The 68,906-nt window shown below is 45.4% G+C and overlaps 1 protein-coding gene across 5 annotated transcripts; it reads left to right on the top strand.

Moving 5' to 3' along the window:
* Window positions 1–966: 966 nt before the first annotated feature.
* On the top strand, window positions 967–37,076 carry KIF3C (kinesin family member 3C). Of its 5 annotated transcripts, none has more exons than XR_008700502.1 (9): window positions 992–3,123; window positions 19,540–19,641; window positions 20,217–20,339; window positions 21,423–21,541; window positions 22,011–22,127; window positions 33,905–34,013; window positions 34,172–34,344; window positions 34,587–35,638; window positions 36,261–37,076. XR_008700502.1 is itself a non-coding variant. In XM_055540738.1 (8 exons), exons 1-8 carry the CDS (start codon window positions 1,585–1,587, stop codon window positions 34,681–34,683), a joined length of 2,379 nt encoding a protein of 792 aa, XP_055396713.1. In that variant the 5' UTR covers window positions 992–1,584; the 3' UTR covers window positions 34,684–37,076. The 5 variants fall into 5 exon arrangements, 3 of the variants coding, with proteins under 3 accessions (XP_055396714.1, XP_055396715.1, XP_055396713.1); XR_008700501.1 differs by having other exon boundaries at window positions 34,587–35,192; window positions 35,284–37,076; XM_055540738.1 differs by having other exon boundaries at window positions 34,587–37,076.
* The last annotated feature ends 31,830 nt before the right edge of the window (window positions 37,077–68,906 follow it).

The following is a 68,906-nucleotide window of genomic DNA, read 5'->3' on the forward strand; positions in this document are numbered from 1 at the left end:
CTTCCCCAGCACCACAGTTAGAAGGCATCAATTCTTTGGTGCTCTGCCTTCTTTATGGTCCAGCTCTCACAAACAAATGTGACCACTGGGAAGACCATAGCCTTGACTATATGGACATTTATTGGCAGAGTGATGTCTCTGCTTTCCTGTTCAAAGGAATGAATGTCTAGAACACAGATTCTCTATAGGAGAGTAGCTGGAAGTGAGGCTGGGAAGTGGCAGGAGTCAGAAGATGGAGCGGCTTTTATACAATATGGAAGGCTGGTGTTGGAGGAGGGAGGTGAACAGAGTGCATGTGCAGAAAGGATGCTAAGAGAGAATCAGCTGGAAGGTGGTTCCAGGAGAGGGACAAGGAAGGCCAGAAGTAAACCAGGGCAGGGAGAGGAGAAGACAGTCAAGAAGAATTTCTGCGTTAGAATGCCTGGCAACATCCTGAAGGGGAGGGGGTGACATATAGGGGTCTGCAGGCGGAAAGGCAGAGCAGAGGAGAGAGAGAGAGAGAGGATGCTGGCTGTGCAGGAAACAGGTGTGGGCAGTGGATACCCCGCATTCTCCAGCAGCTAGGCTGCACTCCTGAGGCTGCAGGCCAGAGAGGGAGGGGCCTCTCGGACTGGAGAAGTCATTAGCAACCTGCCAGAACCGGGTTAACAAAGGCAGGACTACAACTCCCAGCATGCCGCGCCCCAGTGGGGTGACGGCGGGCGGTGGCTGCGCTGCACCCGCCTGGTGGGCGCAGGACCTGGGTCGGCACCGGAGCCTGTCATTCCGGAGGGGGGCGGTCTGCGTGGCGGGGGGGGCGGTGCGGGCGGGCGATGCACCCGGGTCCCCAGCGCACTGGCCGCGCGGGGCTCGCGTCTCCCGCCCCGCGGCCCCGCCCCTTGCCCCACCCCAGCCGGGCGGTTTAGCTGGGGCCGCAGCGCGGCGGCAACATCACTCTCGCCGCGGCTGCTCCGCCCCATCCCCTTCTGTTTTTCTCTCTCATTCTCCGGTGGCGACGGCGGGGAAGGCGGAGGCAGAGGCTGCAGCAGCCGCGCTGGCTGCAATGAATGATCCCCCAGCTGGGGGAGAGGACTCCAGGTGAGCCTCTGCCCTTGGGAGGGCCGGGACCCCCGGCCCCCCAGAACCTGCAGCACCCTTCCCCCCACCCCCCGCCATGGATCTCTAGAGGAGGAGGAGGACAAGGACGAGAAGACAGCTCTGCCGCCCACCCCCATCCCATTTTCCTCTTCCTTTATCTCATTGTTGCCGTCGCTGTTTACGGCAGCGCTCCCTCTGCCCCAGCATGGGGCGGGCTCTGGGTACTGCCATTCGGCAGGCGCTGCTCCCGCGGCTGCCCGGCGATTCTGCCTAATTCTCCCTCCGCAGCCGGTGCAGCGAGGACCGGAGAGCGGTGGAGGCCCGGACTGCAGCAGCGGCGGGGCCAGCTCCCAGCATCTCCACCCTAGGAGGCTGCATGCGGATTGAAGAACGGTGCCTGGGGGTGGGCCGGCCCCGCTGATCCCGACCTAGGGCGGACAGCAGGACTAACGAGGCTGCGGAGTGGGTCCGGGGGTGGGGGGTGTGCAGGAAGGACAGAGCAGCAAGATGGCCAGTAAAACCAAGGCCAGCGAGGCCCTGAAGGTGGTGGCCCGGTGCCGCCCCCTCAGCCGGAAGGAGGAGGCTGCTGGTCACGAGCAGATCTTGACCATGGACGTGAAACTAGGCCAGGTGACCCTGCGGAACCCCCGCGCTGCCCTGGGGGAGCTGCCCAAGACCTTCACCTTCGATGCCGTGTATGATGCCAGCTCCAAGCAGGCAGACTTGTATGATGAAACCGTGAGGCCCCTGGTAGACTCGGTGCTTCAAGGTTTCAACGGCACCGTCTTTGCCTATGGACAGACAGGCACAGGCAAGACCTACACCATGCAGGGGACCTGGGTGGAGCCCGAGCAACGCGGGGTCATCCCCAATGCCTTTGAGCATATCTTCACCCACATCTCGCGCTCCCAGAACCAGCAGTACTTGGTCCGGGCCTCCTACCTGGAGATCTACCAGGAGGAGATTCGAGACCTGCTCTCCAAGGAGCCCGGCAAGAGGCTCGAGCTGAAGGAGAACCCTGAGACAGGCGTCTACATCAAGGACCTGTCCTCCTTCGTCACCAAGAATGTCAAGGAGATAGAGCACGTGATGAACCTGGGGAACCAGACCCGGGCAGTGGGCAGCACACACATGAATGAGGTCAGCTCCCGCTCCCATGCCATCTTCGTCATCACCGTGGAGTGCAGTGAGCGTGGCTCAGACGGCCAGGACCACATCCGTGTGGGCAAGCTCAACCTGGTGGACTTGGCTGGTAGCGAGAGGCAGAACAAAGCAGGCCCCAACACCACTGGAGGGACCGCCACACAGCCCACTGGTGGTGGCGGTGGTGGAGGGGGTGGTGGCGGTGGTGGAGAGAGGCCGAAGGAAGCCTCCAAAATCAACCTGTCACTGTCCGCCCTGGGCAACGTGATCGCTGCTCTCTCGGGTAACAGGAGCACCCACATCCCCTACCGGGACTCCAAGCTGACCCGGTTGCTCCAGGACTCTCTGGGGGGAAATGCCAAGACCATCATGGTGGCCACCCTGGGGCCAGCCTCTCACAGCTACGACGAGAGCCTCTCCACCCTGCGCTTCGCCAACCGGGCCAAGAACATCAAGAACAAGCCCCGGGTGAATGAGGACCCCAAGGACACACTTCTGCGGGAATTCCAGGAGGAGATCGCCCGCCTGAAGGCCCAGCTGGAGAAGAAGGGGATGCTGGGAAAGCGACTCCGCAGGAAGAGCAGCCGCAGGAAGAAGGCCGTGTCAGCCCCAGCCGGGTACCCGGAGGGACCGGTGATCGAGGCCTGGGTAGCCGAAGAGGAGGATGACAACAACAACAATCACCGCCCGCCCCAGCCCATCCTGGAGACGGCCTTGGACAAGAACATGGAGAATTACCTGCAGGAGCAGAAGGAGCGGCTAGAGGAAGAGAAGGCGGCCATTCAGGACGACCGCAGTCTGGTGAGCGAGGAGAAGCAGAAGTTGCTGGAGGAGAAGGAGAAGATGCTGGAAGACCTGCGGCGGGAGCAGGAAGCCACAGAGCTGCTCGCTGCCAAGTACAAGGTAAGAGTCCCCAAGGGAGCAAGGGCTCTCCAGAGGCCCCCCAGAGGGATCTGGGCTGGCAGGCTTTGCTTTGAGGGTCTGCGATCTGGCCTGAAGCAAAGCGTCCTGCCCTTCTGCCAAGTGCTCCCCTGGAGAAGCCAGGCAAATTTCTGCAGCTCTGGGCTGCCAGGCAGAGCTGCTGAGGAGCACCTAAAAGGAAACACACACTCACACACAGAGCAAAAGCAGGCAGGCAGTCTCTCAAGCCAGTGAGCTTGGACTGGCCTCACCTGCGGCCTGGCAGTCTCTGCTGGTGGCCCCCAGAACCGGTCAGGTCCATGGACAGCCAGGCAGGCGTTCAGCCTCATTTAGGTGTGGGTTCTCACTCTTGCTTAGCTGCCTCCCTTGTGATGTTCTCCCTTTGCAGCACCATCAGACCTCACACTGCTTTAATACCTGACATTTGGATAACACTTCATGGTTTCCATAACTGTGTATGTGCTCTCATTTGATCCTCATGGTAGCTATCCGGGGTCCTGGTTGTTAAATCCCCATATTGACAGGTGAGGGGCTAAGGCTCAGAAAAGTGACATGAGGTTCCATCCTACAAAGTAGCAGAGCTGAGCTGGAACCAGTGGCCCTTGGGCCTTTTCAATTCGTGAATGGCAAGGTGGGACTATGAATGGGTCCTGCTCCCTGTGAAGGCAGTCCAGCAGCCCACAGGGCCTATTGCTTGGAATCTTAGGAAGGAGATCATGCTGAGGGTAGGAGAGCGCCTCCGGCTCTACACTGGAAACCTGGAGTCTAGGGCTAGATGTACTATAGCTCATTGAGTGACCCTGTGTTCATTGTGTCTTCCTTTCCTCAAGCCTCAGTTTCCCTTTTTGTAAAATAGAGGGTTGGCCTGGGTGATCTCTGAGGTTCTTCTAATCAGAGCAGCAAACCAGCTGGCTCCTAATAAGACCCAATTCCCCATTGCCCTGCGAGACCTCAGGGCCTCAGCATTCCCCCAGCCCCAGGGACACCTCCAGGCCCCAGTGGAGCTAAGCTACAGAGGTCCGCCTGCCTGGCTGGCCACCGACCTGTTAAATTTTGTTGTCACAGATGCCAGGAGTCCCTGTCCCAGGCGTTTCCAGGTCCATAGAGTCCTTAACACTGAGGATTGGAGGAAGGATGCAGGGAACCCTGAGCTGATGTCTTGCTGGGGAGAGCAAAACACTATCGTTTCTTAGTCCCTCTCATGAGTGTGGGCTGAGGCTCAGGGAAGCACCGCCTGGGAGGGAGCGTGGCAGCAGCTGGAGGAGGGACAGTTGAGCTGCACACCATTGTCTGTGTTATGAGAATGTGCTGCTGCACCCTGGGGGTTCTGGCCTTGCTTCTTTAATATTTAATTCACCACCAGGAGCTCAGCAAGGGTTATGCTGAGCTGCTTCCTCAAAGAAAGGATCAGGGGCCTGGCACATTGGGGCCCTCCTGGAAGAAGCAGGATGTGAAAGGCAGGACAGTTAGACTCAGCTCTCCCAGGAGAAAGGAAATCTAGGCAGTCCAGAGCTTTCCACCGGGAAATCTTACAGGGGTGGTGTGTCATCAGTTTCATTACCAAGAGCCTCACAACCACTACCCATTGCTCTCTGCCTCCACCCATCCTTAAAGCCAGTGGGCAAAAGAGGCTAAAAGGGTGCTCTTTGGCCCTGAGGAAATGGGTAGAAGGGATGGAGGGAAGGATCCACTGGGATCCTTTCCACTGGGAACAATGGATCTCCCATTGCTGGCTACTCCCTGGCTGCCTCCATAAGATTCTTGGAGCACAGATAATGGGGCAGTCAAGAGGTCAGTGGCCAGTGCCAGAATTCTTGCAATAGAGACATAGCCCACTGAATCCCCCTTCTTACAACTGCCAGAGGCCTTGGGAAACCGAGGCCCAGACTCACCTAGGGCCACACAGGTGAGTTAAGGAGAGCCAGACTCGTTATACTTGGTCCAGCTTCTTTCTATTACACTGCTGTTGTTACCTTGCTACTTGACAATCAGAGTAATTCATTTTTATGTAACTTATATTTTGATCTCATGGAATCCTCGCAGCAACCTCCAGAGATGAGTATTACTATTTCCATTTGACAGTGATGAAAGCCAAGGCTGGTGATGGTCTCAGTGACCTGAATTGATAGGTGGCAAAGTCAGGACTGGAACCAGGTCTATGCTGTGCTGTTACCAAGTCTTCACGAATCCCTCCATGTGTGCTGTCTGTGTGACTCGTGACGAAGGCCTTTGCCTCTCTAGGCCTCAGGTTTCCATTTGCCTAATGAGGGGAAGTCTGACGCAGCTCCTTGGGGACTGGGTGACATGGTCATTATGTGCCAGGCTTTCTGATATAAGCAAAGGGGGAGGGGCATCTGGGAAATTCCAGGAGAGGAATGATTCCACATCCTGTGACTTCTTGTCACACCCAGCCCAGGACCAACAGCAGCCAGCAAGCCCAGAATGGAGGCTGGACAGAGGACCCCAGCCTCCCTAAGCCACTGCTGGTTCAGAGTTGGTTTGTAGGATGGAGGAAACAATTTGAGGCCCCTTGAGGGATCCAGTGGGTAATGAGGGGAAGAGCATGGTAGAGTCATCCCAGGCCTGCCTGGTTCACAGGGTTATGCTGAAGATGAAGTGAGATCATTAGTGTGAGGGCATTTGAAATAAGTTGAAAGCACTAAATAAGCGGAGGGCATTAACAGCCACTGGGTGGCTTCTGTCTGCCAAGCAGGGGTCCAGTGATCTCCAAGACTGACATCTTTATTTCTGGCTTAAGGCTTTCTTTCCCCTGCCATCTCAGCTGCCTTGCCATAAACCTGCAGCTGTGGGAGCAGAGCCAGGCGAGAAGGATCTAGGAGCTCTCAGAAGGCTGGAGCTCAGGTCCCTCCTGGAAATGAGTTTCTGCTCCCCATGTTCGACACACTCCAGTTCCCACTTTCTGAGTTACGACATCTGCTCCCCTTCTCATCCCCCCCGACCCAATTCCCTTCTTCCTGTTCACACTGCCTCTGGGGGCAGTTGAGCAGTAGCTGACGCGACCCAGTGCCCTCATTCATTCTCTCTGACTCATCTCACAGTCTGTCTCACCCGTTTTTCCTGCCCACCACCTCTAGGGTCCCCATTCCCTTTGTTCTCCCCTCACTGTGTACAAACACCATGCCTATCTCCTAGGAGTCTCCTTTCATCTCCTCTCACATTTACCTTGAGCCTTACTTAGGGGGTTTGAGGTGTGCAAACGTGTGAGGGTTTGTGATTGTCATCAGTGCCCTGTTCTGGGTAGTCATTAGCCATCCACACTTCTGCCGTGTCTCCAGGGGGCTTGAACGCATACCAGACCTGAGAGGTAGGGGGAGTTGGTCAAGACCCACGGCTGAGGTTAAGGCTCTGCACGACAGCAATTCCAGTGCTTGTGCACAGTGCACAGTCTCACTACCTTGAGAATATGCAGTGTGTGTGGGTGGATCGAGAGAAAGACCACTTTCATTGTGCAAGGAACATGTTTTAATGACTGTTTTCATTTGGAGCTTAATTTTTTGAGGGCTTGGATTAGATGATTTCTAAAGCTTTGGTTCTAGATCTTTAGAGGGAAAGAAGGGTGTGTAGGGGAGGCAGGGCCTGCAGATGATACAAAATGCAGGCTCGAAATGAAGAGAGGACTGGAAGAGGTAGAAACAACACATTGCTTGTTGATCCCCACATAAGTAGGTCTGGAGGGAGTGGAGGGAGGGGGCTGCTTGGCTAGAGCCCAACTCTCTCTATAGTGGGTGTGGGAAAGAGACCCTGCAGAAGCCGCCCCTGAAGCCAGAGGGATGAGGTCACTACAGAGAGTACAGACTGCTTGAATTTTCATTGTCTCTCTGTCAGTCCCTGTTCTTCCTCCCACTTCTCAGCATTGGGGTTCACCATAGATAGTTTTGCAAGAGAAGGAGTCTGATGCTTGAGAAACAACAGTAATAGCAAGAATCATGCCATTTACATAGCACTTGTCATGTGCCCAACCCTGTACCATATATTGTATCCAGATTATCTCATGAAATCCCCACAGACACCTTCCAAGAAGGTGTTATTACTGTTTCCATTTTATACTTGAGACAACCGAGATTTTATGACTTGCTCAAGGCCTCGTGGTTTGTATATGGCGAATCTAATTGAGTCCAGGTCAGTTTGACACAAACTCTGATCCTCTCTTGTGCTTAAAGAATTATGAATCCCAGGACTGGTTGCTGGGGAGGTGGTGAAAAATAACAGCAGTGGGTGTAAATGTGTTGAATTTGAGGTGACAGAGTCCAGTGAACAGCAGGAGATGGAGAAGGGGAGGTTTGTTTTTTTTACGATTTTTTTATTATGGATCATTTTTTTAAAATCTTAATTGAATTATTTTACAATATTGCTTCTGTTTTATGTTTTGGTTTTTTGGCCACAAGGCATATGGGAATCCTGGCTCCTGGACCAGGAATCAAACCCACACCCCCTGCATTGGAAGGCGGAGTCTTAACTACTGGACTGCCAGGGAGGTCCCAACAGGGGAGTTTAAAAACAAGCACAGGACTGGAAATGGAGTTGAGGGGTCATCTGTAGAAGGTCTTTGCTGACCTTTTTTTGTAGAATGCTGTATTCAGAGGTGATATCAGAGTCAGGCGGGCCTGATTTACCAGTTCTGAGACCTCAGTTTCCTCATCTATAAAGTGGGATAATAATAGTACCTATGTCATAGTGCTCTTGAGAAGGTGACAGTCAACATTAAAGCATTTTGCACCGTTCTTGGCATGTAAGCGTTCATAAATAATAACTTCATTACTGTTATCTTCAGTTACCTAATGGATGTCTTCACTTGGCCATCTTTCTGGTATGTTAAACACATCACATTTTGGTTTGGCATTTAAGACCTACCAGAGCCTGGTTATCGCTCTCCAGTGTCACCTACCTAAGAAAGCGATAGGAGAACCTAACAGCCAATTCCTCTACCCCACACTTTGAACTTAGGATGTTTCTCACTGCCCTTCTGCTGTTATAGCCCAGGTTGTCCTGGTAACCAGGGAGTGGGAATTACGGCAGCAGGTTAAACTCAGTGTAAAGAGCTTCTTGATAGTTAGGATTGATCTGCTTCAAGAGATAATGTCTCCGATCCCTGGAAGTGTCCAAGGAGAAGCTGAACATCACAGTTGCTCTAAAGGGATTCAAAAGCCAGAAAAGCCATTGAACTAGGTGATTTTTAAAGTTCCCTCCTCTTCAAAGTTCTTTATTGTTAAAAGTATTTTTTTTTAAAGCAAAATATAGAGTGTTCGGTTCATCTTTTTTAAAATTAAGGTGATAAGATTTGAATGTTAATGTATGAAATCAACCAATAATGAAAGATATTTTCAGCTCTCTATCATGACTGGTTAGAGAAAGACAATGAGAAGAAGAAAATGGGAGGAAAGACAGGAAAGAAATAGAGAGGATAGACAAATGGAGTCAGAGTTGGGGAGAAAGATGGAGAGAGAGAGAGTGGGTGAAGAGATGGACAACAGAATTTCTGGGGAGAAGAAACCCCAGTTGGGAGAGAAAGTGCTTTAGAGGAGAGCATGAAGTAGTATTGTTCCACTAGCGTGATCTTGAGGTTAGTCTCCAAACAGGGGTGTGTCCAGTCTCTAAAGAATCCCCAATAATCCAGGGAGCACCTGTGTTCCCAAAGCTGGTCTGGTTCCTTCCCCATATCCCCAGGGACACTAGCCCCAAGCCAGACCCTCTGAAACTTATAGGGCCAAGAGATCAGGGAACTGTACACTGCCCTCCCCACCCCCCACCACTGCCACCACCCATTCCAGCTCAGTCCTCTGTGATCCTTGAGAGAAGCAAGTAACCAGAGCTCCAGGCTGGGTCTGGCATCTAGGTCAGAGTCCATGGCTTCTTGGCACCACTGAGAGCAGTGACTTACATTCCTTCCTGTCCCTGGTGGTGTGATCAGTTAACAGAATTGCCGTGAGCTGGGTGCATTTTGTAATATAAAGATCTGACCTGCAGGAAGTATGTAAGACATTTCCATCAGAGGTTCTGGGATTCAAGTTATGTTGGGACTCAGCAGGCCTTTTGGTCCAGTCTTAGGTTTCTCTTTCTGTGTGTTGGCTAGAGGAGTGTATTATCATATTGCCCTTAGTCATCTCCAGCCCCTAGACAGCACAAGATTGGATGAAGTGGCTATTATAATGTTCTTATTGTGCACTGAGGACTAGGAGGAAGGGCCTGGAATTCAGCAGGAGAAGGACACGCCCTCCCATCTGTGCCCTGCCAGTCTGCTGCCCCTGGCCAGTCTGGGGGCACTTCTGGGGCTGACTGGGCCTGAGAGCTGCTAAATCAGGTAGCCTGAGTAGATAAGAAATGGTCTCACTTCCACCCAGTCTAACCTTTCAGCCATGACAAGTCTGCGTAAGGCGGATTCCAGTGCTCTGAGCTTGTAGGGTCCCTGCACTGGGGGTTTGGTGTATATCTAGAATTTTGAATATCCTGAGAAATTCCTAGGCATTAAATTCTGGTCAGACCCAAGACTTACTTTCTAGTTGTCTCCCTTTGCTCTCAGATATACTCAACTGAGGGGTACCAGGCCCTGGGCCGAACTGTGTCTGTAGTGGTAAGGAATGGACCTGCAGGCTTTCCCTTTCTTCAAGTGAGCCAGCAGAATAACAACTACAATTGGAGTAATAATAGTAGCTATCATTTCTTTAGTGCATGCTTAATGTCAAGTATGGGCTCCCTGGGTGGCTCAGTGGTAAAGAATCCACCTAGCAATGTGGAAACACAGGAGACATGGGTTAGATCCCTAAGTCAGGAAGATCCCCTGGAGAAGGAAATGGCAACCCACTTCAGTATTCTTGCCTGGAAAATTCCATGGACAGAAGAGCCAGGCAGGCTGCAGTCCATGGGGTCTCAAAGAGTCAGTCATGACTGAGCATGCATGCACAATGTCTAGTACTCACTGTATTCTCGAGTTGTTTTATTTAGTCCTCACAATAGCACCATGAAATAGTAGTGTTTAAATCGCCACGTGACAGATGAGGATACTAAGGCACAGTAATGAAGGAACAATCCGCGGTCACACGCTTATGAATGTTAGCCAGGAATATGAACCGATATCTGCTTGATTCCAAAGCCCACGATCTTCCCTCCATCCTGTATCACCAACTCAGAAAGGGGGCTTCATGCCAGATCCCTGGCTAATAGACCCCTGTAGGAGCTCTTGTCTGCTGAGATGCTTAACTCATCTCTGTCCTTACACATGATGCAAACCCCAGCCTCAGGCCTCAGTCTGGGGCCGTTCATTTGTATAATCAACAAATCTTCTTGAACACTATGGCCAAGAATATAAATCAATAGGTAGGGTTAACTTTGTCTTTAAATTGTTTAAATTTCTGGAGTGAATCACAGGAACTCTCTAATAATGGTTATCTCTAGGGATTTTATTAATAATAGGAAGGAGGCTTTTTTCACTTTTTTAAAAAATTTGAACAGCAAGCATATAGGGCTTCCCTTGTGGCTCAGTTGGTAAAGAATCCTCCTGCAATGCAGGAGACCCTGGTTCGATTTCTGGGTCAGGAAGATCTGCTGAAGAAGGGATAGGCTACATACTCCAGTATTCTTGGGCTTCCGTTGTAGCTTAGCTAGTAAAGAACCTGCCTGCAATGTGAGAGACCTGGGTTTGATCCCTGGGTTAGGAAGATCCCCTGGAGAAGGGAGAGGCTACCCACTCTAGTACTCTTGCCTGGAGAATTCCATGGACTGTATAGTCCATGGGCTCATAAAGAGTTGACTGAGTGACTTTCATTCACTATATTAGTTTGTTAAAAACAAATCTAGAATTTTTAAGGGAGAAAAATATGTAAAAGAAATGTGTTAACACATGGTTGGAAGATTGGCTTAAATGAATAATTGAGGGAGACCCAGGGTCTAGAGTAATTCTTAATGGTACTCAGTTTTTGGTAATCCTGTGACTTGGACAAGTCAGTTCCCCTTCTGGTTCTGTAAGAAATGATCAATCAATGATTCCTTGCTTTCTGCACTATTTGCTGATTCACGGTGGAAGCAGCAGGTCAGGAGCCCAGGTTTAGAGACCAGCCTGGATGAGGAACAGTGAGGGCTGGAAAGGAATGACCAAGCATTGCCTGGAAGCTGGAGGCTGAATGACCCAGGGTCTGTAAACTACAGAGTCTACGCCTTATGCATCCTTAGGTCTCATCCAGTTCTGACATTGTATTACTAGCTTTCTTTTGTCTGACTGGATTTTCTTCCCCAGTGTTGGAGAGAAGCCCTCTAGGACAATGCAAATAAGTGAACAAAGTAGAGGAGAAAGACAAAGTTAAGGATCAGATTGAAGTGATCATGGTTTTCCTACTCAAGCAGATGAGCTGATTTTTTTCTTCCTGTTTTTCTCCAACATGGACTGAAGCGTTTCTGGGCATCCATATCTTGTCCAGTGCAAGACTGGAAGTAGAATCCAGCTCATCTCATTCTCTGACCAATGTTTCCTGATCTCTAATGGTTCCTTCTTTTTTTTGACTGCATTGGGTGTTTGTTGGCACGAGGGCTTTCTCTAGTTGCAGTGAGCCGGGGCTACTCTTTGTTGTGGTATGAGGGCTTCTCAATGAGGTGGCTTCTCTTGTTATGAAGCAAGGGCTCTAGGCGCATAGGCTTCAGTAGCTATGGTGCTATGGCTTAGTTACTCTACAGCATACGGAATCTTCCTGGACCAGGGATTGAACCCATGTCCCCTGCATTAGCAAGTAGATTCTTATCACTGTACCACCAGGAAAGTCCTAATTGTTCCTTCTTCTGGATGAGAGAATTACTAGCATGTAGTGTTTTGAGGCATCCAAGGAGACCCAAGGCAGGAAACTCAGACTCAGTTTCCTGATTTATGTTCCTGAGGGCAGAGAATCACTGAAAATAGCATTCTTCTTCCCCTCGCCATTGTTTCTTTTATTTCTTCTTCCCTTACTGCTGGTTCCTCAAGATCTATAACCAGAGGCCACAAAAGGAGAAACAGGTTTGTGACTGTAGGCGTGGCTGTATTTCCTAAGAGGTGGGACCCAGGATTGCTGCGCTGGTTGGTTGTTCTGTTCTGTGTGATGAGTGGTGGATAGATGTCAATCAGGTACTGCAACAGGAGGTAACCTCTGACATTTGATTGTACATTATCATTTACTAGGATTTCTTCACCTGTTATCCAGCTCACCATTCTTACCAAAGCTGCAAGGTTAGTGAATATTTGCCCCATTTTACAGATGAGAAAAACAGAACTCCAAGAGCTAATGCCCTAGATTTCTTAGCAAATAGGATGGCAGAGTGTATGCCAGGATTCATGTTCTCTGATTGACAGGCCTGGTGCTCTTTGTTTCTTTCCACCATGGAACTTGTGAGGTGGCCCTTCGTGTGAGCATTTGGGCTTCACCCTCTCTCAGGGACCCTAGTGATACTGATGCCCTCTCCACAAGCACACACGTAAGAGCCCTATCCCACTCATCTCAGAGGCCCCCATAAGAACCTCACACAGGCAGAAGCATCTTCAGCAGAACCCTGCCTGTTTCATCTGGAAGAGAAAGAAATGGTGCCCTGAGCTTTCCTGATGATTCCTGAGTTGGCAAAGGTGCAAAGACCAAATGCTGCTTTCCCCCAAGGCACTTTCCTGCCCAAATCCAGGAGAAGACTGTGGCACAAGGACTTGGAATAGGAGGCTGGGGTTTAAATACTACTTCTGCCATTTACTATCTCCCAACCTTAATCTAGTCACCTCACCTGTCTGAGGATGGGATCATATCCATTATCTCGTGAGGGTCTTGTGATGATTAAATAGGATGATAAATGCAAAAAGGACCCAACCCAGCCACAGGCATATGGCAAGTGGCAGCCAGGACTCCTGTCTCTTGCAAAATGTCATAGGTTAGCTGGCAGTCACAAGGCAGAGCCTGTTTGGCTTCTCTGTAAAATCATACTTGATGGTATCTCCTCAGAGGGTGGCTGGCTGCGCCTGGCTGTCTCCTTGCTGGTTTTCCAGACCAGCATTTAATGAGCACTGGGCCTCCTTTCTACTCCTGATTTTACACTTCAGTTGATCCTGAGATGGGAAGAGGGGAGCTTCTGAATATCCCAGGCTGTATCTGCAGGCTGGCCTGGTCCCTGTTGTGATCCTGGCTATTAACTGGGGGAATTTTGCAGGAACTAATAATGCTTGTGGCTGGCGGTTTGTTGTCTAAGTGAATACTGAAATACTCCAGTCAGTAACATTTGGGTAACAAAAGACGTGTTAACATGTCTCTGGTCAGTAAGTTGCTGATTGTCACAGCAGCTGACCTGCCTCTAATACCCTAATCAAAGGCCCTAATCAAATTGGGAAATTATTTGGAAAGTGTGTAGTCAGGATAGGAACAGATACACATGTGCGTGTGTGCTCAGTCACTTCAGTCGTGTCTGACTCTTTGCAACACCATGGACTGTAGCCCACCAGGCTCCTCTGTCCATGGGATTATCCTGGCAAGAATACTGGAGTGGGTTGCCATTTCCTCCGCCAGGGGATCTTCCCGGGCTAGGGATTGAACCCATGGCTCTGCATTGGCAGGCAGATTCTTTTATCACTAGCGCCCCCTGGGAAGCCGCAACAGATACACATAGCGACTCCTTAATTATGAGTTCTAGACTTAGAAGTCTTCATCTCTGGGCCTCAGTTTCCTCCTCTGTGAAGCACAGGGCATTGGGGTTGATGATTCCCTGAGGTCACCTTAATTATCCCATGATTTGTTTCCCTCTCACAAGAGTCAGACCATGTCCTTGCAACTTCCTGCCCTGTTTTCCGCCCCCACAGCCTCTGCTGGCCTTTTAGTTACACTGGACATATTCAGAACCAGTAGAACCAAACCCAGCCCTGTCTACAGGCTCCACCCACCTGGACTCTTTTCCCCTGAGAAATTGCAAAGGCAGCATTAACTGGGGCGGCTAAGAGCTCTGGGGAACTTTTCCTGGGAACTGGAAACCCCATATTCTGCTTTGTACCCTTCCAGCCTGAAGTGGGCCCAGGGATTTGAGACATCCTTGTCCCCTGCCCTCCTTAGGTGATAAAGGCAGAGATCTCTGAGGAAAAGAAGGAGAAGGTATCCTCAGAGAAATGAGAAAAGCAAAAAAGAAAAAACCACCAGAAAACTGTTTCAAAACAAAGACCGAAGTTACATATGACATGTCTCAGAGCATGGGGGTGATCCAGGCAGCAATGGACTGAGGCTGGAGAGAAGAGGGAGCTCAGATTCTGCACCTGGATTGGGGCCCACTCCCAGATTTTTGTGCCAGGACCAGCCCCCTTTTCTAGCACAAGACAGGTTCTATCAGGCTGGCTTGACTGACAGTGTAGGCTGGGCCAGTGGACAAGACTTGGCAAGAAACCGATAAGGCACATTCGGCTATCGTTCAGACCATGTCTGTGCTGGGTCCTGGCGGGTCAGGCAGAGACGGGTAGGAGCAGTGGACAAATGGAATGGGGTGATACGGGCAGTCAGGCATCTTCCAGAAATTCTCTGCCTGGAGCCCAGGCCCTGGCCAGAAGGAGAAACCCTGAAACAGAGTTCCAAGTCCAAGGAGGAGGCCTAACACGAAGTCTGATGAGAAAAAACCAGGACAGAAACCAATCCTGGGAACCATGGCATGAGGGTGGCAGTGGGAGGAGCCTCGGGACTTGGCGGCCCTGGTAGCCTCAACTGATGCTTCAGATTCCAGGCCTGATGGGCAGCTTAAAGTCTGCCTGTGTCCAACTTCTTGAGCTGGGTGTGCATAGCCAGAGAAGGTGGGGGCTGAATAAACAAAGAATTGTTTTGAGTCAGGTCCTTCTCCTCACTTTAAAATCACCAAAACACAAAAAAGCAAGCTGTTGGAAAGAGCATGTTGAAAAAGGAGAGAGCAAACCTTTGCAAGCCTACCACAGAGGTACAGAGAATATAAATAGGAGACTCAATTTTATATCTATTATTAAGCCAAATTTAAAATCATGATAATACTTCATGACTATGAATAAAAGTGGTTCCATTATTTATTGCTGGCAGTGGTTTTAAGTGGTAAAACTGTTAGAAAGGTAACTTGACAGTATGTTCTAAGATATACAAAATGCTTATAACTTTTTGTCCACTTCTGTAATTTCCTTGTAAGAAAATCATCTAAAAGATAAAGAATTGGGAATTTTCTGGCAGTCCAGTGGTTAGGACTCCACTCTCTCACTGCTGTGACCCAGGTTCAACCCCTGGTCCGGGAACTAAAAGCCTATAAGCCAAGCAGCATGTCCAAAAAAATTATATGCATAAGAGTGTTTATTGTAAACATTAACCAGCCAAACAAAATTTATTATAATGGGGTTTATATTATAAATTATCCACTCTAAATATTATGACTCCTCTGTCCATGGAATTCTCTAGGCAAAAATACTGGAGTAGGTAGCCATTCCCTTTTTCAGGGGATCTTTCTGACCCAGGTATTGAACCCTGATCTCCTGCACTGCAGGCGCATTCTTTACTGTCTGAGCCACCAGGGAAGCTCAAATATTATGCAATCATTAAAGTAACAGAAAATTCTTTTGTTTTTAAATTTTTGTTGGCGCATAGTTGATTTACAATGTTGTGTTAGTTCAGGAAATTCTTGAGCTATTTGATAGTGTGGAAATAGCAGGATATAAACTTATATTTTGGAGAAGGAAATGGCAACCCACTCCAGTATTCTTGCCTGGAGAAGCCCAGGGACAGAAGAGCATGGTGGGCTGCCGTCTATGGGGTCACACAGAGTTGGACACGACTGAAACGACTTAGTAGCAGCAGCAGCAGCAAACTTATATTTATTCTATGTCTATAGATATGAAAAATGATGTGTGCGTATGGAAAAATCTGGGGTAAAACTAATATATATGATGAAGAATATGTCAGTTTTTTTTCCAGTTTGTTTTATTTCTGTGCTTATTTTGACATTAGTGAAATTTTTTTTTCTGAAAGCAGAGAAAGACAATAAAAGGTTAAAAATATGTCCCCATAATCCCTTGATGAACTGTGAGTTATTCAATCCAGTACTCCTGAGATATCACATTCCATAAATTTATTACCTTCTGTAAAGAAGAACTTCCCTTTGTCCTGAAAATTCAAGCTCTTATTCTCCCTACCAGAGGTTGATTAGAAAAGTCTAGATCTTTGCTTTTCACACCTTTTGATGGTATAGTTTCCAGGTCCATTCTCTTAGCCTTTCTCTGTCTTTGCCAACTAAAGAGTCCTATTTTTTCTTTTTTAAGCCCTTGCGTGGTTTTTAGCTGCCCTTTTCTGAATCCTCTCTCTCCTTCAGGTCCCCAGAGATGCAGTGAGAGAACTATGCACAGTACTCCAGATTCAGCTGCATCATGGTTTTATATTAGGGTAGAATGATTTTTGTTTTGTTTCCAAAAAAGCCTTGGTGATGGTACCTGGCCAGATACTATGGGCGTTTTTAGCTGTGGCAGCATATTAAGCCATTGTATTCTGGGAACCATAGAGAATTACTCCTCGCTTTTCCTCTTTTTGTGGTTTATAACTGACTGCTCACAGCTATCATTTAATGAAGATTTAGGATTACTTTTTTCCCCAATGTAAAACTAATTGAAGCATTTTTTGGTCCGTTCACATGGCCTTGAAATTCTCCTGCTCTTTCCCACCTGCAGGGATTTGGGGGCATCTGTGAAGTTGGAATTTCACCCTGTGCACCCTTTCTTGCGATTTCTGACATTTGAACATTTTTCCATCTGGAGAGATGTCTGTTTCCTTCCCCTCCTTCCCCTCCCCTTTCTCTGTTCCCTCTCCCCCTCCCCCATGGTGTAACCGCTGATGTAGGACTGTGCCAGGAGCATTTTAACCTCTTAAGTTCTGGCCATTGGCTTCCTCGTGGACTGGAATAATCTATTCTGTCCCTGAGGGAACTCTTGTAGAGTAGTCAGACATGATTCCTCTTGCTGGAAAATGCTGCTTTTCTTTTAGCAGGTTCTGCTTCCTAAAACACTGCACAGCGTCTGTGGTAGGAAGAGCCTGGGCTTGGGAATCAAGCAGACTTGGGTCTGGGGTCTCCGTTTATATACAACAGCCGTGGTGTGACCTTGGATGGATTACTTAACCTCCCTGAGCTTTCATCGGAAAAATGATGGTGCTTAGTTTGTCCCTAAAGCATGTCACACAAGTTACTGGAGGGGGTCTCAGATGCTGATTCACTAGGCCTGTGGAGGGCTGGAGATTCTGCATTTTAACAAGTTCTCAGATAATGCTGGTTCTGGGGACTGCAGAAAGCAGTGATTCTCCAATCTGATTGCACCCCCAAATCCCCTGGGAACCTTTAAAATCCACCGATGCCTGGACCTCACCACCTCCCTGCTGTTGCTGCTAAGTCACTTCAGTTGTGTCCGACCCTGTGCGACCCCATAGACGGCAGCCCACCAGGCTCCCCCGTCCCTGGTATTCCCCAGGCAAGAACACTGGAGTGGGTTGCCATTTCCTTTTCCAATGCATGCAAGTGAAAAGTGAAAGTGAAGACGCTCAGTTGTGTCTGACTCTTAGCGACCCCATGGACTGCAGCCTACCAGGTTCCTCCGTCCACATGGTTTTCCAGGCAAGAGTACTGGAGTGGGGTGCCATTGCCTTCTCCCCACCACCTCTGTACCCGCCTCCATTTCCAGTTTAACTGGTGGTAGGGTGTAGTCTGGGATTTCCCTGGTGGCTCAGACTGTAAAGAAACTGCCTGCAATGCAGGAGACCCAGGTTTGATCACTGAGTTGGGAAGACCCCCTGCAGTAGGCAATGGCAACTCACTCCAGTATTCTTGCCTGGAAAATTCCGTGGACAGAAGAGCCTGGAGGGCTACAGTCCACAGGGTCGCAAAGAGTTAGTTGGATACGAATGAGCGACTAACACTTTCAGGGTGTAGTCTGGGCATTGAGCCTTTTAAAAGCTCCCCAGGTGATTCTAATGTACACCAGACTCTTGAGATACATTATTTAAAGGGTTATGAGCAGAAATAAGTGTGAGACACCTGGCACATAGCAGGTGCGGAGAAAAGAATTGTTTTCTTCCTCTTGATTCCTTGCCCTCTGCGTCTCTCTCCACCCTCATCCCCAGTCTTTAAATCAGGTAGTAAAAAGCAGGGCATCAGCTGTGGCCCTGTGCCTTCCTCACTCAAATCTTCTCTAAAGTATCTGGTTTGGGAGAAGCCCCACCTCTGACCCCCTCCAAAAGCCACCTTCAACTCCTGTCCTGCTCTGTCGTCCATGATGTATGGGACACAGGGACCCCCGCCCCTGCTCCCCTATTCTGCCAGCACTCACTGCTTTGAGAGCCCTCAATTGGTCAGCAACTTCCACTGGAAAGAATTCCAGTGGGGAGGCAGCCAGTTTCTTTTGGTGGCTCAAGGTGATTTCAGCCTTCCAGGAGGCCTGGGATGAAATCAGAGAACAACTGGGCAGCACCCTCAGACTAGCAACAGTGAAAATGCATTTTAGGTAGTCACAACTGGCACAGTTTATCTGTGGCTGTTATTCTTTAAGCTTCAGATTCAGTAAGCACCTACACAATGTCTGTGCCAAGTATCAGGTGAGGGGCTGTGCATAGCATAGGGCTCAGTGGGGAGACTGGTTCACCTCTTTGTTAACCAGCTGCATGACCTAAGGCCAGTTGCTCTTAGCTTCCTTCCTTGTTGATTGAGGTCTCTCTGGGGGTAAAGTTGGAGGCACCTGGCCAGTAACGCTCAGCGGATGTCTGCTGGCTATCTTTCTCAGAGCAGGGGTGGCCCCAGGGTTACAGATGTGAGAGATGAAGGGTAATTGGGCTGAGACCTTGCAGTGAGTGGGTGGAGCTCAAGTCTTTCTGGCCATCTCCAAACGCCTGCTGCTTCTGGGGCCCCAAATGCCCTTCAGTGCTGCGGAGTCTTCTCCCTATGTCTTCTGTTTTTCAGCTGAAGAGCAGACCCTTTCCTGCTGCCTGAATGAGAGCCCCCTTCCTGAGTCAGGAGCCAGTTAGCTAAAGGGCCAGGCTGCTCAGGAATTGTATCCTGCATCTCCCTGCCTTCTGAGCACCAGCTGGTCCTGGTTGCCAGGATTAGATCGCCGCCTGCATTCCCTTCCCGAGGCATGGTGAACCAGCCTTCCCTCCGTATCCAAAGCAAACAGATCAGGTGCCCTGTATTCTCTGAGGGCTTCCCTGCCTTGTCTCACCTAATGGTCTTGCTAACAATGGGAGCCTTGTGCTGGGGCCCACGAGGCTAGAGGGGAAAACTTCCTTCTTGGTGAGGGTCATGAGCCCCCATCTGGGACATATCTTCTGTTCCCGCCCTGAAGGGCAGGCAGGGAAGCCAAACCTCTCAAGCTGCGGCTGCTCTGGCCCTTTGAAAACCCATCTCTTCACCCCTCTGTGTCCCCAGGCCATGGAGAGCAAGCTGCTCATCGGGGGCAGGAACATCATGGATCACACCAACGAGCAGCAGAAGATGCTCGAACTAAAGAGGCAGGAGATTGCCGAGCAGGTGGGGCTGGGGGGGTGCATGGCCTTGAGGTCAGGTCTGGGGGGCTGAGGGCAGTGAGTCATCATGAACTCAGGGTCCCTGGAATTACAGTGCTGAGAACCTAACGCTCTGCATCTCATGGGTCCACCCGCCCAGGTGCTGGCTCTGCATGATGTCAGCCTCTACAGGGCACCCAGTCCTAATTCCCGAACCTTCCACAAAGGTGTGAGTTCTCCACCAACTGTAGGGCTGTTTCCGAAAGCATCAAGAACCACAGTTTGTTGGTCTTACCCATCAGCAGTACCTGGGCATCAGTGGATGTGGTCGACACCCCTGGAAGCCCCAGTGGTTAGGGGCGGGGTCTCCTTCCACGTGGGGCAGTGCCTGCAAAGCACGGCCCTGTGAGCTGAGAAGAAGGTTCAGAGAGGCCTCCACTGAGGATGGGGTGGGAGCGATGGACCTGGGCTGTGAGAAACTCTCTGTGTCCTCCTGGCTCCTGTGGCCACGATGGAGCCAGGTTCCATGACAGGCAGAGCTCCCTTGGGTCTTGCCAGTATGTGCTGCTCCTCTGAGCCCTGTCCCCTGCCCTGGCCTAGAAACGCCGTGAGCGGGAAATGCAGCAAGAGATGATGCTCCGGGATGAGGAAACCATGGAGCTCCGGGGCACCTACACGTCCCTGCAGCAAGAGGTGGAGGTCAAAACCAAGAAACTCAAGAAGGTAAGTTGCCACAGCAGGACCCCGGGTCCGGGTGTGTGAGGGCCTGGCAGTCACCTGCCCAAGGAGGGTTGTGTTTTAGCGACCCCTCCCCACTTTGCTTGAACCGCTGACCCCTTGAGTTACGTTGCCTGGGTGCTGGGGTGAGGAGCCGGGGGATGCGGGGGTCTGGGTGGAATAGAACCTTTTCTCTTGCTTCAGGAGGGGCCTGAGAGGCTGGGAATGCCTTCACTTCCGCTCTGCAGGGTGGCCGCCCTCGTGGTCCTGGGTCACTTGCCCCTTCCCTGTGTTGTCACCAGTGAGTCACCGTTTGGATAGTCAGGCATGAGCAGGCCAGGGGAGTGGAGACTTGAGCCCGGGAGAGCTCAGAGAGGAAGCACAAGGCACTCCAGAGATGAGAGTATTGGCCATCAGGACCCTGTGAGGTCCATAGCCAGGGAATGCCATGCGCATGAGCTGAGGGCCTAGGGCAGGAAGCCGCAGATTCCAGCCTGGATTCTGGAAGAGCCTGGAAAGCCCTTAGATTGCTGAGGTGGCTGCCCCAGAGCAGGCCCGGCAGAGGTCCAGCTCCAGCGGCAGTTTCCAGTTTCCACACCTCGAGGTGTGTTAGGAGTGGGACAGACAGTGGGGTCGGGGCTGCCCTCCCCACACCCCTCCTTTTGAGAGTCACTGGAGAGGCTGGAGTGGGATGGGCCACCTTCCAAACTGGCTGAGGCTCCTCTGAGCCCTGGACCAGTAGTCCTGATACTCGGGTCCTGATTCAGGCTCTTCTGCACCTTATGTGTGACCTTGAGCAAACCTGTGCCTGAGTTTCCTATCTATAAAAAGAGGGTGTTGGACCAGAAGGTTCCCCAGGTCCCATCAAACTTGAGCATTGCACAATGTGGACAGCAGCTGAGAGTGAGCGGTGTAGGAGGGATGGGGCAGCATTTAAAATAACCCGATCCGATGGATGGAGGGACATTTACACGGGGACCCTGGCCTCATCCTGGACTGAGCTGGTGGACCCTGAGCCTGCAGGTTGGGGGAGTCAAGCCTCATTGGGTGCCACTCCAACCGCCTCTGAGTTGCACCTTCCCCCGCCAGCTCTACGCCAAGCTGCAGGCGGTGAAGGCAGAGATCCAGGACCAGCACGACGAGTACATCCGCGTGCGGCAGGACCTGGAGGAGGCGCAGAATGAGCAGACCCGGGAACTCAAGCTCAAGTAGGGCCCCTTCTCTTCCCAGCTGGGGCCCGCACAGCCATCTCTCAGGCTCCAGGCCTCTCCCTGATAGGCTCCTCTCTCCCCTGAAGGCTTCAGTTCTGTCTCCTCACCCATGTCCATGACCCATAGGAATGGAAGGAATGGATGGGGGAGGGACCCATTGGAGTATCTTCTACCTCCTGTTTTCTCCTTTCTGTCCTCTGCCTGCATTAGATGAACCTTGTAAAGTGCATGCTGGGTGTTGCCCAGAGGTAACTCCTAAGGCCCTGAGTCTATAATCTTTGCATGAGAAGCAGTGATTTCCAGGCTCTGTTGTTTCTCTAGGGACCCCCTCCCCCTGACTTTTTGGTTTTTCCATTTTCTCTGTTCCCTCTGCCTCTTTGTGTCTTGCTGCTTCTCTTTCAACTTTCACCTACACTGTGTGGTCTCACTCCCCACACCCCCATCTCTACCTCATTCCTGCTCCCAGGTACCTGATCATCGAGAACTTCATCCCCCCAGAGGAGAAGAACAAGATCATGAACCGGCTTTTCCTAGACTGCGAGGAGGAGCAGTGGAAGTTCCAGCCCCTTGTTCCTAGTGGAGCGTGAGTCTCTCATCCTGCTGTCTGGGCCTAGGGACTCTCAAGCTCGCCCCTGGTTGGGGGTGGCCAGGCGCTTGGGGGAGATGGAGGATGGGTTTTTTCAGGACCAAATACAGGGATCTCCATGAAGGAAGGAACGTCAAATACAGTGTCTCGGTCCGGAAAATACTAGCTGGCTAACATTTGGCCAGTCTGGTGAATATTCGTTTGTCAGATGCCCAAAACAGCATCGATAGATAATATTGCCAAGCACTCACTGTGTGCCAAGCACCCACTATCAGACACTGTGGGAGACTCTGCAGACAGAAGGTCAGTAAGACACAGTCAGAGCTCACAGTCCAGTGGGGAATACAGAAAAGGAACCAGATCAAGAAATGATAGACAGGTGAGGTCTTTGTAGCCTTACTCAGCTGGGTGATTCAGCATTTCCACCTGCTTCCACATCCTAACTCTTAGTTTGCATCCATTGGCTGGGTGTGCAGCTCCCTCTGCTGGTGGCCCTGAAGAACAAGACTGGACAGGCACACCCAGCAGAGTGACTGCCTCACCCAGCTGAACCACTGTCCCTTCGTTTAAAATCTGTGTACAGGGGTGCTCGGGAGGCTGGATACCAGTGCACTTCCCTGGCGATTCTTTATCTATCCTATGAATATTAATACCAAGTTAGGGCAAAAGTCTCTCCAGAGCTGGAGTGGGAAGCTAATTTTAGGGATCCATAACTCTTCACTGGAGCATCAGATTGCCTACTTGATTTGCCTACTTTCTGAAGGGCTGATCCTGCCCAAGTCCTGCAATCAGTATCTTTGCTTACTGTTGAATTATTGCATCTCCTAGCCTAGTAAGGCAAAGAGAAAGATTCAGTGTTTTCTTTGTCATTGGGAAGCCTAAAAATTTGGCTCATTCCTCAAAAACTGCTTGCTTTAGCTTACTTTGCAGTGTTTTCATTTCCATGACTCTTTGGGAAGAACCAATCTTGACATACATACCCCATGTGTAAGTTGGTAAGCAGCCAGTTCACGAATAAAGGACTTTTCAATGGTGTCAGTTTGGGTTTAAAATCCACCTTTCCAATCTAAGTGGAGACCTGCAGTAGTATATCATTTATTGCAGATGTTCTCCACCATGGCTGCATCTAGAATCACCTCGGAGCTGGGCTCCGGAGAATCTGATTTAAGGGGTCATATGGGTGGATCCCAGGACTTTTTTTTTAAAAAATTGTTTTTTCAAAGCCTCCAGCTGATTCTACTGGGAAGCTAGGTTCAGAAACTACTGTTTCATTGCCATCTACTGGAGGAAGATGCTGGTGAGGCTTCTGCTTTGTAAGGTTATTTGGTACTTACAAAATTCTTGAGCTGAAAGTTTGTAGGTAAAGGAATTTCTTTACATTAGACAGAGATGGATGAGAGAAGCTCTGAAAAGGTATGTTGGGGTTTTTTTTTGCTTTACTGGCTAACTTTATTTAAACATTTTTTTATTGGGGTATAGTTGATTTATATTTGAATTTTTAACTTTGAAAATCAAGAATAATACAAAGAATTCCCGTGTGCCTTTCACCAAAACTCCCCAGTTGTTAGCATCTTGCCATATCTTGCTTGATTAATCCCCTGCCCCCAACAATTTGAGATTAAGTTGCAGGCAGTCAACCCTTTACCCATATTTCCTAAGAACGAGGACATTCTCTTACATAACCACAGTACAGTGATCAGATTCAGGAAATTCTGTATTGACACCAGATGAATACACAACAAACAATATTCAATTTTAGCTAGTTAGCTCAATAATATCCAATAAGGCAATTCTTCCCCACCTGCACCAGCCCACCTGTGATGGTGCATTGCATTTAATCGTCATGCCTCCTCCTCTAATCTGGAACTGAAAAGGGATCTTGATTTGAGTTTTGAAAATTTCATGCTTCAGAGGAGTTTATTCGTTTCTCAAAACATTGTCCCTGCAATTTTTACTTGACTGCCTAAGCACACAATCCAGACTTCACAGCATGGTGGTACTTTGCCTGAAGCTAAAATATACTTTCTGCTTAATGTTTATAAATTTCCATTCTTTATTCTACTTTTTTTAAGTTTACTTTCTTCCTTTTACTCAAATAACTTTAAAATTTGTAAAAACTTTAAAAATAACTTCTCTTTTTGCAAAAATAAAGTGGTATGCATACACTGAAAAACCATCAGATCAGATCAGTCGCTCAGTCGTGTCCAACTCTTTGCGACCCCATGAATCGCAGCACGCCAGGCCTCCCTGTCCATCACCAACTCCCCGAGTTTACTGAGACTCACGTCCATCGAGTCAGTGATACCATCCAGCCATCTCATCCTCTGTCGTCCCCTTCTCCTCTTGCCCCCAATCCCTCCCAGCATCAGAGTCTTTTCCAATGAGTCAACTCTTCGCATGAGGTGGCCAAAGTACTCAACTCTTCACATGAGTAGTTTCAGCTTTAGCATCATTCTTTCCAAAGAAATCCCAGGGCTGATCTCCTTCAGAATGGACTGGTTAGATCTCCTTGCAGTCCAAGGGACTCTCAAGAGTCTTCTCCAACACCACAGTTCAAAAGCATCAGTTCTTCGGCGCTCAGCCTTCTTCACAGTCCAACTCTCACATCCATGCATGACCACAAGAAAAACCATAGCCTTGACTAGACCTTTGTTGGCAAAATAACGTCTCTGCTTTTGAATATGCTATCTAGGTTGGTCATAACTTTCCTTCCAAGGAGTAAGTGCCTTTTAATTTCATGGCTGCAGTCACCATCTGTAGTGATTTTGGAGCCCAGAAAAATAAAGTCTGACACTCTTTCCACTGTTTGCCCATCTACTTCCCATGAAGTGATGGGACCAGATGCCATGATCTTCGTTTTCTGAATGTTGAGCTTGAAGCCAACTTTTTCACTCTCCTCTTTCACCCTCATCAAGAGGCTTTTGAGTTCCTCTTCACTTTCTGCCATAAGGGTGGTGTCATCTGCATATCTGAGGTTATTGATATCTCTCCCGGCAATCTTGATTCCAGCTTGTGTTTCTTCCAGTCCAGCGTTTCTCATGTTGTACTCGCCATAAAAGTTAAATAAACAGGGTGACAATATACAGCCTTGACGTACTCCTTTTCCTATTTGGAACCAGTCTGTTGTTCCATGTCCAGTTCTAACTGTTGCTTCCTGACCTGCATACAGATTTCTCAAGAGGCAGATCAGGTGGTCTGGTATTCCCATTTCCTTCAGAATTTTCCACAGTTCATTGTGATCCACACAGTCAAAGGCTTTGGCATAGTCAATAAAGCAGAAATAGATGTTTTTCTGGAACCCTCTTGCTTTTCCCATGATCCAGCGGATGTTGGCCATTTGATCTCTGGTTCCTCTGCCTTTTCTAAAACCAGCTTGAACATCAGGAAGTTCATGGTTCACATATTGCTGAAGCCGGGCTTGGAGACTTGTGAGCATTATTTTACTAGCGTGTGAGATGAGTACAATTGTGCAGTAGTTTGAGCATTCTTTGGCATTGCCTTGCTTTGGGACTGGAATGAAAACTGACCTTTTCCAGTCCTGTGGCCACTGCTGAGTTTTCAAAAATTTGCTGGCATATTGAGTGCAGCACTTTCACAACATCATCTTTCAGGATTTGGAACAGCTCAACTGGAATTCCATCACCTCCACTAGCTTTGTTTGTAGTGATGCTTTCTAAGGCCCACTTGACTTCACATTCCAGGATGTCTGGCTCTAGGTCAGTGATCACACCATCGTGATTATCTGGGTCGTGAAGATCTTTTTTGTACAGTTCTTCTGTGTATTCTTGCCATCTCTTCTTAATATCTTCTGCTTCTGTTAGGTCCATACCATTTCTGTCCTTTATTGAGCCCATCTTTGCATGAAATGTCCCCTTGGTATCTCTGATTTTCTTGAAGAGGTCCCTAGTCTTTCCCATTCTGTTGTTTTCCTCTATTTCTTTGCATTGATTGCTGAAGAAGGCTTTCTTATCTCTTCTTGCTATTCTTTGGAACTCTGCATTCAGATGTTTATATCTTTCCTTTTCTCCTTTGCTTTCGCTTCTCTTTTCACAGCTATTTGTAAGGCCTCCCCAGACAGCCATTTTGCTTTTTTTGCATTTCTTTTCCATGGGAATGGTCTTGATCCCTGTCTCCTATACAGTGTCACCAACCTCATTCCATAGTTCATCAGGCACTCTATCTATCAGATCTAGGCCCTTAAATCTATTTCTCACTTCCACTGTATAATCATAAGGGATTTGATTTAGGTCATACCTGAATGGTCTAGTGGTTTTCCCTACTTTCTTCAATTTAAGTCTGAATTTGGCAATAAGGAGTTCATGGTCTGAGCCACAGTCAGCTCCTGGTCTTGTTTTTGCTGACTGTATAGAACTTCTCCATCTTTGGCTGCAAAGAATATAATCAATCTGATTTCGGTGTTGACCATCTGGTGTTGTCCTTGTATAGAGTCTTCTCTTGTGTTGTTGAAAAATCATACACAGGCTTAAAAAAATTAAAACAGGTATCTTAAAATAGCACATGTTAAATAATATTTAGAGTAGATACCAGTAACAGCTTGTAAAATAGAAGAAGTCCTCTACTTGGTATCTTTGCTTACTATTGATTTATTCCCTCTCCTGCCTAGTACAGCACCTGGAGAAGGACATGGCAACCCACTCCAATATTCTTGCCTGGAGAATCCCAGGGACAGAGGAGCCTGGTGGGCTGCTGTCTATGGGGTCGCACAGAGTCGGACACGACTGAAGCGACTTAGCAGCAGCAGCAGCAGCAGCAGCCTAGTAAGGCAAAGAGAGAAAGATTCAATGTTTTCTTTGTCATTGGGAAGCCTAAAAATCTGGCTCATTCCTCAAAAGCTGCTTGCTTTAGCTTATTCTGTAGTGTTTTCATTTCCATAACTTTTTTGGAAGAACCAGTGTATATACCCTGTTGGCTTAAATCTGCATAGAGTTGTTCACCAGCCCGCATTTGTATGTCTCCATTAGCAGCTTTCCGACTGGATCCCAAATGGACTGTGTTTCCATAAAATTTTATATTAAAATTGTAAACATATAAATACTTTCACAAGCTTTTGCAAAGTTACAGTTAAGTATATTCACAACTTAACCCATGCTATTTCATACAGAATCTATATGTACCTCTTCGGAATGCAGAGTATATATTTTGTGTAGAAAATAATCTGGGTAAGGGTAAAAAGTATTAAGGCAATTGTGACATCCCAGTGTTCTCCACTGTACTTAAATACGGTTGATATAAACAGGTATTATAGATTTCTTTAAGAAAAAATTCCAATAAATAAATTACTTCAAAAAGACTTATTAATAAATACCAGGTAGTCAACTACATGCTATTCTGAATTACTGCTCCAAATTATTTTCTTTTTTAATGTCACCTGTCCATTGTCTGATAACTGCAATAAATAATATTCATCTCAGAGCTTTTAAAAGATCAGAAAAGTACAACACAGAAATAGTAACAGATCTAGGAAGATTTTTATGAAAGCAATTTTTTTCCACAGCAGTTGGTGGTTAAAGTAAAAACACTTTCCTCCTAATTGGAATTCCCAAGTGAGATAATGACTCAGCACAGAGCGCCCCAGGGTAGCATCCTGGTGTCAGAGTCACTGGCCTGGATCTGTGCCCCAAGCCCCTCCTTTCACAGCCAGAGGAGGGAGGGCCTTGGATGCAGCTTCCCCCATTTCGGGGAGCTCTGGGGCCTGAGACGGTGGAACAAGCTGCCTCTCTGGGAGGACTGGGTCCCACTGTTTGCAGTATAACTTGATCAGGGCTGAGAACCTCTTCTGTCCCGAAACATATTTAACTAATGAAGGCATTGTCCCGTTTGCTCAATTCACCTGTGGAGTATTCTGCTTCACTTTGGCCTGTGGTGTTCTGGGGAAGAGACACTGAAGGCTGCTCAAAATGAGAGGACAAAAGCATTGTTGCAAAGAAATTACCTAAAGTCACGCTGTCCCTCTAGAAAGCTTTTGCTGGAAAAAACCTTTCCTCTCCTCCTCTAGCTGCAGGCATCTACCCCCACACTCTTCCCCACGCTTCTTTCTAAAACAAGGAGTTATTGTTGGGGAGCTCTTGAAACACACTCGTATCAACTTATTTTGGAAGTCTGTCCCTTTTTCTTTTTTCTCCACTGTCTCTCGCTGATATACAGTAACTTCAGGTGAGGTCTGTTCCACAATCGCAAATAATTTGGGTTATTTTGAAAGGAAAATTATTTTGGTTACTTTGAAAAGAAAATCTTGGCAGCCACCTTCAACCATCACAGTTTTACAAGTAGAACCTTTTATGTTTGGCTTCTCATAATGGACTTTGTTTTTAATTGTATTTATACACAACTGTCTTCTAAGGGTTGTATACTTGGCAGTGTCTATAGCCCATGGTTTGCAGTTCAAAAATTCTATTTGTAACTTTAGCCCTTTGCTTTTTGCATTCCTGGCCACTCTAGATTCTTTTCAGAGCGTCATGGTGCAGTAGAAAGAGACTGGATTTGGGATGTAGAACATTCGGAATTCTGGTCCCTGCTCTGCCTTGAGAAGGTTTCTTAACTTCTCTGAACCCAAGTTTCTTCACCTGCAAAGTCAGGATGATGAAACAAAAATCCCTGCAGGACTGTCAAGATTGAAATGAAATAATGCGCGTGTGTCTGTGTGTGTTGGGGAGGTGGGGGGCTGTTCTAGGCCACTACCTTGCACAGAGGAGATGGTCCATAAATAGTTGCTGTCATACCAATAAGCCAACATGATGATTTAGGGGACTCCAGAGAAACCAGCTTGTCATCATCCTTTACAAGTGCCATAGAAGGACAGTTTGATTTGTTGCTTTTGTTTTAGATTTTGATTTTTAAATCAGGCTGCCTCCAAGTTTAGAGAGAGCATTCCTTGCTCTAAACAGAATAAGGATAGAAGGTTAAGCTGGTTTTGTTACAGAGGCAAAGTTTACCTCAGTCAGAACATTCTCTGGTTGAGTCCCTAGATTTGTTCCCAGGCCTGTGAAAACTGAAAAAGAATCTGAAACAAGGAGAAGTTTTTGCCTTCCCAGGCAGGCGGTGAGCCATGCAGAGGGGCCGTGGGAAGGGGGTGCGGGGAGTTTAGATGTGCCAAGGGACGCTGCAAGGTGGACAGCTGACCTACAGGGAAGGGGGTACCTGATCAATCATGAAGAAAAGTCAGATTTGCTGTGGTGGGTGCTTGTAAAGGATGGATGTGCAAGGAGAAAACATACCCTGTGATGTTGGCTGCTGGTTTTCAGAACAGAAGAAAGGTATGGTGAGCAGACAGCTGACAATGAGATTGGGATCAGCCTCTGAGATGGGACTGATATTTTTAATATTAAGGGGAGAATATATATAATCTTGTGATAGAAGCTATGTGGAGAGAGGGTCCTAAGAGAACTCGGAGGATCTACTAAGCACAGGATAACTGCTGTGGCTTTCTTTCAGGAGGAGTGGATACTCCAGAGCCAGGCCTCCATTCTGGGCTGTCAGCCACAGCCTGCTTACTACAGAGGGATCAATCATGGAAAGTAGGCCTGGGGCAGAGAGAGAGGAGATGGGAAGTTTGGTGTCCCAATTACAGACTCCCCTCCCCCACCCCCTGCTTCCCTCCAGCCACCCAGAATAGCCCTGGCATCTTTATTGGGTCAGGCTGCCAATTCACACTGATCCACGGCTCTGCTCGTCCAGCCCTGTTCTCTTGTCCCGTTCCCAGAGCCTGCAGCCTTCGAGGCATGAGGAGGCCCAGAGAGTTGTGTGTGTGCTCCTGAAAGACGGAGTGGCGTCCTAAAAGGAGCATTGGGAAGGTTCCGTTCCCAGTCTCTTTTGGGCGCACAAGGCATTTCACTTTTCTGAGCCTCAGTCTCCTTGTCTGTCCCATCTGAACCTCAGGAGGTTGTTCTAAAGTTTGAATGAGATGCAGAGATGCACCTTATAAATGATAAGCTATTATTTTACTGATTTTCCTGTTCCTCTCTGCCAGAAGCCTCCTCCCCACCTCTCAGAGGGTCCATAGCAGCAGAGCAAGCTGGGGCTTCTACAGCCTCCTCCTTCCTTCCTTTTCATCTGTGAAGAGGGGTTGGTGGGAACCCCAAGTGGAGTCCAGCATTCTTTTAGATAAAACCTGAGACTGTGGTTCTTCACTGTTGCTGTGGCAGAAGGCTGGCATTGTTCTGTTAGGTCCTGCACGGCTTGTTCTCCTAGTCAAGGACAGAATGTCCTATCTCTGAGTTACTCAGCCTGTTTCTTCTCTTCTGTCTGCCTTTTGGCTTTTTTCATTGCTCGTTCGTATCCCTGTTTGAAATTAGCAAGTGGAACTGAGAATAAATAATCATCACAGCTGCCACGTAGTGAGCCCTTGTGGTGTATTGTGCTACGTGCTTGTCTTGTTAATCTCAGCAGTTCTGTAGGATGGTGATGAGATATCTGAAGCTCAGAGATAATAAGCTTCCCAAGGTAACAAAGCCTAGGGGGTAGAGCCAACATTCAAACTTGGATCTGCCTGACTCTAAACCCTGTTAATTTTTTAGTGGAAATAACTGTCTTGTTTTCTTTCCTATTTGTATTTGTTTTGAATAATCAAATACCTCACACTCATTAGGTTGCTGAGAGTAAAAAGTCTAACATAGTATGAGTTGGCCAGAATATACAGCAATAGGAACTTTCTTGTCAGTATATAGCCACTTTGGCAATATCTAGTAAAACTGGAGATGCACATTGGAACCATGCCCTTCCTCGGTATATACCCCAAAGAAACTGTTGAATATATACTTAAAGATACCTATACATACAGAAATCTTTACAACAGCACTGTGTTAAATAGAAAGGGAGAGAGAAAAAGGAATTGACCTAGATGTCCATCAACAAGGGAATATATAAAAAACATAAAATGCTATATTGAAACCTTAAGATAATCAATATAGTTAAACTGTAATCATCTAATCTAGAGCTGCATGGATAAATATAAAAGACATGTTTGGGCACACAAAAAATGTATCTGTACTATACAGTACAAAATTTAGAAATAGGCATACAATACTATATATGTTGTTTATGAATATATACATATATAAGTAAATATAAAAACATGCCTGACATTAATAATCACCAAATTCAAGAGAGGGATTAATTCTGGAGAAGGAAAGTCTTAAAAACTGTGCCTACATTTTACTTCTCAAAAAATATTTGGTGTTAACTATAACAAAATGTTAAGATTTAGCAAAACTGGATGGTAAGTAAACATATATATTATTTTCTGTGCTTTTCTGAGTATTTGAAATAACTTATTAAATATAAACTTATACATTTTAAAAATTGTAAAACCATCCAAAGACAATTACTATTAACATTTCGTTGAATATTTTGTTGAATTCGAAAAACTTCTTTGTAAGCATCCACACATGTGTACACACTTCTTTAAAATCAAAACAAATTTCATTTTTTTATTTGCTTTTTTACTTAATATGTTGTAGAAATCTTTTCATGGCTACATAAAGCCAAAAACAATATGACTGCATAATATTCCTTCACGTGACTGAATAATAATTTAACTTGTCCATCCTGGTGCACATTTGGTTTGTTTCTAATTGTTTGCACTTGTAAATAATATAGCAGCAAACATGCCAAATTTTTGACCCATTCTCTGATTATTTCCTTAGGGAAATTCCTAGGAATGGGAATTTGGGTCAAAGAATATGCATGTTTTAAAAGCCAAGCCTGAGTTTTGTTTGTTTTATAAGTAATAGCTTTATTGAGATATAAACCATATATAAAGTTCACCATTTTAAAGTATGTTATTCAGTGGATTTTAGTATATTCACAGTTATGTAATAACACCACTGTCTAATTCCAGAACACTTTCATCACTCCAAAAAGAAACCTCAAACCCATTAGCTCCCTAGTGTCCCCATCCCTAGAATACCACCAGTCTATCCACTTTCTGTCTCTATGGACTTGCCTATTCCAGATAGTTCATATAAATGGAATATTACAACATGTGGTCTTTTATATCTACTGTCTTTCACTTAGCAAAATGTTTTCAAGGTTGTTCCACATTGTAGCATGCATCAGTCCTTCATTCCTTTTTGTTGCTGAATAATATTCCATTCTATGATATTCCACATTTTGTTTATTTTTTATAAATGAATAGTCATTTGGGTTACTTCTACTTTTTGGCTATTATGAATAATTATTCTTTGAACATTCATGTACAAGTTTTTGTAGGGCATATGTTTTCAGTTTTCTTGACTATGTACCTCTAGTAATGGAAGTACCAGGTCATATGGTAACTCCATGTTTAACTTTTTGAAGAACCGCTATGCTGTTTGCAAAGAGGCTGCATCATTTTATATTCCCACCAACAATGCCTGGAGGGTCCAATTTCTCTGTATCTTCACCAACATGTGTTATTATCTGTCTTCAGGATTATAGTTATCCTAGTAGCCAATGAGATATCATGAAGTGGTATCTCACTGTGGGTTTGATTTGTATTTTCATAATAACTAATAGTGTTGAGCATCTTTTCATGTGCTTATTGGCCATTATATATTTTCTTTGGAGGAATGGCTATCCATATCCTTTGTCCAGTTTTAAACTGGATTATTTGTGTTTTTATTGTTGATTTATAAGAGTTATTTATAGATTCTAAATACAACTCATATATCACATGGATGATTTGCAGATAATTTCTCCCATTTTATAAGGTCATGAAGATTTACTCCTTTGTTTTACCTAAGAGTCTTATAGGTTTAGCACTTACATTGAAGTCTATGATTAATTTTTAAGTTAGTTTTTTGTATATGGTACAAGGGAAGAAGCCAACTTCATTTTTTTGTGTGTGGCTATCCAACTGTACCTGTGCCATTTGCTGAAGAGACTGTTCATGCCCCATTGAATAGTCTTGGTACCCTTATAGAGAATCAATTGCTTGTAATAAATATAAGGGTTTATTTCTAGATTCTTAATTCTGTTCCATTGATCCTTATGTCTTTCCTTATGCCAGTATCATACAGCCTTCATTACTGTAACTTTGTAATTTTTAATTTTTTTATTAATGTATAGTTAAATTACAATGTTGTAATAAGTTTTGAGGGGCTTCCCTTATAGCTCAGTTGGTAAAGAATCTGCCTGCAATGCAGGAGACCCGGGTTCGATCCCTGGGTCAGGAAGATCCCCTGGAGAAGGAAATGACAGCCCACTCCAGTATTCTTGCCTGGAGAATCCCATGGACAGAGGAGCCTGGCAGGCTACAGCTCATGGGGTTGCAAAAGAAGGACACAACTTAGCGACTAAACCACCACCAATAAGTTTTGAAACTGGAAAAATGTGAATCTTCTCCCTTTGTTCTTTTTCAAGATTGTTTTGGCTATTTTGGAACTCTTGCATTTCAAGCCTAAGTTTCTAATCATTTTATTGTGTTAAAACCTATGAAAAAAAATGAAAAGCAAAACCACTGATTAATGGTTTTGTGTAGTATGTGAAGTCAATCTGTGAGTCTGACAGCTAAAATAAGATTGGATTGCCTTTCTTCAATCCAGTCTTCAGTCAGACCTTTTCACTGTGGAAAAAAATGGAAGCAACAAGAGTGAAGAAATGTCTTCTTGTGTTATTACTCTTTTGAGTTGTCAGATTGTTTTAGAGCAAAGAGAAGCAAATTCCAGAACTCGCAGTCTGTGCGGCCTCCTGACTACCTGAATGATATGTAATCCTTCATATCACTCTCCCTTTGTGTTCAGAGGAAATTGATTTAAAATGTAGCCTCTTCCCTACAGCAATAGCAGCCAAATGAAGAAGCGGCCAACATCTGCGGTGGGCTACAAGAGGCCGATAAGCCAGTATGCTCGGGTTGCCATGGCAATGGGGTCCCACCCCAGGTACAGGGTAAGAAGCTGGAAATAGAAAGGGTGGGTGGGTGCTTGCAACTGCTGCTTCCTCTACCTGCCTCATCACCCTTGCTACTCCCATTATCTCCCCGAGTGCCCAGAAGATGCTGGCCATCAGGACCAGTGCTCACCTCTGGCCTCATATTCCCACCGCAGGCTGAGAACATCATGTTTCTGGAGTTGGATGTGTCTCCGCCAGCGGTCTTTGAGATGGAATTCTCTCATGACCAAGACCAAGACCCCCGTGCACTACACATGGAGAGGCTCATGCGGTTGGACAGCTTTCTGGAAAGACCTTCCACGTCTAAAGTCCGGAAGTCCAGATCCTGGTCAGTAACATCATGGTCAGAGTGGCCATGGCACTGGACTTAGAGTGGAAACCACAGTTGGCGAGGGGGGAGCTGGTGGACGTTGAGGAGGGTTGTGGTTGTACCCAAAGGGCGTGAAGGGAGACTGATAATTGGGGCTGCGGGGGCTGAGTTCCTACAGCGACAGGATAAGGGAAAGAAAAGTTCTCACTTTTTCTGTTTCCTGCACCCCCAACCCTCCAACCTCATCCACACCCCTGCAGGTGCCAGAGTCCTCAGCGGCCTCCACCTCCCACCGCACACGCCTCGCTGGCCGCCTCTGCTGCTCTGCGCCCCACGACAGTGCTCGACCACGAGTGACAACCTTCCGTTGGGCTTGCCCCGTCCCCCCCGCCCAGACCCCCAGGGACGGGGTGGCCAACCCTGGCTCATCTCGCTGCCGCTCGGTGTGCGTGCGTGCGTGTGCGTGTGTGGGCGCATGTGCGTGTGCGTATGTTGGGGGGGGGGACCCCGGCAGGCGTGCCTCTGCCGGCTCTTAGCCTCCTTTATTTAATTAATGTTATTTATTCGTGGAACTCAATTCGTGTGGGAAAGGAGCCCTCGCCTGACCCTGCCGTGCTCACCGCCCAGCCATCTCCTCCTCTTGACTTTAGATCCCACCCCGCTGCCCCAGTCAGACCTCATTCTCCTTCTGGTCAGTTGTGCCCAGAAGGGAAGACGCAGGTGCCTGTGTGTATTTTTTTCTACCTGGCTTGTCCCGGAATCGCCCATCTCCTCCTGTGCCGCTGATGAGCAGCTGTTGAGCGCTTTCTGGGACTAGAGAAATACAAGATGTGTGCTGAGGACAGAAGACATCCATCCTGCTTATGGTGAGCGTGTGCTCCCGGCGGAGGGAGAGCCCCCCTCTCCGCTTTCCAGGCTTCAAACAGCCTCTTTCTGCTTCTCGGGTTCCTTATCAAGGACTCCAGTGACCCCATCCGCACAGCCCATGCTTTGCAGCTTTGGCAAGAACTCATGGTTTCCCGAACTGCTTCCTGCCCACCTTCCCAACTCGGGGAAGGGAACTGTGAACCGACCAGTCGCTGCCTCCTCGGGACTTCCGGGACATGGAACAGTAATGGAGACGGTGTGGACAGTCATCAAGGGACCGTCCATTTGTTTCCGTTCCCTCTGAGAAGTCACTTTGGCCGACAAGGAATCAGGCCAACTCTCCATCTTTGAGATGCTGCTTCTTCCAGCCCTCATCATTCTCTGCAGCTGCCTGTATCCCCACTACTAGTGGGAGGATCAGTGTCCTCCCTCGGGCTAAACAAAGGTACCGGAATCTGATGCTTCTCCCCGCTCATGGAGCACAGGAGATGGAGACCCAGGCACAACCCACCAACTCTGCCCATTGCCCCTGTCTATGAATCACATTTGTTGGGCACTGTTTTGTTGACAAGACTGACCCTTCAGCATTGTGCAAATTGGTCCCTAAGGAAATCCTCTCACTTCCCTTTGTGACATCCCAAGATGTCTCCGGGTATCTCGGGTAAATTTCTACCAAAAAGAAAGATTAATTTTCATTGACTTAGCTTTTAAGTGTATATTTTGGTGGAAGAGTGAAGAGGTAGTCAAGAATGAAAACACATAGTTTGGGACTGCAAAATGACCTAACATGGAGTCTCCAGTTACTAGAATATGAGGAGTTTAGTCACTGGGGAAAGGCATGAAGCTGACAGGGCTGCCTGAAATTTGGTGTGTGGGAGGTGGCGGTGGGGAGTGGCTACCTGGTTATTCTCTTTCTATCAGGAAATGAACCCTTCTTGCACACAGCTCACTTTCTGCCCTGAGGACCAAGCTGTGGTTTGGTTCACTTCAATGATGCTGTCATTGCTGCTGTAACTATGACGCCAGGTGGTTGGGCCATTCATTTTCCACGGACTCCTGTCCTTCAGGGAGACAACAGTTTTCATCAGAGCCCAGAAGATGGTTTGAGACTCGGGATTCAGATCGGAGATTTGGCTGTGGCTAGGACAGGAGTGGCGTGGAGAAATTTCCCAGGTGGCCTGGGCACAGAGGGACCTCCAGGCCTGTGGTAAGCAGCCTCTCCCACTGACCTCTTTCTTGTTTGTGGATGAAGCTTCACGTCTTACCCTCATTCATCACTTGGACACACCGACTCTGCATTGTCTGCTCACTTGACCCTCACAGTCTTATAGCACAATGTACCCAACTTCCCCACCCCCAGTCGGAGGGCTGGGCCCAAGGTGTGGTCAGAGGAGGAGCTCCTGCCTGCAGTTTTGTGTATGTGTGTGTGTGTGCGTGTGTTTGTGTGTGTGTGTGTTTACCTCCACAGGGGACACTTTACACTCCGTGTAAGATATGCTGGGAACAGGGCCACCGGGGTGGCTGGATCTCAGTCTCTCCGTCTCTTTCTCTTCTTTTCCTTTTGATGTATCCAACACTTGGTTGACAAAGTAAGGGCCTTGATTAGGACCAAATTTCCATGTCTGTTGCTATGGTCTTTATTTAGGACAGCGATTAACAATGCAGTGGCCCGTTCTTTTCACTCTATACAGTTGACGATACAGGACATATGTAATATATAAATATATATATAAAACATTACCCTCTGTCTCCTTGGCTTAGGATGAGATCTCTCTGTCAAGCTGAAATGCACCTGCAGCTCAATGCTGCCAGCAGCCTGCAGGCCCCAGCCCTGTTCAAATTAACACAGTCGATAATAAAGGAATGAGTATCGTTACAAAGTTGCTTGCCTGCCGTCTCTTCCCTTGACTCTTTCTGCGTTTCTTTTTTATGGTCTCCCTTCTTTCTCTTCCTTGGTTTTTTCCAAGAGGGGTTCAAGAGTATTTGGAGCCCAGCAGGAGTGATCAGCACCTGGGAACACTGGCTACTTCCTAACAGGGGCTCCATCTGAGCAGTGGGGCCAAAGGGACAGGGGTCGGGCTCTAGGCTGAAGCCTGTGCCTGAGTTACGGCAGCAGCTGTTCGTGTTCTAGGCTAGCAGTCCCCTCCCAGTTCATTTCGAGCTATGAGCAGATTTCAGAACTGCCTAGATGCTGTCCACATTAGCTGTCAGTATCATTTCACAGCTCTGCCCCTTCTGTTTCTCTGTTTATCAGCCAAGAGAGATTAAAACAGGCAATAATGTGGGAAAAGCACACCCGTATGCCTGGCACATGGTGGGTACTGAATTAAAATAATTAAAAACTAGCTTTCCCTCGCCCTGTCTTCCCAGGGCCTCTTTTCCTCCCTCTGAGTTTGTCTGCTGGCTCCCTGTAGTGTGGCAGTCTTATAGGAAATGAGAAGTTGTTGCTGCTAAAAAATGTGAAGCCCAGGGAGTTGCCTGGCAGTCCAGTGGTGGGGCCCAGGTTAGATCGCTGGCCAGGGAAGTAAGATCCCACAGGCCCTGTGGCGCAGCAGACACAAAAGGGTGACACTGATGGCTTCCTGCAGGGGCTCCTTGCTTTGCACTGGGCTCCAGCCCTGAGATCTAAGGGGCTTCTAGGGCTCTGCTGCTTCAGGGATTTGTCAGGTGTTGTTAGGTATCAATAATTGGCTATCATGCCTAGTCGCTTCAGTAGTGTCTGACTCTTTGTGACCCTATGGACTGTATTCCCCCAGGCTCCTCTGTCCAAGAGGTATGGACTGTAGCCCGCCAGGCTCATCTGTCCAAGGCATTCTCCAGGCACGAATACTGGAGCGGGTTGCCATGACCTCCTCCAAAGGATCTTCGTGACCCAGGGATGGAATCAGCGTCTCTTATGTCTCCTGCATTGACAGACAGGTTCTTTACCACGGGTGCCACCTGGGAAGCCCAATCTTTATACATCTATTGTTCTCCCAGGTAGGAGTTATTGTCCCTAGTTTACAGGTGAGATATATGGAAATTAACTAACTTGGCTAAAGATGTGGGCTTAGTGATGAGGCTGTGAAGCCTGTAATTTTTGATTCTGTGCCTCATCTCATCAGCCCATCTGCACCTCGGAACTGATAGGCACCCTACATGTTCTACAAGTAGTGCAAGCCTGGGACAAAAGGGAAGAGTGGCGGGAATAAACCAAATCTCCAGACCCTTATCCTTGAGATCCTGTTTTAAAGCCACTCATTCCTCCTATTAGCTGTGGGCTCACTTGAGTGGCTGAGCTAGGTGGTTCCAGAATTCCAGTGAAACAGCCAGAGGGCAGAAGCTTACCCTTGGCTGGGGTCTCTTGGAGACAGCTTTGTTGTTGATAAGGCAACTGCCAGGTTTCTCTTCTCCGTGGCTGGGCACCTGATCTCCACAGAGTCACTTCTTTCTGTTTTCAGTTGCCTAAGGCTGAGTGTGTGTTAATTAGAACTCTTCCCCACGACTAAAGATTCACTTAAGCTGGCCTGAACAAAATAAGGACACTCAGAAGCATGCTGTGGACCCCCAAGGGCAAGGACAGACTACGTTCTCAGGAACAACCTAGTACCAGCGGCTCAGACTCCACAAGAACCCTCTTTATCTCACTGCACTTCTGTCTGTGGAGGTGCATGATCTTTCCTCAGCTGCTCCAGTCCGTGACTTAGAATATACATCTGCCAACAGCTGTGTTTACATGACTCAGTCATTCGGAGAGACTTAGAAGTCCCAGTGCCAACTTCCTGGGAATGTGATTCCAATTCAGTGGTTTAGGTCCGATGGATGGAAACATGATATATGAATGTGACCTCCAAGAGTCCTAGTTCTGTAACCACGCATACATGGGGTGATGATGGTAGAAACATATTCCCCACAAATGTTGGCAGGGGTAGCAGTCGGGGTGGAGTGTGCTCCGGGCAGTCAACAAAACAGATGTTCACAACCAGTGTATCCATCACACAGAATGGCTTAAGAAAAATTTGCTCTGGGATCATCTTTTTCTTTTTTTTCTTGGCTGTTTTTTTTATAACCTGCACTAAAATTACCACCCTCAGAGGTTCTGCCTTATTACCTCTAGGACAGATCTATATGGTGGACACTTCAGTTTGCCTTTCCAAACCATTCTTCCCTTCTTCTTTACTTACACAATAATTTTGTTCAAGGAGGGCAGTGCATCTAACTGAAAATACTCATATTCCCAGACTCTGTGCAGCGATGACACCCATAGGGCATGGTTTTGGCCAAGGAGATGTAAGTGGAAGTCAGCTAGGGATTTCTGGAAATGTTTTTGTTTTTCCTGAACACCCAGTTTTCCTCTTCCTGCCTAGAATTCAAACACACCTCCTGAAGTACATTCTTCACTGAAAAAAAAAAAACATTTATTGAGCACCTGTTACCCTTGTATTCTAAGTTCTGTTCCAAGTGCTTGGTGTACATCAGTGAACAGGGCAGACAGAAGCCCCTGTCTTCATGGTGCTTAACTCTAGGATGGGGAGAAAGACATAAACAAGAAAAACCTCTTGTAGGTTCAGGTGATATGTGTGACTACAAAAAAGCAGAGAAAGGAGACGGAGAGCTCTAGGTACTGATGGTAGTGATAATGGAGGTGGTGATGGTGGGTTGTAGCCATTCCCTTAGTAGTCACTTACTAAGAAGGTGACATTAGAATAGAGTCTTGAAAGACGCAAGGAAGTGGACTCCAGGAGAGAGAAAGCAAATGCAAACTTCATAGATGAGAGTGTGTCAGACTTGTTCAAGGAGCAGCAGCCACATTGCAACTTTGAGGCAACAAGCATAACAAGTAAAGATTTATGGAAGGGAGAGACCATGAGACCAAGTCTTTGGGTGGCAGGGGAGGAGGAGGGGTTGTGCTGCTGCACCAGCTTGAGTCTGTCTACTTCTAGACTTCTAATGGTGCCAGACAAACCCCCAGAGGTTTAAGCCAGTGTTAGGGGGATTTGCCAGGGATCTGCTTGTGAGAAGAGCACCTCCAACTGATTCCAGTGAAAACTCCCTCAAGTCCGAGAAAGGTGGCTGAAGCCATTTGTGATTCTGAGTCATGCATGGGGCTGCCCTTCAAGCACCAAGTCCACCTGCCTGCATAAACACCAGAACTGCCCTCAAGGGTGGTAAAGGCAAAGGACACAGAGGGCCCTTCAGAGCCCCTGTGCTCAAACACATGCCCCCTCTTCCAAACCAGTGGAGTGAGGTGGTGAGGGGCTGCTACCTTGTTTGGGCTAGAAGACCAAAGTGATTATTTGTTAATATCCAAAACTCCCTTTTTGCAATATTGGAGAAGGAAATGGCAACCCGCTCCAGTGTTCTTGCCTGGAGAATCTCAGGGACCGGGGAGCCTGGCAGGCTGCCGTCTATGGGATTGCACAGAGCTGGACACGACTGAAGTGACTTAGCAGCAGCAGCAGCACACCCAGAAAAGGAAAGTAATTTCCCCAAAGTCACATGAATGGTGTGCAAGCTGGGCCTGGGGAGCATAAGGACTTGTTTTCTAGACACACTATTTATGTTTTTTTGTGTTTTTAAAAAATAATTGAAAACTTGCAGAAAAGTTGTAAGAATCACACTAAGAACTCCCCTATACTCTTAGCAATGGCAACCCACTCCAGTACTCTTGCCCAGAAAATCCCATGGACAGAAGAGCCTGGTAGGCTGCAGTCTATGGGGTTGCTAAGAGTCGGACACAACTGAGTGTCTTCACTTTCACTTTTCACTTTCATGCATTGGAGAAGGAAATGGCAACCCACTCCAGTGTTCTTGCCTGGAGAATCCCAGGGACGGGGGAGCCTGGTGGGCTGCCATCTATGGGGTTGCACAGAGTCAGACACGACTGAAAAGACTTAGCAGCAGCAGCAGCATATTCTTAGCCCAGGGATCCTGTTCGAGTTTTGCCAGCTGTCCCAAGAATGACCTTTATAGCAAAAGGATCCAATCCAGGATCATGTGTTGTATTTAACTGTCATGTCTCTTTAGTCTTCTTCTTGATCTTTACACCAACCTTAACGTTCTTTAATGTTGCAGGCCAGTCAATTTGTAGATTGTCCCTCAATTCAGGTTTGTCTGAGATCTCCCTTGATTAGAGTCAGGTGATACACAGAAGTGACGCTGTGGTCCTTTCATCGTATCCCGTCAGGTGGAACATGATGACATTGCTTTGTCCTGTACTGATAACGTTCAGTTTGATCACTTATTAAGGTGGTGTCTGCCAGGCTTCTCTACTGTAAAGCAGTCACCCTTTATCCATTTGTAAGTAATAACTATCTTGTGAGGAGGTACTGTGAAGTTATGTAAACATTCCACTGTTCTAAATTTCACCCATGGTTTTAATATCCATTGATAATTTCCTGCTTGAATGAATTATCGTTATATGGTTGACAAACAGTGGTCTTAAAATTCCATTATTTTTCCTATATTTATTAGTTGACATTAATGTGTTAGAAATTTCCTTTCTCTTCTCCTTATCTGGTTTTTGATTATTTATATCAGTATGGACTCATGGATTCTTTTGCTATTCAAAGAATTGTAATCCATCATTACTATGAGTTTCTTTTTTTTTTTTTACTATGAGTTGTTTTGACACTCAGATTATCCCAGATTTGATCAGTGGCAGCGCCATCAAGCTGGCTTCTGTGTCCTTTTGAAATTAATGTTCCTGTTATATATATATTTACGTTTCTTTATTTATTTGGCTGTGGAGGGTTCTAGTTGCAGCCTGTGAGCCTAGTTGCCCTGAAGCATATGGGATCTTAGTTTCCCTAATCAGGGATCAACCTGCATTCCTTGTATTGGAAGGCAGATTCTTACCCACTGGACCACCAGGGAGTCCCAGATGTTCTCACTATGTTTTAATACATCCTTTCAGTTCAGTTCAGTCGCTCAGTCCTGTCCGACTCTTTGAGACACCATGAACCGCAGCACGCCAGGCCTCCTTGTCCATCATCAACTCCTGGAGTCCACCCAAACCCATGTCCATTGCGTTGTGGTCCCCTTCTCCTCCCGCCCTCAATCTTTCCCAGCATCAGGGTCTTTTCAAATGCGTCAGCTCTTCTCATCAGGTGGCCAAAGTATTGGAGTTTCAGCTTCAACAGCAGTCCTTCCAATGAACACCCAGGACTGATCTCCTTTAGGATGGACTGGTTGGATCTCCTTGCAGTCCAAGGGACTCTCAAGAGTCTTCTCCAACACCACAGTTCAAAAGCATCAATTCTTCGGCGCTCAGCCTTCTTCCCAGTCCAACTCTCACATCCATACATGACCACAGAAAAAACCATAGCCTTGACTAGACGGACCTTTGTTGGCAAAGTAATGTCTCTGCTCTTGAATATGCTATCTAGGTTGGTCATAACCTTCCTTCCAAGGAGTAAGCGTCTTTTAATTTCATGGCTGCAGTCACCATCTGCAGTGATTTTGGAACCCAGAAAAATAAAGTCTGACACTGTTTCCACTGTTTCCCTATCTATTTCCCATGAAGTGATGGGACCGGATGCCATGATCTTCGTTTTCTGAATGTTGAGCTTGAAGCCAACTTTTTCACTCTCCACTTTCACTTTCATCAAGAGGCTTTTGAGTTCCTCTTCACTTTCTGCCATAAGGGTGGTGTCATCTGCATATCTGAGATTATTGATATTTCTCCCGGCAATCTTGGTTCCAGCTTGTGTTTCTTCCAGTCCAGCGTTTCTCATGATGTACTCTGCATATAAGTTAAATAAGCAGGGTGACAATATACAGCCTTGACGAACTCCTTTTCCTATTTGGAACCAGTCTGTTCCATGTCCAGTTCTAACTGTTGCTTCCTGACCTGCATACACATTTCTCAAGAGGCGGATCAGGTGGTCTGGTATTCCCATCTCTTTCAGAATTTTCCACAGTTTATTGTGATCCACACAGTCAAAGGCTTTGGCATAGTCAATAAAGCAGAAATAGATGTTTTTCTGGAACTCTCTTGCTTTTTCCATGGTCCAGTGGATGTTGGCCCTTTCATCTCTGGTTCCTCTGCCTTTTCTAAAACCAGCTTGAACATCAGGAAGTTCATGGTTCACATATTGCTGAAGCCTGGCTTGGAGAATTTTGAGCATTACTTTACTAGCATGTGAGATGAGTGCAATCGTGCGGTAGTTTGAGCATTCTTTGGCATTGCCTTGCTTTGGGACGGGAATGAAAACTGACCTTTTCCAGTCCTGTGGCCACTGCTGAGTTTTCCAAATTTGCTGGCATACTGAGTGCAGCACTTTCACAGCATCATCTTTCAGGATTTGAAATAGCTCAACTGGAATTCCATCACCTTCACTAGCTTTGTTTGTAGTGATGCTTTCTAAGGCCCACTTGACTTCACATTCCAGGATGTCTGGCTCTAGGTCAGTGATCACACCATCGTGATTATCTGGGTCGTGAAGATCTTTTTTGTACAGTTCTTCTGTGTATTCTTGCCATCTCTTCTTAATATCTTCTGCTTCTGTTAGGTCCATACCATTTCTGTCCTTTATCAAGCCCATCTTTGCATGAAATGTTCCTTTGGTATCTCTGATTTTCTTGAAGAGATCCCTAGTCTTTCCCATTCTGTTGTTTTCCTCTATTTTTTGCATTGATCACTGAAGAAGGCTTTCTTATCTCTTCTTGCTATTCTTCGGAACTCTGCATTCAGATGTTTATATCTTTCCTTTTCTCCTTTGCTTTTGTCTTCTCTTCTTTCCGTAGCTATTTGTAAGGCCTCCCCAGGGAGCCATTTTGCCTTTTTGCATTTCTTTTCCATGGGGATGGTCTTGATCCCTGTCTCCTGTACAATGTCACCAACCTCATTCCATAGTTCATCAGGCATTCTATCTATCAGATCTAGGCCCTTAAATCTATTTCTCACTTCCACTATATAATCATAAGGGATTTGATTTAGGTCATACCTGAATGGTCTAGTGGTTTTCCCTACTTTCTTCAATTTAAGTCTGAATTTGGCAATAAGGAGTTCATGGTCTGAGCCACAGTCAGTTCCTGGTCTTGTTTTTGCTCACTGTATAGAGCTTCTCCATCTTTGGCTGCAAAGAATATAATCAATCTGATTTCGGGGTTGACCATCTGATAATGTCCATGTATAGAGTCTTCTCTTGTGTTGTTGGAAGAGGGTGTTTGTTATGACCAGTGCATTTTCTTGGCAAAACTCTATTAGACTTTGCCCTGCTTCATTCCGTATTCCAAGGCCAAATTTGCCTGTTACTCCAGGTGTGTCTTGACTTCCTATCACTACGAACAAAGATAGTGGAGGTGATGGAATTCCAGTTGAGCTATTCAAATCCTGAAAGATGATGCTGTGAAAGTGCTGCACTCAATATGCCAGCAAATTTGGAAAACTCAGCAGTGGCCACAGGACTGGAAAAGGTCAGTTTTCATTCCCGTCCCAAAGCAAGGCAATGCCAAAGAATGCTCAAACTACCGCACGATTGCACTCATCTCACATGCTAGTAAAGTAATGCTCAAAATTCTCCAAGCCAGGCTTCAGCAATATGTGAACCATGAACTTCCTGATGTTCAAGCTGGTTTTAGAAAAGGCAGAGGAACCAGAGATGAAAGGGCCAACATCCACTGGATCATGGAAAAAGCAAGAGAGTTCCAGAAAAACATCTATTTCTGCTTTATTGACTATGCCAAAGCCTTTGACTGTGTGGATCACAATAAACTGTGGAAAATTCTGAAAGAGATGGGAATACCAGACCACCTGATCCGCCTCTTGAGAAACGTGTATGCAGGTCAGGAAGCAACAGTTAGAACTGGACATGGAACAACAGACTGGTTCCAAATAGGAAAAGGAGTTCGTCAAGGCTGTATATTGTCACCCTGCTTATTTAACTTATATGCAGAGTACATCATGAGAAACGCTGGACTGGAAGAAACACAAGCTGGAACCAAGATTGCCGGGAGAAATATCAATAATCTCAGATATGCAGATGACACCACCCTTATGGCAGAAAGTGAAGAGGAACTCAAAAGCCTCTTGATGAAAGTGAAAGTGGAGAGTGAAAAAGTTGGCTTCAAGCTCAACATTCAGAAAACGAAGATCATGGCATCCGGTCCCATCACTTCATGGGAAATAGATAGGGAAACAGTGGAAACAGTGTCAGACTTTATTTTTCTGGGTTCCAAAATCACTGCAGATGGTGACTGCAGCCATGAAATTAAAAGGCGCTTACTCCTTGGAAGGAAGGTTATGACCAACCTAGATAGCATATTCAAGAGCAGAGACATTACTTTGCCAACAAAGGTCCGTCTAGTCAAGGCTATGGTTTTTTCTGTGGTCATGTATGGATGTGAGAGTTGGACTGGGAAGAAGGCTGAGCGCCGAAGAATTGATGCTTTTGAACTGTGGTGTTGGAGAAGACTCTTGAGAGTCCCTTGGACTGCAGGGAGATCCAACCAGTCCATTCTGAAGGAGATGAGCCCTGGGATTTCTTTGGAAGGAATGATGCTAAAGCTGAAACTCCAGTACTTTGGCCACCTCATGCGAAGAGTTGACTCATTGGAAAAGACTCTGATGCTGGGAGGGATTGGGGGCAAGAGGAAAAGGGGACGACAGAGGATGAGATGGCTGAATGCATCACTGACTCGATGGGTGTGAGTCTGAGTGAACTCCAGGAGTTGGTGATGGACAGGGAGGCCTGGCGTGCTGCGATTCATGGGGTTGCAAAGAGTCGGACACGACTGAGTGACTGATCTGATCTGATCTGATCTGACTTTATATTTCTCTCTGTGTGCTGCAGCAAATTTAGAAAAGCACAGGAGGATGAGAAAAGAAAGAATGTGAACTGTCCCTGCTCTAGGGGTTTACAAATTGAGTAGTTAGGAAGAAATTCTTTTTTGAATGGTAAGAGGGGAGACACCCAGTGTGCTCACCACCCAGGAGCACTGCACACACCTCTGGCTTCCACCGGGCACAGGGCCTCATGGGTGAATTGGCTGTAGCAGGGCCCCTCTCCTGTATGCCCCTAGTCAAGTCATCCAACTCCCTGGGTCATCTAAAATGATGGCTTTTACCCCCTCACCAGCACTTACTCATGGTAAGAAACACTCTAGAATTTACAAAGAATAAAGAGCCCTGTAAGTATAAGGGGTTATTATTATGGTTGTATCAGGATATTAGATTAGCTGCTTAAAAGGGCATCCCAAATAACTGGGGTTTAAACAGACAGTTTGATTAGTCTCCCATATGGTTATATTGGTATAAGTGGACTAGGGCTGGTTTGCTGACTGATAGGGCTATTCCATGGGATTAGAAACCTACATTCTTTCCTCCTTGTTGATTCAACATCTTTAGAGCGTTATTCTTGTCCACAGGGCCAAGACACTCATCACTACATCTGTGTTCCAGTCCCTGGAAAGGGAAAAAAGGAGGAGTAGAGCGCATGCCCTGATCCTTAGTGGGAACTGGAAGTTGCATAATCCCATTGGCCAGAACTTTGTCATGCTCACCTTCAAGGTGGGAGTCTGGGTCTTTATTCTGGGTTGCTAATAATCAGAGGTTTTATTTCGGCACAACTGTGTGCATTGGCACTGTTACTGGTCACAGGGTGAGCCCTGTATTCTCTGGATTCCTGCAAATTCCAGATGTGTGTTTCTGTCATGGACAACAGAGCCAAGATTTGCAGGACTTGGACCTTATACAGTTTTGGGGAGAGAAAGGAGAGCTCTAACCAAGAAAAAAGAACAAAGTTAGCTACAGAAGTGAATAGGTAGAATGAGAAAACATAGCACTACTTATACAATTTAAAAGCTGACAAATATCATATCACAAAATTCAGAAAAATAGTATGATATGCTTAATGTTTAAAAACCTGACAGACTTCTCTAAAACTTTTTCCCTGCATTTTCCGACTGTGCATTTTTTGGATATATCTGAATAACTTTGCAATGACTTTGCAATATTTTCTTTGCAATAATCATAACTTTGCAATATTTTCTAGCCAAAAAAGCATACAAAAACCCCAGATTCATAATTAATTCAGTGTCTCTTTTAAAATGGTTGACTGAAATTTAAAAATTATTATTATTGAGAGTTTAGAAAAGTTTCTTTCTGCTTCACTTCATTATTGGTGCATTCATGCTAACTTCAGCTGTGCCCAACTCCTTGCAACCCTATGGGTTGTAGCCCACCAAGCTCCTCTGTCCATGGGATTCTCCAGGCAAGAATATTGGAGTGGGTTGCCGTACTCTCCTCCAGGGGATCTTCCAGGCCCAGGGATGGAATCTGAATCTGCCTCCTGTGTTGGTAGGCGGGTTCTTTACCATTAGTGTCACCTGGGGAAGCTGTCATATATTATTTTAGAATTATGACTAAATTTGGGAAAACCTCTATCAAATTTCTTTCATATATGTGCTACCGGATTTCAGGGCATTTCAAGTTATTGGTATATGTGTGCAATAACTAATCTTAGATACTGTTTGAAATAATAATACTCATTGACCAGTTTGTTGATGATATCCTAACTGTAATGGTTTATTATTAATTTTTTATATCTTCATATGTCAGCATTGGGGGGATGCAGAAAACATACAACATACACACAAATGTATTAGCTGTTTTAGTACTGCTGCAAGATTGTGTCTGTAAACATAAGAATTCTAATAAATTCTCTTTTGCACAACTTCGATCAAAAAGAGGAAAATGATTGTGTGTTTATGATTAGAAACACTATGTTATGTATATTCCTGACAGGAGGGAATTTTCATTTTGATCAGGGATTGATGAGAACCAAATCGTCTGCTTATACTATTTTGCATGTCTGAAAACTGGAAGAATTCTCTGCAGACGAGCTTTTGGCTGGGTAAATTTCAGACCTTGTCTCTCCTTCACTATCCACCGATGTCTGGTGCCAGGCACTGGAGGAATCTTTGTTACCAGTTAATGGTCTCTGGCCCTGCACTTTAATATTTTGCCACCCGAGTGAGTGAGTGGGCAGAGTGAGTCATGAGAGGACTCTTGGCAGGTCTTCCTACCCTAGGTCAGATAGCAATATTCATCTATACATTTAGACTGTGCACCACATAAATATATCCCATTGAACCAAGCTAAATATGTCCCCAACTCAACTTCCTTTTAGTTAGATCTAAAATATATATGTAGCCATGTCTTGAGGGTGTCAGGGAATTAGGAGTGGAGACAGTGGTTTTAAGTGACTACAGTAAAAATATCTTACTTTTAGAATTCTTTTCCAATTTTATTTAATTAATTTGTGGCAGAGGGGCTTGTGGGATCTTAATTTCCTGACCGGGGATTGAACCCAGGCCATGGCAATGAAAGAAAGTGCCAAGTCCTAACCACAAGACCACCAGGGAATGTCCCCAGTTTTATTGAGATATAATTGACATATAGCACTGTATAAGTTTAAGGTATATAACCTGATTATTTTATTCACATCCATCATGAAATGATTTCTACAATAAGTTTAGTGAACATCACCTCTTATAGATACAAAATTGAAGAAATAGAAAAAAAATATTTTTTTCCTTGTGATGAGTATTCTTAAGATTTAGTCTTTATGGGCTTCCTTGGTAGCTCAGTTGATAAAGAATCTGCCTGCAATGCAGGAGACCCCAGTTCGATTCCTTGGTCAGAAAGACCCACTGGAGAAGGGATAGGTTACCCCCTCCAGTATTCTTGAGCTTCCCTTGCGGATCAGCTGGTGAAGAATCTGCCTGCAATGCAGAAGAACTGGGTTTGATCCCTGGGTTGGGAAGATCCCTTGGAGAAGGAAAAGGCTACCCACTCCAGTATTCTGGCCTAGAGAATTCCATGTACTGTATAGTGCATGGAGTCACAAAGAGTCAGACATGACTGAGTAACTTTCACTTTCACTCTCTTAAAAACTTTCATATATAGTGTACAACAGTGTTAATTATATTTATCCTTAGTTCTTACTTATCTTCTAACTGGAAATTTGTACCTTTTGACTGCATTTATCCAACCTGGTTCTCCCTGACTTCCCCACCCCTTTACAACATGTAACCACAAATCTGTTCTCTTTTTCTAGGAGTTTGTTAGTTTCTTCGTTTTGTAGGATAAGTGACCTACCACACAGTATAAGTGACCTACCACATGTTACTTCCTGGTACATAGCACAGTGATTCGATATTTCTATACATTGCAAAATGGTCACCACAATAAGTCTAGTTACCATTTACTTTTATAATTTTTTAAAAAAACATGTGACTATATGATTACATTGTCAGGGCCCCTCATTGGCCCCTGCAAGCCGGGTTTCCTGGGGTTTAAGCTTCCAAATGCACTGGTCAGAACAAACACTCTCTTCCAACAACACAAGAGAAGACTCTATACATGAACATCACCAGATGGTCAACACCGAAATCAGATTGATTATATTCTTTGCAGCCAAAGATGGAGAAGTTCTATACAGTCAGCAAAAACAAGACCAGGAGCTGACTGTGGCTCAGACCATGAACTCCTTATTTCCAAATTCAGACTTAAATTGAAGAAGTAGGGAAAACCACTAGACCATTCAGGTATGACCTAAATCAAATCCCTTATGATTATACAGTGGAAGTGAGAAATAGATTTAAGGGCCTAGATCTGATAGATAGAATGCCTGATGAACTATGGAATGAGGTTGGTGACATTGTACAGGAGACAGGGATCAAAACCATCCCCATGGAAAAGAAATGCAAAAAAGCAAAATGGCTGTCTGGGGAGGCCTTACAAATAGCTGTGAAAAGAAGAGAAACGGAAAGGAAAGATATAAACATCTGAATGCAGAGTCCAAAGAATAGCAAGAAGAGATAAGAAAGCCTTCTTCAGCGATCAATGCAAAGAATTAGAGGAAAACAACAGAATGGGAAAGACTAGAGATCTCTTCAAGAAAATCAGAGATACCAAAGGAACATTTCATGCAAAGATGGGCTCGATAAAGAACAGAAATGGTATGGACCTAACAGAGCAGAAGATATTAAGAAGAGATGGCAAGAATACACAGAAGAACTGTACAAAAAAGTTCTCCATGACCCAGATAATCATGATGGTGTGATCACTGACCTAGAGCCAGACATCCTGGAATGTGAAGTCAAGTGGGCCTTAGAAAGCATCACTACAAACAAAGCTAGTGAAGGTGATGGAATTCCAGTTGAGCTATTTCAAATCCTGAAAGATGATGCTGTGAAAGTGTTGCACTCAGTATGCCAGCAAATTTGGAAAACTCAGCAGTGGCCACAGGACTGGAAAAGGTCAGTTTTCATTCCAATCCCAAAGAAAGGCAATGCCAAAGAATGCTCCAACTACCGCACAATTGCACTCATCTCACACGCTAGTAAAGTAATGCTCAAAATTCTCCAAGCCAGGCTTCAGCAATATGTGAACCGTGAACTTCCTGATGTTCAAGCTGGTTTTAGAAAAGCCAGAGGAACCAGAGATCAAATGGCCAAAATCCGCTGGATCATGGAAAAAGCAAGAGAGTTCCAGAAAAACATCTATTTCTGCTTTATTGACTATGCCAAAGCCTTTGACTGTGTGGATCACAATAAACTGTGGAAAATTCTGAAGGAAATGGGAATACCAGACCACCTGACCTGCCTCTTGAGAAATGTGTATGCAGGTCAGGAAGCAGCAGTTAGAACTGGACATGGAACAACAGACTGGTTCCAAATAGGAAAAGGAGTTCATCAAGGCTGTATATTGTCACCCTGTTTATTTAACTTATAAGTCGAGTACATCATGAGAAACGCTGGACTAGAAGAAGCACAAGCTAGAATCAAGATTGCCGGGAGAAATATCAATAACCTCAGATATGCAGATGACACCACCCTTATGGCAGAAAGTGAAGAGGAACTCAAAAGCCTCTTGATGAAAGTGAAAGTGGAGAGTGAAAAAGTTGGCTTAAAGCTCAACATTCAGAAAACGAAGATCATGGCATCCGGTCCCATCACTTCATGGGAAATAGATAGGGAAACAGTGGAAACAGTGTCAGACTTTATTTTTCTGGGTTCCAAAATCACTGCAGACGGTGACTGCAGCCATGAAATTAAAAGATGCCTACTCCTTGGAAGGAAAGTTATGACCAACCTAGATGGCATATTCAAAAGCAGAGACATTACTTGGCCAACAAAGGTTCGTCTAGTCAAGGCTGTGGTTTTTCCTGTGGTCATGTATGGATGTGAGAGTTGGACTGTGAAGAAGGCTGAGCGCCGAAGAATTGATGCTTTTGAACTGTGGTGTTGGAGAAGACTCTTGAGAGTCCCTTGGACTGCAAGGAGATCCAACCAGTCCATTCTGAAGGAGATGAGCCCTGGGATTTCTTTGGAAGGAATGATGCTAAAGCTGAAACTCCAGTACTTTGGCCACCTCATGCGAAGAGTTGACTCATTGGAAAAGATTCTGATGGTGGGAGGGATTGGGGGCAGGAGGAGAAGGGGACGACAGAGGATGAGATGGCTGGATGGCATCACTGACTCGATCGACGTGAGTCTCAGTGAACTCCGGGAGTTGGTGATGGACAGGGAGGCCTGGCGTGCTGCAATTCATGGGGTCGCAAAGAGCCGGACACGACTGAGAGACTGATCTGATTTGATCATCATAGTATGGCTTCCCTGGTGGCTCAGTGGTAAAGAATCTACCTTCCAATGCAAGAGACACAGATTTGATCCATGGGTTGGGAAGACTCCCTGGAGAAGGAAATGGCAACCCACTCCAGTTCTTACCTGGGGAATCCCATGGACAGAGGAGCCGGACACAACTTTGTTGCCTGGACAACAACAACAACAGCAGCAACATCTTCATAGTAAATCCACCTCAGTACCCATAGGTGTAGACAGAGCTTTCATGGCAGTGATTCAAGGTAGAAACCAACTTTGCATTCCCCTTGGTAACCTAGCCCTGCTTTTCCAGCTCTCCTCTTCATATCACTTCCCTTCCAACCCACGTTCTGAAGACTTCTCTCTTCCTGATAAAGAGGATAGGCAATAATATGCAAGTATCACCACAGATAAATTTCTTAATGTGAACCTTTTTAAACTATAAGTTTTAAACCAAGTCAGAACAGTTAAAATAAATAAACGAACATATACACACATGTGCACACACATTAGAAACTAAACAACATGTAGATAAATAATCTTAATAGTTTATCTATGTAATTAGGCCACTATTAACAATGGGCAGCTAAGAGCTGGCCAACCCATCCTGGGACTGTGCCCAGGCCCTGTTCAAAGGCATCATTCATGGAAGGCTGAACTTGTCCAGAGTGTTGCTTCTTAACCTGTGGTGTGTGTGTGTGTGTGCATATGTGTACTCATATGGGCACACACAAGTACACACACCCATGCTAAACAGCAGGTATTGTGGAGAATGTGCTCTCTATTTGGTTGGTAATCCTCTCTTTCAAAGATGCTTGTTGAATATGTGCTTCCTCACACAGCCCTGTGTTTGGTCTCTCTCCAAAGATGAGGAAGAGTTTCTAGATCCCAGGTATTCACACAGACATTCATTTTTAATGTCAAGCCTGTGTGACCACCGTTTCCAAAGCCAGTGCCGAACCTGGAATGCAGCTGATTAGAGAACATCTTTATTTAAAAATAGGAGTAAAGTCTGATGAGACAGGCTGTTCTCACTGTAGGGAATTTAAGTGCTTGGGGTTGGCCTTCCTTCCCTCCTTCCTTTTTACCACATCTCTTTATCTGTCTGTCTGTTTCTCTCTGTCTCTCTGTCTCTAGAGCCAACGGCCTACAAAAGGGAAATCAGTACTTTAAAAAGAAAACATGGCGGGAAGGGATAAATTAGGAGTTTGGGATCAATGGATACACACTACTATCTAAAAAATAGAGAAACAACAAGGACCTACTGTATAGCACAGGAAACTATTTCAATATCTTATATAACTTACAATGGAAAAGAATCTGAAAAAGAATATATTTATATACATGTTAAGGGAAGCACACTGACTGAAACTGCCTACCCTGGCCAGGCACCAGAGTAGCCATTTGCATGAGTTGTTTTATGACAGGAGGTAAGGAACCTGGTGAGGAACATGGAACTAATATGCCACCATCAACCTGAAGAGCTCGGGAAAGGTCAAAAGGAGACACCACATGTCTGACCACCTCCCAGAATCCTTCTTGCTGGCATCCATCTTGGCTGAACAAGGCGTGCACTACCAGGAAGGGCTCTGAGTCTGAATGATTGGCTAAAAACAACCCGAAAACTAATCCCATCACCATAAAACCCGAGACTGCAAGCCATGTGACAGAGCTGTTCTCCTGGGTTCCCTTACCCTACTGCTCTCCACCAGAGTGCTCTTTCCCAATACAATCTCTTGCTTTGTCAGCACATGTGTCCCCTTGGACAATTCATTTCCGAGTGTTAGACAAGAGCCCAGTTTCAGGCCCTGGAAGGGGTCCCCCTTCCTGCAACATATATGCACAACTGAATCACTTTGCCGTGTACATGAAACTAATACAACATTGTAAATCAACTGTACTTCAATAAAATAAAAGAAAAAAATCCTCAAAAACAAACAAACAAAACAGGATTTTAAAATATTTTTTTGAGAAAGAAATGATAATATATTTTACCTGTCTACATTTTTAATGAGGAATGAAGAACTAACAGTTCGTATGTTTACATATAAAACGTATACTTTTTTATGTAAAACTAATAGTCAAACATATAAAAAAACTCAGTTCTACAATTCAGCTGGTTTTGTACTTGGCTGGTTAAGATACTTTTAGAGAGAGAATGGAAATGGGTTTGCAGGAAAGAGAGAAAGAAAAATGTGAGAGAGCAATCCTAGGCTGTCATCTAGAAAACATGGTACCAGGAAAGTACAAGAGCGAGTGATGAAGTGATGGGGAATAAGCAGGAACCAGCAGGAAGAGCTTCGGGTTCATGCACCAGATTCTACCCTCCAGGATCCTGGGACCTAAAGCAAGTGGAAACTGACCTTTGAGTCCTTTTGACGTCTTGCAGGTATTTCAATGCCATCTTTGCAAAGAAAAACAGATCTTCTGCTTTTATGATTACATGTTTAACTTTTGAAACCTCATGCTGAGAAAAAGGGTTTATTTCCCCAGGGAATTCTAAAAATTTTGCTAGCACTGGAAGGCATCTTCCTCCCTACTGAACATGGCTGTCGGTGGAGCAGTATGACAGCTCCCTTTCATCTGCAGAAGCTGCTTGACTCCTCTTTGTTTTTGCAGAGCTCAGGGCTGTCACACGCCACAGTAGTTGTTCGTGGCCCTTTCTCCTTGTGAAACTCAACCCATATTTTGATTGCATTTCATTCTAGTTGCAAGAGATGCAGTAGAAACACTAATAAAAGCAGTTCAATGAAAACGATCCAAAGGAATAAATGGATTTTTGCCCTAAGTGCAGCAGGGAAGAAGCACTCCTCACCCCCAGCCTCTCCCAGCAACCAGAGCCTCAACTAACTCCTTCCAGCTCCCAGGGGAACTGCAGAGCTCCCAGGCCGCCCCCACTCAATTTGCTTTACAAAGGGAAAATAATTCTTAAGGAGCTGTTGGAAACCTGCATTATATCTGAAAAAGGGGGGGAGGGTAGCAGTGAAATATTTAAAAAGAGAGTTGGAGAATGGAAGGGGATACGATATCCAAAAATACCCAACTAACATGCACTCACATACACCCACACACATTTACCCAAAGCCCCATTCCCAACTAGAAAATGAAATCTAGCTCAGGAATGATAATTTACCATATTCTTCAATTCCTCAGGGAAATGAAGAGCTGTAGTCATGGTGTTTTAGAAAGGAAGGGAGTTTCATTCATTCATTCATGACTACTTACTGAATACCTGCAAGGAGCAAGGCTTATGCTAAGCCTTTAGCATTGTTGATGTCATTCCCATCAACAATTCCTCACCACCCACATAGCTACCATTTCTCCCTATTTCCACTGCAACTTCCCCTCCCCCATCAAATCCTACAAGTCTCCTAACTGGTCTGTCAGCTTCTACCTTCCTCCTTTTCTCCCTGCCCCATCCCCATCCCTATCCCCATGGTATGTTCTCCACACAATAGCCAAAAAGATATTTCACAGCAAAGAGTTTATATTTAAAATGTAAAATAAAATCATAAGAATCCCCTACTTAAAACTCTCCAATGGTTTTATGTTACCCTTTAAAAACTGTTTTTTTTTTTTTTTTTACAACTGCCTTCAAGGTCCTACACAAACTAACTGCATCTATACTTTTATTACAATCTTATATCACATCCCCCACCTCAAAATACTCAGTATTGACACTGGCACTTTTAATTATGTATATGGTCCCTCAGCTTTGCTATGCTTGTTCCCTGCTCAAGGCCTCTGCACTTGCTATGTCCTTGTCTTGGGACACCCTTCCCCCGACTTGTAGATGGCTCCTTTTCACCATTCATATCTCGCATCAAATGTCACCCTCTCAGTGAGGTTTTCCCCAAATGTCACCTTCTCAGTGATGTTTTCCCTGGCCACTCAGTCTAAATTGATTGCTCTTTCTACACCATTACCCTTTTAAATTTATTTTCTAAAAGCATAGCACTTACCACTATCTGAAGGTGTTTTATTTGCTTGATTTTTGACATAATAGTTTTTAGTGTGGTCCCAGGTTCATAAGTTTTGGCATCACCTGGAAAATCATTAGAAGTGCCTGTTCTCAGGCCCTACTCTAGACCTACTGAATTGGACATTCTGGGGGTGGGATCCAGAGATTTGTAGTTGTACAAACCCTCCAGGTGATTCTGATGAGAATTAAAGTTTGAGAACCACTGGCTTTTAATAATTACTGCTTCTCTCCCTCTTCCCCCTCAGAATGTAAATCCAAAAGAATGGAAGTCCATCTGTCTTATTCAGCACAGAGCTACCAGCACCAAACATATAGCAGGCACTCAATAAATTGTTGAATGATGACAGAATGAATGAATGATTGATTGGTGTCCTGAATTCTGTGTCTGGGGGTCACATGGGACGGACTTTGGCAGAGAGCCCTGTGGAACCAGGCCCCAGGAATCTGCTTTTGTCTGTATAACACATTGATCTTTGCAGGCTAGATAAACCCGAACAGGGAATTCTGAAGTTAAAGAAATGCTTGAAAAGTATTGTTCAAAATGTTATTAATTACAGTTTGGAAACTAGGAGCATATTCCAAGGTCCTTCTCAGAGAACCAGATGGTTTGTAGATTGTATCCGATTAGAGGACAAGGATAATATCTTTTTCTTTCAATTCTGTACAGTTCTTACTACGTAAATCCCAGAGCAAGCTGCTGACTGACAAAGTGGCTTTCTCTTCCCTCAGTCATTCTGCTTTATATCAATCCTGGAATCTAAAAAAAAAAGAAAGAAAAAAAAGCTCTAAACCAATTAATTCTGCCTCCAGTGGTTTCTAAAAGCTTTCAGTTTGAAACACCAGGTCAACCTCCAGCCCAGATGAAGGAGGAAAAACACCATCTTTGCAAAAGACATTGAACTTTAGAAAAGGTTAGATCAACAAGGAGAACAATAGAAAGGCCTTGGGAACCTCTTCTTAGAAATAATCCGCTGGCTTGAAGCAAATACTAAAGGGCAGACGCCATGCTGGGTACTGAGCTTACAAAGACCAGGAGAGTAGGGTTCATGTCTTCAAGGAGCTCACAATCTGAGGAGAGAGACAGGCACGTACACAAAGAGAGCAGAGAGTCAGTGCTGAAGTGATGACTAACTGAAGGTTTGCAAAGGAAAAATTCCTGGAGGAGGTGATATTTGAACAGATCTGGAGAGCTGTTGTCTCACTGGGTAGGCAGGAAAGGGCAGTCCAGGCAGAAAACACAAATGTGAAAGCACAAAGATGAAAAAGGGCAGGGAAGAGTTCAAAAATGATTAAGAGAAATGACTGAATTGGTTACAAGATATATATAGATAGTTAGAGAAACTTAAATACTGACCGACTGTTTGATATTAAAGTTTATTGTTAATTTTTAAAGATATATTAATGATTTGTGGCTATGTTGTGAAAGAGTTCTTATCTTTTGGTGATACATATTGAAATATGATTTCTGGTTAAAAGAATATGGTATCTGGAATTTGCTTCAAAATAGTATGGGAAGGGCAAGTGAGGGTAGGGATAAAGATGAAAAGAGGTTGGCCCTGAATTTTTGTTGAAACTAGAGGATGGATAAGGCAATGGCATCCCACTCCAGTACTCTTGCCTGGAAAATTCCACGGATGGAGGAGCCTGCATGGTAGGCTGCAGTCCATGGGGTCGCTAAGAGTTGGACATGACTGAGCGACTTCCCTTTCACTTTTCACTTTCATGCATTGGAGAAGGAAATGGCAACCCACTCCAGTGTTCTTGCCTGGAGAGTCCCAGGAACGGGGGAGGCTGGTGGGCTGCCGTTTCTGGGGTCGCACAGAGTTGGACCCGACTGAAGTGACTTAGCAGTAGCAGTAGCAGAGGATGGATAAACTATATTTTATATGTCTATATGTTTGGAATTTTTTATAATAAAGAAGTTGGGTGCTGTGAGAGAGACTGCCTAGGGCTGTAGCTACTGTTGTAATAAGCATTCAACAAAGATTTATTGCTTTTCTCGCTCTCTTGAATGTGTCATTAGATGTGATAACCATATTACTACTTATAGGCATAAGCTGGAGGAAAAAGCTAAGTAAGTCACTGATGCTTTTTCTAACCCAAGTCCTACTTCCCAGAGGTTGTGTTGCCCACTGTTTGAAGCAATGGCCCCGCAAGAGTTGCCCTTGCTTTCTGCTACACATGGGAGGGGTGGTTGGTCTCCAAAGTGAATGCAGGTTTGTTTCCAAGGGATCCTGCTGAAGGCCACCCTGAGAGATGAAACACAGTTGATCAGGGCTCAGCTGGAGCTCCAGCTCCTGGGTTCACAGAGGGGCAGACAGCTCAGCCTCTTCAGGGTCTGCCTCTCTCTTTTACCAAGGACTGAGCTCAGGCTTCCCTGGTGGCACAGATGGTAAAGAATCTGCCTACAATATGGGAGACACAGGTTCGGTCTCTGGGTCGGGAAGACCCCCCAGAGGAGCAAACGGCAACCCACTCCAGTATTTTTGCTTGGAGAGTCCCCATGGGAGCCTGGGGAGGCGCCTGGGGGGCTACAGTCTATGGGGTCACAGAGCTGGACACGACTGAGCACATAGCTAATGCTCACACGAGCTCAGGCAGGCGAGGAGCATCCCTGGGGAATCTTCTGCACATGGTGTAGCTAGGACACAGGCCTTAAGTGAGGAAAAAGTCAGTGGAGCGTAGGCAGAGCGGACGCTTCTTATCTAGACTCCAGGGTCTGTGACCTACCATTTAGGGAAAACTAAAAAACAGAAAAAAAGATTGTGGAAGAAGGTGGATATAGAATACACAAATTGCTGTTTTTTGAAAGAAGTCTCATTGGAAACTTGGAATACCCAAGCAGGGCTGAACTGCTTTACAGGTAGGCTAGAAGACTGAGCCACTTGTGGCTGATTTGAAGGGACCTCAGAATAGACTCTCTGCAAACAAGTCCCCTAAACACCACAGAGACTAGAAACACTATCATTAGAGAGTATTTCTTTGGTATTAAAATTCACAGGAGGAGAAATACATTGTGCACATATTAGTTACAATTATTATTCATAATTTTCTGCTAATAATATCTTAAATTCATGGAGTATCTTTTAAAAAAATGTTTTATTTTATTTTTTTGCTGTGCTGGGTCTGTTTTGCTGAAAGCAGGCTTTCTCTAGTTTTCTCTAGTTGCAGCAAGCAGGAGCTACTCTTTGTTGAGATGTGGGGGCTTCTCATTGTGGTAGGTTCTCTTGTTGGACACAGGCTCTAAGCACTCTGGCTTCAGTAGCTGAGGCAGGCAGGCTCAGTAGTGGCAGCTTCTAGGTTCTAGAGCGCAGGCTCAGAAGTTGTGGCACCAGGGCTTAGTTGCTCTGCGGCATGTGGGATCTCCGTGGACCAGGGACTGAACCTGTGTCTCCTTCATTGGCAGGTAGATTCTTAACCCCTGGATCACCAGAGAAATCCCAGACTCTCTTTTGATGGGAGAAGTGGCAAGATATATTATAAAGTGGTATGGACATAGGGAGGCATGATTCATCAGGAATTATTTTTATTTTTTTTTTAATAAAATTTTTTAAGCAGAGATTTAAATAACAGAATAATTGTGGAGATAGTTTGGAGAATTTTCAGATACTCTATACCTACTATTAACATCTTACATTATTAATACGATATATTTGTTGCAATTTATAAATCAATAGTAATACATTATTATTAGCTAAAGTCCATTCTTTATTCAGATTTCCTTAGATTTTGCCTAATTTTCTGTTCCAGGATCCCATCTAGAATGCTACATCACTTTTAGTCAGACTCCTTTGACTTCTTTTGACTGTTACAGTTTCTCAGACTTGCCTTGTTTTTGATGAATTTTACAGTATTACTGGTCAGGTATTTTGTAGAATGGTGGTTTCCTCATGACTAGACTGTGGGGTTTGGGGAAGCTGAGGCTATGGGGTTTTGGGAAGAACACCATAGAGGCAAAGTATCATTGTCATCACACCGTATTAAGGATACGGGGTGTGTGTGTGTGTTAGTTGCCCAGTCATGTCCGACTCTTTGAGATCCCATGGACTGTAGCCTACCAGACTTCTTTGTCCATAGGACTTCTCAGGCAGGAATACTGGAGTGGGTTACCAGTCCCCTTTCCAGGGGATCTTCCCAACCCAGGCATCGAAACCAGATTCCCTGCATTGCAGATGGATTCTTTACCATCTAAGCCCACCAGGGAAGCCATATATACAGCTGCACCACACAGCATGCAGGATCTCTAGTTCCCTGACCAGGAATCGAACCCATAGAAGCTCAAAGTCTTTACCACTGCCAGGGAAGTCCCTAGGGTACATACTACTATTAACACGATTTATTACTGTTGTTTTGACCTTGATAACCTGGCTAAGGTAGTGCTTATCCACTGTGAATTTACTTTAAAAAAAATCTATTTATCTGGCTGCCTTGGGTCTTAGTTATGGAATGTATACTTTTATTTGTGGCATGTGGGATCTAGTTCCCTGACCAGGTATTGAACACAGGCCCCTTGCATTGGGAACACAGTGTCTTTGCCACTGGACCCCCAGGGAGGCCCCTGTTTACTTTTTTTTTTAACTTTCTTTCTTCTATGTTCTTTGGAAGAAATCACTATGTACATCCCACATTTAAGTGGTGAAGAGCTACATTCTTTGCAGCCAAAGATGGAAAAGCTCTATACCGTCAGCAAAAATAAGACCAGGAGCTGACTGTGGCTCAGATCATGAACTCCTTATTGCCAAATTCAGACTGAAATTGAAGAAAGTAGGGAAAACCACTAGACCATTCAGGTATGACCTAAATCAAATCCCTTCTGATTATACAGTAGAAGTGAGAAATAGAAATAGATTTAAGATCTGATAGATAGAATGCCTGATGAACTATGGAATGAGGTTCGTGACATTGTACAGGAGACAGGTATCAAGACCATCCCCATGGAAAAGAAATGCAAAAAAGCAAAATGGCTGTCTGGGGAGGCCTTACAAATAGCTGTGAAAAGAAGAGAAGCGAAAAGCAAAGGAGAAAAGGAAGGATATAAGCATCTGAATGCAGAGTTCCAAAGAATAGCAAGAAAAGATAAGAAAGCCTTCTTCAGCGATCAATGCAAAGAAATAGAGGAAAACAACAGAATGGGAAAGACTAGAGATCTCTTCAAGAAAATCAGAGATACCAAAGGAACATTTCATGCAAAGATGGGCTCGATAAAGGACAGAAATGGTATGGACCTAACAGAGCAGAAGATATTAAGAAGAGATGGCAAGAATACACAGAAGAACTGTACAAAAAAGATCTTCACGACCCAGATAATCATGATGGTGTGATCACTGACCTAGAGCCAGACATCCTGGAATGTGAAGTCAAGTGGGCCTTAGAAAGCATCACTATGAACAAAGCTAGTGAAGGTGATGGAATTCCAGTTGAGCTATTTCAAATCCTGAAAGATGATTCTGTGAAAGTGCTGCACTCAATATGCCAGCAAATTTGGAAAACTCAGCAGTGGCCACAGGACTGGAAAAGGTCAATTTTCATTCCAATCCCAAAGAAAGGCAATGCCAAAGAATGCTCAAACTACTGCACAATTGCACTCATCTCACATGCTAGTAAAGTAATGCTCAAAATTCTCCAAGCCCGGCTTCAGCAATATGTGAACTGTGAACTTCCTGATGTTCAAGCTGGTTTTAGAAAAGGCAGAGGAACCAGAGAGCAAATTGCCAACATCCACCGGATCATGGAAAAAGCAAGAGAGTTCCAGAAAAACATCTATTTCTGCTTTATTGACTATACCAAAGCCTTTGACTGTGTGGATCACAATGAACTGTGGAAAATTCTGAAAGAGATGGGAATACCAGACTACCTGACCTGCCTCTTGAGAAATGTGTATGCAGGTCAGGAAGCAACAGTTAGAACTGGACATGGAACAACAGACTGGTTCCAAATAGGAAAAGGAGTACATCAAGGCTGTATATTGTCACCCTGTTTATTTAACTTATATGCAGAGTACATCATGAGAAACGCTGGACTGGAAGAAACACAAGCTGGAATCAAGATTGCCGGGAGAGATATCAATAACCTCAGATATGCAGATGACACCACCCTTATGGCAGAAAGTGAAGAGGAACTCAAAAGCCTCTTGATGAAAGTGAAAGAGGAGAGTGAAAAAGTTGGCTTCAAGCTCAACATTCAGAAAACAAAGATCATGGCATCCGGTCCCATCACTTCATGGGAAATAGATGGGGAAACAGTGGAAACAGTGTCAGACTTTATTTTTCTGGGTTCCAAAATCACTGCAGATGGTGACTGCAGCCATGAAATGAAAAGACGCTTACTCCTTGGAAGGAAAGTTATGACCAACCTAGATAGCATATTCAAGAGCAGAGACATTACTTTGCCAACAAAGCTTCGTCTAGTCAAGGCTATGGTTTTTTCCTGTGGTCATGTATGGATGTGAGAGTTGGACTGTGAAGAAGGCTGAGCACCGAAGAATTGATGCTTTTGAACTGTGGTGTTGGAGAAGACTCTTGAGAGTCCCTTGGACTGCAAGGACATCCAACCAGTCCATTCTGAAGGAGATCAGCCCTGGGATTACTTTGGAAGGAATGATGCTAAAGCTGAAACTCCAGTACTTTGGCCACCTCATGCGAAGAGTTGACTCATTGGAAAAGACTCTGATGCTGGGAGGGATTGGGGGCAGGAGGAGAAGGGGACGACAGAGGATGAGATGGCTGGATGGCATCACTGACTCGATGGACATGAGTCTGAGTGAACTCCGGGAGTTGGTGATGGACAGGGAGGCCTGGCATGCTGCGATTCATGGGGTCGCAAAGAGTCGGACACGACTGAGCGACTGATCTGATCTGATCTGATCTGATCAGCTAGGGGAAGAATTTGCAGAATACAGAGCTCAGGCTATTAGAGACTGAGGTTGACGCCCTACCTTGTTCTTTTCAATGTCTCTGGCTTTGTATAAGAGCTGCAGTTCTCACAGCCTGCTGTCAGACTACATACCTAGAATCCCTCCTTTTGTTTTCTCTCAGATGCTTCTCTCTGCTTTCCAGTAGATGAGCTCACCTATTATCCCTTGCTGAACTCCTCACTAGCCTCCTACCAACCCAGTTGTCTTTCACCACTCAACACTTACCTATCTCCTAGCTGCTGCCTTGGAGGACCCCACCAACTGCAGATCCTGTCCTGTTCAAATCTAGTTCATTCAGCGTTTCTGCCATGTTCCATATCAGTATCAGTACTTTTTGGTATCAGAACTTCTAAACCTTGCAGAGTTTTGAAAAAGGACTTGACAAAAAAGATCTCGTTGGTGAGATGAAATTACAGGAAATTTCAGGTGTGATTTCTTCCATTTCTGTGTGGCAAGGGAGGTTACATTGAAAGTTGCAATAGATGTGATAGCCTAGGCTGCAGAATTGTTCCCAGGTACCAGAGGTGGGTGAATTAACATTTCAAAACATCTTTGGAAGGTTACCAGAAAAAATCTCTTTTTTTTTTGTCTGAACACCCCAAAAGATGGAGCAAAATTTGAGTATATACTAAGATAAGCTGTGTTCCTGTATTTGGAATATAAGGAAGTGGTTTTACAAGAGACTGACCAAAGACATTCACTTCCAGTTTATTAAGATCACAAGAGCAAAAACTACAGCGTATTTTATTAGATATACAAAAACACTCAGGGTTAAAATATTCAAAAGCAAAAAAACCCCATCCTACCTTATTTTAGAAGAAAACCTTAGTCTTAAAGCAAATATCAGAATACACAATTATTTAGGTGCTCCTATGAATTGCAAATGGTCACAAAAATAATTGAGCATGTTGCATTTTCCTCATCTATTTTTTCTCTTATGATAGCTAGTCAACATTTTCAAGCATCTACCATGTATCAAAAACTGCCATTCATTTCATCTAGTCCTCAGAACAACATCTACTAAGCCAACTAGTTCTAGTTTAAATTCATGACCACACATCTCAAAAGGAGTCTCAATGCTGCCAAGCAACCCTACTATACTTCCCCAGTATGTTCCTCGCCCATTCTCCAAAACAAGGATTTCACACATTTTCTGCTCTCCTCAAATCTCCCACATCCTCTTCCGCCTCCTCAGTCCTGCCTACTTCTTCTACTTCTTCCCAGATCCCTCTCTGCCTCCCTCAATTCTTCATCTTTATATTCCACTGATGTACCAAATTCTTTCCTCTCCCTTGGAGCCTTTGAAATTCCCTTTCCCCCTCATTGGAATGATCACAGCCTCATCTTCAGTTCCTTCTGCTTTTTCTAATCTGCTGTCTCAGTTCAGATGTCAAATTCTCAGACAGTCTTTCCTTGTAAGCTAAAGATGCCAACCCCCGCCCCCACCCCTCTCTCTTGCATGTTAACTTGTTTTATTGTCTCCCAGACACTTATCAACACCTGATACTATGTTGTCTGTTTATTTCTCCCCATCTCCACTTGAATAAAGCGTCATGACAGCAGGGCTTTACTTTTCTGGTGTACTTCTGTATTCTCAATATCCAAATCTGAGCCTGTCACACAATAGAGTCGAAATGAATTTTCATTGAGTAAATGATCCCAATTTTTGATAGATGAGGAAACTGAAGATTAGGCAATCTAAATAAATGACTTAAGTTCACTCAGGTAGTAAATGACAAAGCTGGGACTTGAGCCTAAATTTTTCTAGATCTGGGCTCTATCCCACCTATGTAAAAAAATCTCTCTTGCTGGGATGAACATTTAAAAATGGATTTGACCTCCGAGGAGTACTTGTGAATGTGAATAGCATTTAAGACAACATAAGAATGAATAGTCAATTCCCCAGGCAGAAAACCAAGGAGATGCTGAGGACATCTGGCAGGACAAAACCCATGGTAACTAAGGAGCAGCACAGCCTGGCTATTCCCAGCTTGCTCCTGGCTGGCCTCCAATTCCTCCGTCTTCCTTCCTGCTTCCTGCATCTCTAAGTCTCTGACCACCTGCAGTTCAGTGCAGTTCAGTACAGTTCAGTGCAGGCTCTGGTTTTCCCTTCATGCCCATGAAGTGAGTTAGTTCATGCTTGTCAATAGTATCCAGATTTAGAAAAATTGGAATAGGATATTTTCCATGGGGGTCTATCAGCTAAATCTGTGTTTATATAATAGCCTAATTATCAGGAAGTTGCCGTGGGGGGTGTGTGTGTGTGTGTGTGTGCAGAAAATGAAAACCTTGTGCTGACCCTTCATTGATCCTTAAATGGACTTATAAACAAAAGGGAAAGAAGAGAAAATGAGGACTCTTTTGGCTGTTGCCTTAATCAATGTTCAGGGAAAGCTCCATATATAGACTAAAGTCCCTAGAAATGCTAGATTTAAGGGTTTGTTCTTTGGATTTTCTTCAGAAAACAAGATCAAAACAGTTATAATATTATCAGTTATTGAATGTTTATATACCTGCCATTTGGAGAAGGCAATGGCACCCCACTCCAGTACTTTTGCCTAGAAAATCCCATGGATGGAGGAGCCTGGTAGGCTGCAGTCCATGGGGTTGCTAGAGTCAGACACGACTGAGCGACTTCCCTTTCACTTTTCACTTTCATGCATTGGAGAAGGAAATGGCAACCCACTCCAGTGTTCTTGCCTGGAGAATCCCAGTGATGGGAAGCCTGGTGGGCTGCTGTCTATGTGGTCGCACAGAGTCGGACACGACTGAAGTGACTTAGCAGCAGCATACCTGCCATTATTATATGTTCTTTATGTATACTTTATCTCTACAACAAACTGATGAAATAGACACTAGCAACATTATACCCATTTTCCACATGAGAAAACTGAAGCCAAGTAGGATTTTTTTTTTTTTTAAATGTTAGTGTTAGTCGCTTGGTCATGTCCAACTCTTTGTGACCCTATGGACTATAGCCCACCTGGCTTCTTGTCCATGGAATTCTCCAGGGAAGAATACTGGAGTGGCTTGCCATTTCATTCTCCAGGGGATCTTCCTGAACCAGGGATTGAACCCAGGTCTCCTGAACTGCAGGCAGATTCTTTACCAAATGAGCCACCAGGGAAGCCCTGGTGAAGCCCTGAAGTCACACACTATTGATGAAATTAGAATTGTATTTATTTGATTTGACTCTGGAGTAGAGGTTCTTAATCATCCCACCACATGTTTTAATGTTTGTTTGCTTCTTTGTTTACCACAGGTTCCTCTGGCAGTCTGTTGAAGCCTATGGACTCCTTCTCAGAATCTCTTTCTATGTGTACATAAAATACAGAGTATTACAAAAAATAAAAGACATTTACAATGAAATACACTGATCAGTTTATTAGAAAAGCAAATTTATGATATGGTGATACAGGTGCTTCATTGTTAGTGCCTCAAATAACAATATCTAGTGGCAGATCGGAGAAGGAAATGGCAACCCACTCCAGTATTCTTGCCTATGGAATCCCTGGGACAGAGGAGCCTGGTAGGCTGCAGTCTATGGGGTCTCGAAGAGTCGGACACGACTGAGCGACTTCCCTTTCAATTTTCACTTTCATGCATTGGAGAAGGAAAAGGCAACCCATTCCAGTGTTCTTGCCTGGAGAATCCCAGGGACGGGGGAGCCTGGGGGGATGCCGTCTATGGGGTCACACAGAGTCGGACACGACTGAAGTGACTTAGCAGCAGCATGCATCGGAGAAGGAAATGGCAACCCACTCCAGTATTCTTGCCTGGAGAATGCCAGGGACAGGGGAGCCTGCTGGGCTGTCGTCTATGGGATTGCACAGGGCGGGACACGACTGAAGCGACTTAGCAGCGGCAGCAGCAGTGGCAGATCTAGTAATCCAGAAATTGTGAAGTTATGATAAATATAAAAGCATTTCTGTAATATAATATGAAAATATCTGAGATTTCTGTTCATAACAAAGTCATAGGTGACAAATCAGTTCAAAGTTAGTGAAAATAACGGAGAAGGCAATGGCAACCCACTCCAGTACTCTTGCCTGGAAAATCCCATGGACAGAGGAGCCTGGTAGGCTGCAGTCCATGGGGTTGCTAAGAGTCGGCACGACTGAGCGACTTCACTTTCACTTTTCACTTTCCTGCATTGGAGAAGGAAATGGCAACCCACTCCAGTGTTCTTGCCTGGAGAATCCCAGAGACCGTGGAGCCTTCTATGGGGTCGCACAGTTGGACATGACTGAAGTGACTTAGCAGCAGCAGCAGCAGTGAAAATAAAGAGGTAATTTCATCTAAGCTAATTGGCTCCCCTCTAGGCCCCTGGTTAGGAAGCCTGATTTAGAACCTGAGGATGTAATGCCCTCTGGAAGACCAGTTATAAAGCCCTTCTAACTGATTTTCCTGTTTTTAATCTCAGTTACTATCCCTGCCCCATCTACTCTCTTTACTGGCTGTCACTCTAAATCACAATCTAAAGGGCTCTTCTTTATAGCCTTGCTGGACACCCTCCCCACCCCTAATCCCCATAGAATTTATCACCTTTTCATCCATCTCACTTTAGGGTTTTGCATGTATGTTTATGACTGCATGGCAACCCACTCCAGTGTTCTTGCTCGAAGAATCCCAGGGATGGGGGAGCCTGGTGGGCTGCTGTCTATGGGGTTGCACAGTCGGACACGACTGAAGTGACTTAGCAGCAGCAGCAGCAGGGCACTGTATCATCATTAATTTGTTTATTTATCTTTTTTACTTTAACATTAGCTACTTGGGAGTAGGGGCTACGTCTTGCTCATTTACCTACTTTTTCATTTAATAAAATTATATTGAGCATCTCCTGTTACAAGGTGTTATTCCAGACACTGAAAATATAATAATGAACATCATAGACATAGTCTTTATCTTCCATGTTTTGCCCTCTTTTTTTTTTTTTTTTTTTTTTTGTTTTGCCCTCTTGCACTCATTTCTGGTCCTCAGTGTTTGGCTCATGGTTGGAAGATACTAAATTAATCTGTTTAATTGAATTGTCTTGTGTATTTTCAAGATCATATTACTAGTTGGCAGAAATTGCTCCTAAGAGAAATATTTCTTGAGAAGTTCTTCATCTTCATATCCTCATATAAATTGCAGGTATATAACAGACATTCAAAAGTCAATTCTTTTCTTGTCTTTTCCTCTTGCTAGTCACCAAGTAAGTTAAATCTTGTTGCGTAGTAGAGAAATGGAAACAGGGTATGTATAAGTTTTGCAGGAGGGAAGAAGAGTTAAGAACATCTACTTATAACATGTGTGCATTATTCGCTCAGTCGTGTCTGACTCTTTGCAACCTCATGGACTGTAGCCCGCCGGGGTCCTCTGTCCATGGGATTTTACAGGCAAGAATACTGGAGTGGGTTGCCATTCCCTTCGCCAGGGGATCTTCCTAACCACGAGAATCAGGAGAATCTGGGTCTCCCACACTGCAGGCAGATTCTTTACTGAACTACCAGGGAACTACCAGGGAACTACCAGGGAAGCACTACCAGGGAATCACTTGTAACATACAGTTCTATTAGGCCTGAATGAGTAAAAGATGTAAAGCGCTTCAATAGCACCTGTTACATTGTAAGCCAGAAACAAATACAAGATACAATAGCTAACATTTGTTGATGGCTTACAACATACCAGGTGCCATTTGAAGCCCTTTTTAAGTCTAATACTTCATTCAGATCTAGTAGAGAGAACTGAGGCTTAAAAAGTATAAGGGACTTGCCCAACTTCTGATAGGCAGAACGTACTTAGGTGGAGGAATTCCAGCCCAGTCAGAGTCTGGCACCTCTTTCTTTGTGTAGCCACTGCTGTTGACCAATGTAGGGTCAGAGGCAAGGACTTTGAACAGGATCCACTAACAGCCTGCATCCTGGTCATGATCTAAGTCAAGGTAAGCATGTTTGAAATGACAAAGTGATTAAGGCTGAAGTCTATGGCTAGGGTAGAGCTAACAAGGGCTTCAGAAGACCTATGCTCTGGTGCATTCTTGCTACACTGTTTACTCAATATTATCTTTTAAAAATTTTTATTCATTTATTTTTGGCTTTGCTGGGTCTTCATTGCTGGGTGCGGGCTTTTCTCTAGTTGCTGCCAGTGGGGGCTACTTTTCATTGTGATGTGCAGGCTTTTGACTGCAGTGACTTCTCTTGTTGCAGCTTGCGGGCCCTAGAGTGTGCAGGCTTCAGTAGTTGTGGC

The sequence above is a fragment of the Bubalus kerabau genome, chromosome 11 (assembly GCF_029407905.1).
Source record: "Bubalus kerabau isolate K-KA32 ecotype Philippines breed swamp buffalo chromosome 11, PCC_UOA_SB_1v2, whole genome shotgun sequence".
Lineage (NCBI taxonomy): Eukaryota > Metazoa > Chordata > Mammalia > Artiodactyla > Bovidae > Bubalus > Bubalus kerabau.

Coding starts and splice junctions, on each gene's coding strand:
- KIF3C (XM_055540738.1), top strand. CDS start 1,585: ATGGCCAGTAAAACCAAGGCCAGCGAGGCCCTGAAGGTGGTGGCCCGG. Junction 20,340..21,422: donor AAACCAAGAAACTCAAGAAG/GTAAGTTGCCAC, acceptor TTCCCCCGCCAG/CTCTACGCCAAGCTGCAGGC. Junction 34,014..34,171: donor GGTCCCACCCCAGGTACAGG/GTAAGAAGCTGG, acceptor TTCCCACCGCAG/GCTGAGAACATCATGTTTCT.